This window comes from Eleutherodactylus coqui, chromosome 6, assembly GCF_035609145.1.
Source record: "Eleutherodactylus coqui strain aEleCoq1 chromosome 6, aEleCoq1.hap1, whole genome shotgun sequence".
NCBI lineage: Eukaryota > Metazoa > Chordata > Amphibia > Anura > Eleutherodactylidae > Eleutherodactylus > Eleutherodactylus coqui.
The window spans coordinates 42,734,804-42,806,892 of record NC_089842.1 but is presented as its reverse complement, the minus strand read 5'-3'; the positions used below and the strand labels follow the sequence as shown (position 1 = coordinate 42,806,892).

The 72,089-nt window shown below is 47.2% G+C and overlaps 2 protein-coding genes across 2 annotated transcripts; both read left to right on the top strand.

The window, feature by feature from the left end:
- Positions 1–22,775: 22,775 nt before the first annotated feature.
- LOC136572055 (nicotinamide N-methyltransferase-like) lies at positions 22,776–30,044 on the top strand. Its single transcript, XM_066572671.1, has 3 exons — positions 22,776–22,933; positions 27,891–28,098; positions 29,276–30,044. Exons 1-3 carry the CDS (start codon positions 22,801–22,803, stop codon positions 29,703–29,705), a joined length of 771 nt encoding a protein of 256 aa, XP_066428768.1. The 5' UTR covers positions 22,776–22,800; the 3' UTR covers positions 29,706–30,044.
- Positions 30,045–40,952: 10,908 nt separating this feature from the next.
- LOC136633530 (nicotinamide N-methyltransferase-like) lies at positions 40,953–55,803 on the top strand. Its single transcript, XM_066609291.1, has 4 exons — positions 40,953–40,962; positions 41,615–41,686; positions 53,648–53,855; positions 55,035–55,803. The coding sequence occupies exons 1-4, from the start codon at positions 40,953–40,955 to the stop codon at positions 55,462–55,464; spliced, it is 720 nt and encodes a 239-aa protein (XP_066465388.1). The 3' UTR covers positions 55,465–55,803.
- The last annotated feature ends 16,286 nt before the right edge of the window (positions 55,804–72,089 follow it).

Genomic DNA, 72,089 nt, shown 5'->3' with positions numbered 1-72,089 from the left:
GTGATGCCCACCTCCGGTCCCCCTCCGCCCACCCTGGTACGGGATGAAGTGGAATACGAGGTCCAGGAGATACTGGATTCTCGTCGGTGTCGAGGAACCCTACAATATCTGGTGGCCTGGAAGGGGTTTCGACCAGAAGATCACTCCTGGGTGGCCGTACGTGATGTTCACGCTCCCGTGTTGGTACGGCGGTTCCACCGTTGTTTTCCGAATAAGCCTGGTCGAGTTTCAGGGGGCCCGGAGGTCCCCCGTGAGAGGGGGGGTAATGTTACCATGCAGGGCGGCGCTGGGTCCCGCGGCCGGCGCTCGGCGCTCCGATTTCGGCTCCGGCGTCCCGGAGCTCTGCTGTCGGGGCTCTCCCGGCGGCGTGGAGCAGCCAGCGTGCAGCGGCGTGGGTGTGTCCACCCGTAGGGTGCCGCCCGCTCTCCTCCACCTTCTATATGCAACAGTGGGAGAGTTGGCTCCTCCCACTCTCCGCCCCTGGGCGGAGGCTTTAAGTTAAAAGGCTGGCAGTGACCTAAGCTCACTGCCAGTTATTGGTTCTGCTAGCTCCTAGTCAGGTCTGTCTCAGTCTGCTCTAGTTGCTCGTCAGTATCCTGTCAGTTTGCCTGTGAGCTCCATCTCCAGCCTTACTCTGCTTAGTAAGTTTTGTTGGTCTGTTCCACCTGCCTCTTCTGTCGGCACTCTGTCCCCTGTTAGTAGTTCCATCTAGGTAGTCGCCAGGTCCCTAGCCAGCGCAGGGACCGCCGCCCAGTTGTCCGCCTGGGGTTAGCCAGGGCCGAGGCAAGTAGGCAGGGACAGTGGGTGCGGAAAGATCAGGGCACCCCACCTGGCGCTCGGGGGGCAGAGTGTCGTAACAAGAACATATTCCAGTTCAGCACCTCTGAGCGCTGCATGGAGTCTGTTGGTGGTACCTCTGAGTGCTGCATGGAGTCGGTGGGTGGTACTTCTAAATGCTCTATGGATTCTGTTGGTGGAAAACACACGCAGAAAACAAATCGCAGCATGTTCTATTTCGTGTATTTACTTTGAGATTTTTGCTTCTCTCCTTAAACTGGGTAGTTAGAAGGGTTTTTTTTTAAAAAAGGGGGGGGGGGTAATGCATTATTTGGATGACTTTTCATTTGTTAGTCCTCCTGTTGAAGCTAATTGTGAGGTAGTTAAAAGGTTTTTGTTCAACGATGGAACTTTTTTTGGTATCCCTCTGGGTCATGAGAAGCATTTCTCCATGCACTGGACTGGAATTCTTAGGTATTATAATTGATATTTGTATTATCTTCTTGTGAACCGGATTGGTAAATTTTGTTTTTGATTTCTTTTTCTTTCAAGAAGATTCTAGAGTCACAAGGGGGTCTTCACTCTCTCAATGGGCATGTTGACTGTTAATTCAGAAGAATGATCTGCTCTGATGGATGCAGTTTTGCTAGAGTTTAATGGTAGTTTCACAAGCGGATTTAGTTTTTTTTTTAGCATCCAAATTAAATTTGTTTACGGTTTATTTGTTCTTTTCATTTAAGCAAGATTACGGGGTATTCTGGAATGGTCACTGGCCGGCTGAACCATGGTGTGAGCTCGAAATGGATAAGCATTCGCAGGATGGGAATGTGTTTATTTCTTTTTACTTTCTAGCTTTAAAGCAGGTTTGCCTTATAAGTCTATCACGAAATTAATGGCAGGGATATCATTTTTTCAGAAATGGCTTGGGGTGTCACCGATCAATTCTTTTCAGCAAATTAGACTATGGGTCCGAGAATACAAAGCGGTTGCTTTTTTTCAAGGCTCAAGGTTATTATGTTTGGCTCATTGAAGCTGGTGTCAGTGTTTGGTTGTAGCTCAGGTTATGAAGTGATGTTGTTTTAGTGTGCCTTTTTATCAGTGTATTTTGGAGCGTTGAGATGCGGAGAGTTTCTGGCTCAGTTCTGAGCAATTTGCTCACCTCTTTTATTCTCCCATGTGTGTGAGCAAATAATCTTGCTGTGTGATTTTGTCTTCCTTTAGGTTATGTGGGGGATTAGCGTTAGGACCAAGTAGCGGCCTGGGCGTCCACGGCCAGAGACAGTGACACCAGGAAATAAAGTTCTTTAGTCCAGACTTCGCCTGGGTTTATTGCAGCATAAATAAAGTAAAACAGGCCTTAACTCCAGGCCAACAGAAAATGAACACCTGCTCGTCTGAGCACTTAGTATACATAGCTCGGTCCTGACTACTCGCTGTCAGAAATACTTCTTGCTGCGCACAGCCAGTCTGGTCCTCAGACCTGCAGAGGTCTCAGCACACTCTCCTTGGTGTGGAGGTTAGGGGCATCTCCCTGTAAACCTCTGGCCTTCTCAGCCCCCCCTTCCCCCCCAAGACCTGCAGGCCCAGTCTTTATAAGGCCTGGTACCAGCCTCACCTGGTACGTGGGAGTGGCCATCCCACCCTTCGCTTTGACCACTCCAGGAAAAGCCGGCCCGGAATATGCGGCTTGGAGCCACTTACAAACTACACCGTGTCAGTAACTTAGTGTTACTGGCACACAAATGCTGGCTTCCTCCACCGAACCCAGGCCGCTCGGTGGCACATATCCGCCCTCCAGCACTTTGTCAGTCACTGTCTCTCAGTTTTTCAACAAACGGTTTTGTGGATCGTTGGACACTCGTTTATTCTCTGGGCTCAGCAAAAAGCAGTGGATCATTGATACTCGGATGATTTGGGGTTAGATGTGTCAGTTTTTTGAGGTTTTTAGTACATAGTCAGAGGGATGAAATGGTTCTTGCTGATGTTACAAATCAGTCCTTCCTGAGCCAGGCATCCTCGTGTTCCATTTGAGAGGGAATGACATTGGGAAAATTAAAACGTTTGAAATGTTATGCGAAATCAGAAGGGAACTGTGGAGGGATAAAGCCATTTTTCCTGACAAGATTTTAGTATTTTCCGAATTTGGACCCCGGCTGGTTTGGGTGTTTCCAAAGTTTTATATTGAATAAAAGATGGAAAAGATTGAACATAGTGCTAGGAAAATGGTTGCTGTCGCTCGGGGCTTTTTCGGTTCGGCACGCTGAGCTAGAAGGGTTTTTAGTTGGCCATGCAGAACTGGATTGGGTGCATTTATTGGACATTGCTTTGGTCATTTTTATATAGGACTAGCTTACCCGTCGCTCGTTGCTGCAAAGACAGACAGACAGACATACATACATACATTTGTTTTTATATATATAGATAACAACCAATCACAGCGCAGCTTTCATGTTACCTCAGTGGTGTAATATATAATAACCAAACGCAGTGCAGCAGCCAATACCGGCGGCCGGAGGCCACCAGGAGTCCGAGGGGGCGCCGGCAGGAGGATCGTCCGGTGGAAGAAGAAGCAGAGTGGAACAGCAGGTCCCGGAATGACAGGAGGGCAGAGTGAGAGCCGGGAGAGCAGCCGCCAGGAGAGCAGGTGACGTCACCAGAACTGCGGAGGAGCTGCAACAGGAGCCGATAAGTATCTTCTGTGTGTGTGTGTGAATCTAAGTGTGTGTCTTCTGTGTATCTAGTATGTCCTAGTTGTGTCTTCTGTGTACTTAGTGTAAGTGTGTGTGTCTGTGAGTCTAAGTGTTTGCGAGGGAGAAAAAAAAAAAATTGTGTGAGCGGTTGCATGCGAGCACCAGTGGGTGAGCAGTTGCGCAGAGGCAGCAGCGAGTGAGCGGTTGCGTGCGAGCGTCAGTGGGTGAGCGGTTGCGCAGAGGTGGCAGCGAGTGAGCGGTTGCGCGTCAGTGGGTGAGCGGTTGCGCAGAGGCGGCGGTGAGTGAGCGGGTGAGTGTCAGTGTGTGAGTGGTTGCGCAGAGCAGCAGCGGTTGCACGTCAGTGTCTGAGCGGTTGCTTGGGAGCATCAGTGTGTGAGCGGTTGCGCAGGGGTGGCAGCGAGTGAGCGGGCGAGCGTCAGTGTGTGAGCGGTTGCGCAGAGGCGGCAGCGAGTGAGCGGTTGCGCGTGAGCGGTTGCGCGTGAGCGTCAGTGTGTGAGTGATTGTGTGCGAGCGTCAGTGTGTGAGCGGTTACGTAGAGGCGGCAGTGCATGAGTGGTTGTGCATGAGCGGTTGCGCGGAGGCGGCAGCGCTGAGGCGGCAGCGCGGAGCGGCAGCGCGTGAGCGGTTGCGCGGAGGCGGCAGCGCGTGAGCGGTTGCGCCGAGGCGGCAGCGCGTGAGCGGTTGCGCCGAGGCGGCAGCGAGTGAGCGTTTGTGCCGAGGCGGCAGCGTGTGAGCGGAGTATGAGCAAGGCTATCTTCACTAATTCCGCAAGTAAATTGTAGATCCCCATTAGGATAAGCTTCATGCCTGGCAATGCCATCCAGTGTGCTACTTGTGCAAAGTATACGGTCCTTGATCAACCAATCGAGGGTGCATACTGTTGCGCAAGATGCATGCACGTCGCACATTTAGAAGCCCAAATCCTGGATCTAAATGGGCAACTGGCAACACTGAGAGCCATTGACATCATGGAAAGGAGTTTGGTGCTCACTGAGTAGCCACTCGCTGGGGTAGAGGCGGGGCCGGATGGTAGTACGGAAGAGCAGGGGGAGCAGGCAAGAAGCTGGGTGACAGAAAGAAGGAGGGGTAGAGGGAAGAGAACCAGGGAGGCTAGTCCCGAACTGGCACAACCCAACAAGTTTGCAAAGTTGGCAGATGAGGGGGATGCCATTACAGAGCCAGCACTGCCGCAGCATGACATGCCCTCTGAACGCCAGGAAGATGACTGTTCCAGTGAGACGGGGACGGGGAGCGCAGGGCAGACAAGACAGGTCCTAGTGGTGGGGGATTCAATTATAAGGGGGACAGATAGGGCAATCTGCCATAAAGACCGGGATCGTTGAACGGTGTGTTGTCTTCCTGGCGCTCAAATTCGACACATCGCGGATCGGATTTACAGATTACTGGAAGGGGCTGGTGAGGATCCAGCGGTCATGGTGCACGTTGGCACTAATGAACAAATTAGAGGTCGATGGAGGGCCCTCAAAAATGATTTCAGGTACTTAGGATCCAAGCTTAGGGCGAGGACCTCCAGGGTAGTTTTCTCAGAAATACTACCTGCACCTAAAGCCACACTAGAGAGGCAGCAGGATCTTAGGGAGGTAAACAAGTGGCTTCGAAGTTGGTGTAAGGAGGGATTTGGGTTCCTGGAGAACTGGGCTGACTTTGTTGTCGGCTACAGGCTCTACCGTAGGGAGGGGCTGCATCTCAATGGGGAGGGTGCAGCTGTGCTGGGGGATAAGATGGCTAGAAGGCTGGAGGAGTGTTTAAACTAGGGAATGGGGGGAGGGCAAAATGAAAAATAGTGGGGTAGCCAGTGTAGCTAGCGACCCAGGTCTAAGCAAGGGGAATGGGGGTCGAGCAGGGGGTGGGGTTAGTAAAGTTAGAACTGTTAGATCAGCCATTAGTATGAATAGCAACAAAACGAAATTAAAGAACAAAAAAACGATATAAATTGTATGACCACGAATGCAAGAAGTCTGATTGGTAAAGTGGGTGAGCTTGAAGCGAGAATGGCCGATGAAAGCTATGATATAGTCGGAATAGCGAAAAAACATAGCTTGATGATAAGTGTGATTAGGCGGCGAATTTACAGGGGTACAACCTCTTCAGAAGAGACCGAAGGAACCAGAAAGGGGGAATGGTATGTCTGTATGTTAAATCGTACTTAAAGCCGAGACTACGGGAGGATATAGGAGTAGGAGAAGAACAGGTGGAATTTCTGTGGGTTGAAATACAGGGAGAAAAAAATTACAAAATCTTGATAGCGGTTTTCTATAGACCACTAAAAGTAGCAGAAGAAACTGAAAACGTATTAAGGCCGCCTGCAGACGAGCGGGTCTGATCCGGCGGCGAGAATTCTCGCTGCGGGACCCGACCCGAGAGCCTGCAGGGACGAGCGCGTACTCACCCGCGCCTGTCAGCCCCGGCTCTTCCATGCGCCGGCTGCCGGGCAGCCGGCGCATGCGCAGACCGGAGCCGGCGGCCGGGTGAGTGACGTTTCTGTGCGAGGCTCTGCGAGCCCCGCACAGAAATAGAACATGCCACGGTTTGTTTGCCGCGCGACATTTCGCGCGGCCAAACCGCGGCCGTCTGCATAGAGTGCGTATTGTAATGCACTCCTATGCAAACTTTCAGTGGCGGAAATACCGCGGGAAATACCGCCGCGGGATTTCCGCCCGTGTGCAGGCGGCCTAAGGCAGATAGAAGAGGTGTCAAACCGCAATGAAGTCATTATCTTAGGGGACTTTAATTATCCAGACATAACATGGGAGAACGAAACCTGCAAATCTCATAGGGGTGATAAGTTCTTGAGAGTAATTAAAGACAATTACCTGAACCAACTTGTGCAGGAACCAACGAGAGGGAGGGCCATTCTGGACCTAGTACTAACTAACAAGCCGGACAAAATAAAGGGGGTACAGGTTGAGGGGCACTTGGGGAACAGTGATCACAATATAATCAACTTCCAGATGGCATTCAATAAGAAGCCTTATCAGGGAGCGACAAATAAACTAAACTTTAGTAAAGCAAAATTTGATGAGCTTAGAACTACTATCTGTAACATTAATTGGGACAACATCATCAAAAATAACAGTACAGAGGACAAATCTCCTCATACATCATTTTGTAGTTGAACACGCATCCCGTTGTTCGTAATGCCTTTTGCTTTCGTGCTTGAGATGGAAATCGAACGATCTTTGTCTGGGGGGGCATAACTATTGACGCTACTCGCACTCGTGCCATGTATCGTAGGATAGATGTACTATGCCAGTAATCTTTGCAGGAGTGTACTCAACAAATTCCCAAAGTTTCATGGCAATTGGATGAACGGTGGAGTAATGCATAAAGGACAGACAGACAGGCATACATTCCTTTTTATATATATAGATGACATCAGGAAGTGAGAGAATTAGATTGCGTACATAAAATTTGGACGCTAATTCATTTGCGCTTAGAATTAATCGAGTTGGGACCCATTAGCTTTTCCTATTTATGACATAATCAATGCTCGTGCCAAATGTCATGTTTCTACGACATTGGGAAGTAAGAGAATTCGTGGCGATGCCTTTTTCTTTCGTGCTTGAAATGAAAATCGAATGATCTACGTCTGGGGGCATAACTGCCGGCGATGCTTGCACGCACGCCAACTATCGTAGGATGGATGTACTATGCCAGTAATCTTCCCAGGAGCGTACTCAACAACTTCCCAAAGTTTCACGGCGATCGGATGAATGCTGTAGTAATGCATAAAGGACAAACAGACAGACAGACATCCATTCCGTTTTTTATATATATATTATTATTATTGCAAGATTTGATTTAAAGGTCTGCGGCTGTGCTGGGGGGAGGGGGGGGGCTTGCCATAGCTATGTCATGGCCTGGTGGGAATGCCACCCGCCTCCTGCGGGTCAGTATAAAAATGGATTAAAGATTGGTTATTGGTGTAGACTTATGTAGGTAGGGCTCAGTCTACATGTTACATATGTTGGGTTCTTGAATTATGTTAGGGGTTAATCTTGTTTCTAAAGTAATTCCTAATGCTGACATGACATAAGAAAAATAAGGAACTTAGAAGTTGCTCATTTTGTCCGGACCTTGCATTTCGGACATCGTGATAAGACACAAGAAACTAAGTAGATAAGTTTCAAACTGACATTTCATGGTTGTGGCCGGATACGCCCGAACTGCGCCCGAGCACAGCAGATGTGCTTTTGCAAGATAAAGTTGTTTTTGCAAGAATGAAAAGTGCTAATATTTTGTTTTCCAAACTAATCACCTGACTAAGTAATTCTTCGAAGTCGCACCCTGCGCGGGCGACGGTCTATATAAGCTGTGTGTTTCTCCAAATAAACCAGAACTCATTTTGATTCACTTGCTGTGTGTATAGTGGATTCTTATGGTTCTCCGGGTACTCGTTATAATTCTCCTTTTTAATTTGGACTCAGGCAACATCCGCATTGGTCTCTGTTGAAGACCCCCTACAGTTTCCTTGGCGCCCAACGTGGGGCGGGGACTCCTCTTCACCTGCAGCCGATACCTGACGACACCAACTGCCAACACCCCAGGACCAGGATCACGGGACCCCAGATCTACAAAACAACGGTGTAAGGTAAGCCCTTGACTTGCCATCTTCAGCTCTGGGCTCCCCTGATTTGTGTCTATTGTTGACAAAAGGTTAGTCGCTGCATGTGTTACTTTCAGGTTCCCCGCCTCTTTGTGTAGTTTGTTCATGAAACTGTATTAGACGGAAGAACGCACTACTGGGATATTTTCATGCCATGTTGCCTGTAGTAATTGTTGAAATCTGTACGTTGATAGTCTGTCATTTTAGCCATAATTTGTTTTTACTGGATCTGTTATAATATCACCAAAAGTTCCCTTAGAGGAGAGGTCTGGTCTCCCCTGAACCCCTAAGTAATCTGAGTGACTGCTGTAGTGGTTCCGTAAAACTATTCCAGGACCAGGGACTAAGTGTCCTTAGTGTAACTGTGTGAAATAAGGTCCTGTATACTTAGTGAAGAATAGTGGGAATAAGTTACCTTCGTGGTTGAAAATGGGGTCTGAACAGTCTAAAACTTATCTGACTCCCATAGAGATAATTAAGGAGAGGGAAGGGAGAGACATATGCAGACAAGCATATAAAGTATATAAGCGAATAGGCCTTAAAAAGGCGGGAACATTTAATTTTGAATCTTGGTCTCAGTATCATGATAAAAATTGGAAGGAGATACGAGACTCAGGTCTAGAGAAAGGTTTGACAGCCATATTAAATTATAGCAAGAAGGCTTATGAGGAGCATTGGGACTCTGAGCCCAGACCGAAGGGCATACTAGTCTACTGTCCCTTAGCAAGCCCTCCGGCAGGACCACCGACCATGCCAACCGGTCTATACCCTGCATTACCCCCAGTAGAGGAGGAGCCGCCGACCTACCCCGCGGCAACAGCTCCTACAACACCACATAGAGATATTACCAGTCGAGGACCGGTCTGGGACTGCCCCAGATACGGCCAACAAAACACCTGTCATAGAGAGACGTGTTTCGTTTGTGGGACACCCCGGCCCTGCGGTCAGTGCATTTATCCTGTCACCTTTGGTATCACAGAAGGAAAGAGCATAAGCACCCACCCTGTAGTACCCACACCGACATCAGGAGCTGATGGGGCCGAAAGTGCAGATTCAACGGACGAAGCCCAGGCGCCTGCGCGGTCTGTCACCAAAGACGAGCGGACGGTTACCTCTTGGCGTCCCTGGTCAGTAACTGACCAAATGGCCCTATGCCAACAACTTCCTGACCCAGAGACTCAACCGGCAGCCTTCCACCGTAAATTAGAGATAATACAGAAAAATTATACCGCTGCATGGGCTGATTTAGAGACGTTAGCACGCATTAAATTACCCGAGGGACTATATAGTACTGTGTCCGCAGTCTGTCGACTGAATAACCCGCCTGCCTCCCTGTACACAGAGGAAAGCGGCAAGGAGTTCCTCCGGAAACTCTATAGATGGACAGAAGTTCAAAACAGGGAAAGACAGACTGCATTAACAACTTGTAGGAGAGAAAAGAACGAGACGATTGATTGTTACTACGGACGACTAGAGACAAAGTCCCACGATATGAATTTGCATAATTGTCCTTCAGAAGTGTATGAGACCATGATGACTGAAGCCTTTATGCAGGGCATCGGGTCATCAATAGCAGACAAAAATAAAGCCTGTACTCCTGACTGGCGTCAAGCCAAATCTAGAGACTTGTATAAAAAGGCAGTAGGGTTTGCTATGCACGAGAAGCGCCCCAGTGTGGCGGTCAAGTACTATAGCAACCAAGGTGGGAAGACTCAGATGACTGACAGACCACCACGGGAGACCCGCAAGTGTTACAACTGCGGGAAACCCGGACACCTGGCCCGGGATTGCAGAGCTCCTAGGAGACCGAGACAACAGCAACAAACCAATGACAGTCAGCAGGGTGGGGGACAAGCTGCACCCGCCGTCCCGCAAGGCAGAGGCAGCTATGTTAATTACCAATGAAGTTCTGGCAATCCTGCCCCCATAGCCCTGGTGAGCGCTGAAGATAGGGGGACTCAAATTTTTCAGCCACTAGAAATAGGGGGGGAGGAGGTGCCTTTCTTAATAGATACTGGCGCAACCAAGTCTTGTATTAGTCGCAAAACGGTCCGCGACCTTAACCTTCCCCTATCTGATTCGATCCAGGTGGCATTTGGTATTTCTGGCGATCCCACACCAATAAGAGAGACAGAGCCCGTGGAAATCTGTTTTCAGGGGCACGAGTCCTCACTCGCTTCCTGGTGTCACCCGCTGGGGATTGCATATTGGGAACCGACGTGATGGGACCCCTGGGGTGCTGCATACAGCTCCACCCTTCGGGTGAGGCTCATGTTAGCACCTCCGCGGCCGACCACCAAGTATTCTGTCTCATGGCAGCAGACTTGGTCACTCCGCCTCCTTCTTGTACTGTCTATATGTTGACCACAAAAGATGCACATGTTCTCTCAGCAGTACCAAAGACTCTATGGGCAAGGGGGAAGACGGACTTGGGGCGTCTCCAAGTACCCCCGGTCATGGTGTACCTCAAAGATGGGGGAAAAAGCCCCCATGATTCGCCAGTATCCTCTAGCCATGGCACAGGAAGATGCAATAGCCTCCACTGTTACAGAATTATGTGCCTTGAATGCTTTAAAACCTTGTGTCTCCTCCGCTAACACGCCACTCTTCCCAGTAAAAAAGAAAGGAAAGAAGGGCGAACCAGACACCTACCGTATGGTTCACGATTTAAGAGAAATTAACAAAGTAACTGTTTTGGAAACACCTTTGGTCCCCAACCCACATACTTTGTTATCAACTATACCTTCCGGAACTTGCTGGTATACAGTGGTGGACCTTGCTAACGCCTTCTTTTCAGTTCCATTGCACCCTGACTGCCAGTATCTGTTTGCATTCACGTTCCGAGGGAAACAGTATTGTTGGACCATCCTACCTCAAGGGGCGCAAAATAGCCCCAACCAGTTTACCAGATGTATGATGTTAGTGCTTGATGCTTGGGCCACCCCGCCCAGAGTGGCCCTCCTACAGTATGTTGATGACCTACTGCTCTGTGCACTGGACAGATCTATCTGCATAGAGGCTTCCCTGAGCCTCCTTTGCTTTCTTGCAGACAGCGGGTGTAAAGCCAGTAAAGACAAATTACAGTTTTGCAAATCTCATGTTGTGTTTCTTGGTCACTGCCTAGGTCCTGGTACAAAACACCTCACGCCAGAACGTACCAAGGTGGTGGAGGACATGCCACTCCCTACCTCACATGCTCAGTTGCGGACATTTCTGGGGTTAGTTTCATATTGTCGGCCGTGGATTCGCTCTGCCTCCATGACCATGCAGCCTCTGTACGACTGCCTGGGTTCTAAGCCATTTGCTTTGACCCCGGAAGCCGAGTCAGCTTTCCATCAGCTGAAAATACAGATTACCAGTGCTCCGGCACTGGGCCTGCCAGACTATGGTAAACCCTTTCAAATGTTCGTGACTGAGATGGCGGGACATGCTACTGCCGTCCTCACACAAGAGCATGGTGACAAAGTGCCCTGTAGCATACTACAGTGCACATCTTGACGCAGTAGCCAGGGGTTCACCCTCCTGTGTAAGAGCAGTTCTGGCAGTACAAGCACTACTTGAGAGCCTCTGAGATGGTCTTAGACTACCCCCTCGTGGTCCTCACCCCTCATGATGTACATGGAATTCTGACACAGGTAAGCCGTAGACATCTGTCCCTTGCTAGACAGATCAAAATGGAACTTGCAGTACACTCTTCATCCAATGTCTCATTTCAACGTTGCACCACTTTGAATCCGGCCACCTTATTACCATTAGGTGACACTGATTCAAATGGGGGAGTAAGTACAGGGGACCAGCTTTTTGCAAATTCCCTGACTGATGATGAGGAGGAGGCCTTTGACGCCGAACACCAGCATGATTGTGCAGCGCTCATGGAGCAGGAGACAGCTGGGTTCGCACATGTCACTGACAAACCTCTCCTAAACCCCCACCTTGAAATGTTTGTGGATGAATCTAGATACCTGAATGAGAAAGGCAGTTTTGTCACGGGTTATGCTGTGGTCACTCTGCACGAGGTACTGATAAGTAAAGCACTGCCTCCACATATGTCAGCGCAGGAGGCCGAGTTGTGCGCTTTGACTGAAGCCTGTAAACTAGCTGAAGGTGTAACTGCCAACATCTACACAGATTCCAGGTATGCGTTTGGTGTGGCACATGACTATGGGCCTATTTGGCGCTCACGGAGCTTCCTCACAGCTCAAGGCAAGCCGATAAAGAATGGTGAAGCTGTAAGTGCATTGATGAAGGCTATCATGTTGCCAGAACAGGTGGCCATAGTGAAGGTTAAGGCACACACCCAGGGTCAGTCCATTGAGAGTAAGGGCAACGAGAAGGCCGATAGAGCAGCTAAGGCTGCAGCCCTACTGGACAGAAAGTACCATGTGTGCAACAAGGTAAAGACTCGGTCGGCCCCTCACCCTGATACGGGTGATACTGAGGAGGGTGCGGACACACCGACGGGGACCACTTCTCCGACCAATGTGGTACTTAAACCTACCAGGATGGAGGAGGAGGGATGGGCCCTAGCAGGAGGAAAGAAGGTAGAGAACGTCTGGATGATGGGAAATAGAGCATGTCTACCGGCCTCTGCCTACCCCACTCTGGCGTCACTGGCCCATGGAAAGGTACATGCCTCGCGTAATGCTATGGTTTCGATGGTAGACAAGGTTTGGTATGCCCCAGGGTTTGACAGGATGGCAAAAGCATATGTCAAGGCATGTGAAGTGTGTGCGTTACACAACCCTGGTCAGGTGGTAAAGACCCCTCGAAAATGCTCACCCCGACCATTGTACCCCTTCCAGAGACTACAGATCGACTACATCCAGCTGCCCAAATCAGGAAGGTATGAGTACGTGCTTATATGCGTGGACCTCTTTTCCGGGTGGCCTGAGGCATATCCGGTGGGGAGGGCCACTGCGCAAGTCACTGCACAAAAACTGGTGTCAGAATTGGTGTGTAGATTTGGGGTCCCAGAGACCATTGAAAGCGATAGAGGTACACACTTTACTGGTGAAGTAATGCGAGAAGTTATGTCAGCATTGGGAGTGGAACAAGTCTTCCACACCCCCTATCATCCGCAGAGTTCAGGAAAGGTTGAGAGACTTAATGGTACCTTAAAACTCAAGATCCAGAAAGCCATGGCTGAGACTGGAAAACCATGGCCAGAGTGTCTCCCGATGGCCCTTTACTCTGTGCGCACCACCCCTAATCGAAAGACAGGTTCTTCTCCATATGAAGTACTGTTTGGCTCAGTGCCAAGATTAGGCCTGTACCATCCTCAGGCCCTGCAGCAGGGGTGTGATAAGGTTACTGAATATGTACAAGAACTGTGTCGTAAGCTGAAAGTAACACACGATCTAGTATTTTCTTCAATTCCAGACCCAAATAGCCTAGAAGGGACTCATTCCCTGCAGCCTGGAGACTGGGTGGTCATAAAGAGACACATGAGAAAAGCTCTGGAACCAAGGTTTGACAGACCATACCAAGTTCTGTTGACAACGCCTACTTCGGTAAAAGTGGAAGGGAGAGCTACCTGGATACACGCCTCCCACTGCAAGAAAGTTCCCAAGCCGGAGGAAAAGTGATGGGTGGGATACCGGCATTGTTTGGGTGGGGGGTACTGGGCATTTTGACTTTGACATCTGCATTTTGTCTTATTGGACTGTCCTCTTATTGGGGAACACCATTACAAACGATCCACATTGAGAAGCGATGGACTGGATAGGCAGAAGGACACCCCAATATGTGGGAATACCTAGCAAAGGATGTATTGAACATTTCTCACATGTGTATGCCCAACCTCAGGAGTGGAGAGGACATTTTGCGGACTTGTCTATTATCTGTCCCCACTCCTGTAGAGACTCTTCAAGACATATACTCAATAGTACACAATAATAGTGATGTAGTAGATGACAATGTTGTTCAGGAAAACACCTTCCTTAATATATATGAATATTGTCCCCATTGCGATGCCGTTGAACATACACATTGGACGAATATGACTCAGTTTCAGGTGAGAAATGTTGCATTGGCTGAAGTGTGTTATAATTTTACTTGTGACCCTAATGAAATCGGGAGATGTCAACAAATTAAGGCAGCACAAGTAACAGCTACTAATGATTCTCAAATACTTTGCAATCGTACGACTAGTCAGTGCCGACAGCTGGCCAATACTATGCAATGCAACAGTACGATTAAAAGCCCTAGCCATTTCCGACATGTCAAGCTGCCGTTAGGATGGGTCCTGTCTTGCGGCAACTTGACTTATACATACATCCCTGGTAACATTTCAGGAGGACCGTGTGCATTGTCCAGACTAAGTATACTAATGTACCAAAAACCTAACGGCCCGGGATCTATAAAACAGACGAAGGCGGGAGGTGAAGGGGCTAGATAGCAAGTGTGAAGGACCACCCACTTTGCTGAGTTTTTCGGAATCTACGGCACTTGCTGTCAGTATTGTGGGTGTTCCCGGACTGGCCCAATATAACGCAAGAGTAATTAATGGTCTAGCATGTGATATGGTAAAGGGTCTGAATGCCACCTCTCAGGCTTTGGACCTTCTTCTATTAGATATACAGGGAGTTAGAAAAGCAGCCCTACAGAACAGGGCCACCATAGATTACTTGCTACTTGCGCTAAACCACGGATGTGAGGAATTTGAGGGGATGTGTTGTTTTAACCTCTCTGATCACTCAGAATCCATACACCTAAGAATCAATAACTAAGGGAAAATAGTTGCCAGCCTAAACCAAGATGAAGATCAGGGATGGTTTAGCTTTCTTAACCCTGCCAATTGGTTCTCGGGGTTAGGAGGTTGGTTCATGGGAATTCTACAAAGTATAATATAAGTGGTAATGATAATCTTATGTGTATATATTGCAATCAAGGTAATAATTTCATGCGTAGCTAAATGTATTGAAAGCCGATTTTCTGCACCCATTTAAATGTCTTGATACCCTAGATGGACATAGAGTGCATCATTCCTACCTGGGGATCCGGCTGGAGCCGGATCCAACGGGTGACTGAACCAGGAGATAATGGTGGCTCTGATGTCCAAATGGGGGATTATGTTAGGGGTTAATCTTGTTTCTAAAGTAATTCCTAATGCTGACATGACATAAGAAAAATAAGGAACTTAGAAGTTGCTCATTTTGTCCGGACCTTGCATTTCGGACATCGTGATAAGACACAAGAAACTAAGTAGATAAGTTTCAAACTGACGTTTCATGGTTGTGGCCAGATACGCCCGAACTGCGCCCGAGCACAGCAGATGTGCTTTTGCAAGATAAAGTTATTTTTGCAAGAATGAAAAGTGCTAATATTTTGTTTTCCAAACTAATCACCTGACTAAGTAATTCTTCGAAGTCGCACCCTGCGCGGGCGACGGTCTATATAAGCTGTGTGTTTCTCCAAATAAACCAGAACTCATTTTGATTCACTTGCTGTGTGTTTAGTGGATTCTTATGGTTCTCCGGGTACTTGTTATAATTTTCCTTTTTAATTTGGACTCCGGCAACATCCGCACTGGTCTCTGTTGAAGACCCCCTACAGTTATTAATATTTATAAGGTAACCTTGTTTAAAATAAATGCCGTGGCCTTTCATATCCAGGCTGGCGTCTGTGTGTTTGTATTTCAGGTATATGTTTAGATATTAATATAGAGCATAAGATTCCATGTTGGGAGGCATGTAGAAAGCTGTTGTCACTGTTCCCTCGGAGCAACTGAATGACAAATGAACTCAGCAGGTCACCATAATGTGATGGATACCTTTAACATTCGACTTTTCCGCAAACTCACAGGTGTCAGATGACACATTTTACATATTCATAACAAACATCACCATCTTATCTCATGATTGATGCAAACAACCTCACATACAAACATTAGTTATTGACACTAGTTGGGGTTGTTGTGAGTCTGGCAGTATAACTCTCAGTGTGCGCTCCTGATCCTGTATTCCTGAAGACGCAGAAGGCTCACTACCACGACAAACTTGATAACACTGAAGCATTTTATAGCACGTTCCTCTCTAAAGATGCAGATCCACTTATACAGGAGATCAATCTGTACCCAGCAGAGAAATTACAAGGCATATTTGGTAAAGTTTAGGCTTCTTACAGCTTTTTTTCATCAACATTTTCCCAATTTTGGCACTTTTAATAAATATACACAAATTTCATCAGACTATTTTGTAGTAGTACAATATGAGGTGAAAAAACAATGTCAGAATCACTTGGATATGCAAAACCTTTACGGAGTTATTCTACGTTAAAGTGAGATGTCAGATTTCCAAAATTTGGCCAGGTCTTTAAGGTGCAAACAGGCTTAGTTACTAAGGGGTTAAGATAGGGAGGGTTGTAAAATAGTTATGAAAAACAAGAGGTTGTCTGTGTAAGGCCCGTGATGCTTGTGTTGGCTGTAAGGGCCCTTTAGTAAAGGCTCCAGGGATAATGCAAAAAGTAGGGGAGAAAGTGGGCAGCCCCTGCGTGTAGCATTACTTATGGAAAGAGATCTCCATTTACTTTGGTAGAAGCAGTAGGCGACCGATACAGAGACTGTATCCAAGTCCTCATGGCTGGGCCTAGGTCAATTTGTTAAAGAACTAACAAAAGGAGAGGCCAACCATCTTAGTCAATTGCCTTCTAGGCATCAGTGGATAGTAGGCAAAGGGGATATGTTTCGTTTTAGTGTAATATATGGAATTCAGTACTTTAGTGGTGTTATCACAGGCCTCTCTAGAGGGGACTAACCCGACCTGGTCGGAGTGAACCAATTCTGGTAATAATGGTGAAAGGCGCATTGCTAGGACTTTTGGAAACAGTTTGAGGTCAACGTTGAGTATAAATATTGGACGGTAATTTGAACATAGATTAGGATCTCTACCTTGTTTGTGGATTACTGTAATCTGGGCATTTGTCATATCTGGGGGAGAGGACACCCCTCCACGATCAACTTTAGTGCAGAGGTCAGTGGGCTGATAAGGAAGTATTTCTTATAGTAGGAAGATGGGAGGCCATCTGGACCAGGTGCTTTACCACAGGGCGTGGATTTTAAGGATTGGGAAATCTCCTCCTCTGAAATGAGTCGATCCAATGTGCATGCTGATTCCGGTGACTATGATAACAGGCCAGATTCCTCTAAATACCGCTGATTTGGGGGCTTAGGGAAGTACCAACTTGCATCCCTAAGGCAGCTGTCACATTGTACAATTCTCTGTAGAATTGCGCAAACTCAACTGCAATAGATGTTCTTTGAGTTCACTACAGGGTCAGCTGTGAGCGGGCTGGAAGGTGCTGGAGGATGCCGGGGAAACTCTGGAGCCCTAGGATGGATGGTGATTGGTCTGAAGAAAATGGTGGAAAAAGCCTGAGGGATCCTTCCTGCAGCTCGGGCCCTAGCAACAGGAGCTGATCGGTGGGAGTGATTGGTAAGTGAAAGCTGATATAAGCAGGTGTTGACAGGACGGGGGCTTCAGTTTCTCTACAGCACCACAAGATTGTGAGCAGTTACTGAATCCAAGTGAAGGTTCCTTGTGCCCATCATCGTCTCTCACAATCCCTGTATATCATGGAGAATAAGGAGATTCTGTTAGTTGTGCTCCACCATTGATGCTGCCACTTACTTATGGACTCTATTATGGACTCTATTGGGAACTGAAGGTTCATGGTTCCTGCTGTGTGGCTCATCCAGTTCTTGGCTATCTACTAGTGTGACTGCTGGATCTTCCTCACTAGCTTTCCTCACAATTCCTGTCACAGCTTCAGATCCTCTGTGAAGATGGAGGACTTTCTGCAGCGGCTGATCATTAGCGAGGATGAAGCAGATGGTGAGAAATAGTTTCACAGATGTCAGGATTGCCCTGCGCTTCAGCCTTAGGACCCGTCAGATGCGCCAGCCAGGAGGAGCACTGAGCATGCAGAGTACATCGTTTGAACACTTGTATCTGAAGAGGATTCGTTGGTGGAAAAGGGAAGCCAGGGAAGCAAACAGGGAAAAAGAGAGACACCTTTTACTTTCATCTGATCAGAGGCGACTGAGACTTGGCAGCGAGAACAGTGCCCAGCAGATGCCACACCAGCAGGAACAGTGCCCAGCAGATGCCAATGCCACCAGGAAAAGTGCCCACCTGACAACACCAAGTCCTGTGCTGCTGCCGGTGCAGCGTACAGGTGAAGCTCTATAAGATGGTGAGGCCCCCGGTAATGAGGTGGTACCCCAAATTACTGGCACCTGTGTATAGAAGGATTTATCCTGTATACTAGTTAAGGTAGATTTGTCAGTTGTACATGTGTCAGTGTTAACCCTTGCTAGGTTTTTCAGGTACAGGCTGGTTCAGGGGCGAGGATGGGGACTTTATGTCTTGTTAACAAATGCTTTATTAATGGTGAGTGCAGAACTGTGAACATGGATTCCCGTGTATAAAAATTAGTAGACTGGAGCATGTAGGGTTAAGTCTACGCAGTATATATATAAATTATTGCCACCCACCTGGTGCAGGTGTGCATGAAAATGAAGTGAGTTTGGGTGTTTTTTAGTAGACTGCAGCATCTAGGTCTAAGTCTACTCAGTATATATATATATATATATATATATATATATATATATATATATATATATATATTTTTTTTTTTTTTTTCTGTTTTCCTGATTTGATCTGAGTGCATTTCTGAGATCTCTCACTGTTTGGGAGAGTATTAGTGATTGTTGAGAGTGTTGGTAACTCACTGCAGTTAGTAACTGAGCTTTGCTTGAGAGAGTGTTGGTGGCATTTCTGAGGAACTCTGTTGGTGGTACCTCTGAGCGCTGCATGGAGTCTGTTGGTGGCACCTCTGAGCGCTGCATGGAGTCTGTTGGTGGTACCTCCGAGTGCTGCATGGAGTCTGTTGGTGGTACCTCTGAGCGCTGCATGGAGTCTGTTGGTGGCACCTCTGAGCGCTGCATGGAGTCTGTTGGTGGCACCTCTGAGCGCTGCATGGAGTCTGTTGGTGGCACCTCTGAGCGCTGCATGGAGTCTGTTGGTGGCACCTCTGAGCGCTGCATGGAGTCTGTTGGTGGCACCTCTGAGCGCTGCATGGAGTCTGTTGGTGGCACCTCTGAGCGCTGCATGGAGTCTGTTGGTGGCACCTCGGAGCGCTGCATGGAGTCTGTTGGTGGCACCTCGGAGCGCTGCATGGAGTCTGTTGGTGGCACCTCGGAGCGCTGCATGGAGTCTGTTGGTGGCACCTCGGAGCGCTGCATGGAGTCTGTTGGTGGCACCTCGGAGCGCTGCATGGAGTCTGTTGGTGGCACCTCGGAGCGCTGCATGGAGTCTGTTGGTGGCACCTCGGAGCGCTGCATGGAGTCTGTTGGTGGTACCCCTCAGCGCTGCATGGAGTCTGTTGGTGGTACCCCTCAGCGCTGCATGGAGTCTGTTGGTGGCACTGTAGTAGACATGATAATTAGTTAGCATAAAATGTTTATTGATTTGTATAAACCAAATGTATTACACTACTGTAGTGACTTTAACTCTGTGGAGGTTAATGGCCACACAATCTCACCATGGTAATTGCTGGACAATGGCATGGTGAAAGATGTGTGGTATAATGTTAGCCTAATACAAAGTTCCACAAGCAGCCTCTAAGAGTTAAAGTCACAATATTTTATGTATACCTGTATTCATTATTGTGTGTTACCCCAGCTCTACCTTCCCCCACACCGAAACTCCCCCCCCCCCATACTGAAACTTCTCAAACAAAGACTGCCACGTATACTGAAATTCCTTCAGCTCGACCGCATGCTGAGAAGACAAAGTCCACACATACACTGGACTTGAGAGAAGGTGGGGAGGGGGGGGGGATTCTATATGACCCAGCGAATAAGAATATATATATATATGTTACTGATGTAATCTGTTAAACGCCCATAAAGGGCAGGTATTATGTGCTTCAATAAATTGAGGCTTCTGGGCGTCGTATGCTCAGAACCATATTGGACAGGAGACTGATATCTTGCGTTTAACTTGGGGCAGTGTGCGCATACTGTATTATACACAATTAGGAAGCTACAGAATACCCTGAAGCCTGTTGTAGAAAAACATATTCCAGTTCAGCACCTCTGAGAGCTGCATGGAGTCTGTTAGTGGCACCTCTGAGCGCTGCATGGAGTCTGTTGGTGGTACCTCTGAGTGCTGCATGGAGTCGGTGGGTGGTACTTCTAAATGCTCTATGGATTCTGTTGGTGGAAAACACACGCGGAAAACAAATCGCAGCATGTCCTATTTCGTGTATTTACTTTGAGATTTTTGCTTCTCTCCTTGAACTGGGTAGTTAGAAGGGTTTTTTTTAAAAAAAAAAGGGGGGGGTAATGCATTATTTGGATGACTTTTCATTTGTTAGTCCTCCTGTTGACGCTAATTGTGAGGTAGTTAAAAGGTTTTTGTTCAACGATGGAACTTTTTTTGGTATCCCTCTGGGTCATGAGAAGCATTTCTCCATGCACTGGACTGGAATTCTTAGGTATTATAATTGATATTTGTATTATCTTCTTGTGAACCGGATTGGTAAATTTTGTTTTTGATTTCTTTTTCTTTCAAGAAGATTCTAGAGTCACAAGGGGGTCTTCACTCTCTCAATGGGCATGTTGACTGTTAATTCAGAAGAATGATCTGCTCTGATGGATGCAGTTTTGCTAGAGTTTAATGGTAGTTTCACAAGCGGATTTAGTTTTTTTTTAGCATCCAAATTAAATTTGTTTACTGTTTATTTGTTCTTTTCTTTTGAGCAAGATTACGGGGTATTCTGGAATGGTCACTGGCCGGCTGAACCATGGTGTGAGCTCGAAATGGATAAGCATTCGCAGGATGGGAATGTGTTTATTTCTTTTTACTTTCTAGCTTTAAAGCAGGTTTGCCTTATAAGTCTATCACGAAATTAATGGCAGGGATATCATTTTTTCAGAAATGGCTTGGGGTGTCACCGATCAATTCTTTTCAGCAAATTAGACTATGGGTCCGAGAATACAAAGCGGTTGCTTTTTTCAAGGCTCAAGGTTGTTATTAGAGATGAGTGAGCGTACTCGGATAAGCACTACTCGCTCGAGTAATTTGCTTTATCCGAGTATCGCTGTGCTCGGGTCTAAAGATTCGGGTGCCGCTGCGGCTGACAGGTGAGTCGCAGCGGGGAGCAGAGGAGAGCGGGCGGGAGAGAAGGAAAGAAAGATCTTACCTCTGTTCCTACACGCTCTCCCCTGCAGCTCCCCGCTCCGTGCCGGCACCCGAATCTTTAGACCCGAGCACAGCGATACTCGGATAAAGCCAATTACTCGAGCGAGTAGTGCTTATCCGAGTACGCTCGCTCATCTCTAGTTATTATGTTTGGCTCATTGAAGCTGGTGTCAGTGTTTGGTTGTAGCTCAGGTTATGAAATGATGTTGTTTTAGTGTGCCTTTTTATTAGTGTATTTTGGAGCGTTGAGATGCGGAGAGTTTCTGACTCAGTTCTGAGCGATTTGCTCACCTCTTTTATTCTCCCTTGTGTCTGAGCAAATAATATTGCTTGTGTGATTTTGTCTTCTTTTAGGTTATTAACGAACGGTTTTGTGGATCGTTGGACACTCGTTTATTCTCTGGGCTCAGCAAAAAGCAGTGGATCATTGATACTCGGATGATTTGGGGTTGGATGTGTCAGTTTTTGGGGGGTTTTAGTACATAGTCAGAGGGATGAAATGGTTCTTGCTGATGTTACAAAGAGCAGTCCTTCCTGAGCCAAGCATCCTCATGTTCCATTTTAGAGGGAATGACATTGGGAAAATTAAAATGTGTGAAATGTTATGTGAAATCAGAAGGGAACTGTGGAGGGATAAAGCCATTTTTCCCTGACATGATTTTAGTATTTTCTGAATTTGGACCCCGGTTGGTTTGGGTGTTTCCAAAGTTTTATTTTGAATAAAAGATGGAGAAGATTGAACATAGTGCTAGGAAAACTGTTGCTGTCGCTCAGGGTTTTTTTCGGTTCGGCACGCTGAGCTAGAAGGGTTTTTAGTTGGCCATGCAGAACTGGATCGGGTGCATTTATTGGACATTGCTTTGGTTATTTTTAATATGGGATTACAGTTGAGGATTGAACGGGCTGCGGCTGTGTTGGTGGGGGGGGGGGCTTGCCATAGCTATGTCATGGCCTGTTGGGAATGCCGCCGCCTTCTGTGGGTGGGAATAAAAATGGATTAAAGATTGGTTATTGGTGTAGACTTATGTAGTTAGGGCTCAGTCTACATGTTACATATGTTGGGTTTTTGAGTTATTAATATTTATAAGGTAACCCCGTTTAAAATAAATGCCGCAGCCTTTCATATCCAGGCTGGCGTCTGTGTGTTTGTATTTCAGGTATATGTTTAGATATTAATATAGAGCATTAGATTCCATGTTGGGAGGCATGTGGAAAGCTGTTACTGTTCCCTCGGAGCAACTGAATGACAAATTAACCCAGCAGGTCACATTGTGATGGATACCTTCAACGTTCGACTTTTCCCTAAATTCACAGTTGTCAGATGACACATATTACATATTCATAACAAACATCACCATCTTATCTCATGATTGATGCAAAAAACCTCACGTACAAACATTAGTTATTGACACTAGTTGGGGGTGTTGGGAGTCTGGCAGTATAAATCTCAGTGTGCGCTCCTGATCCCGTATTCCTGAAGATGGAGAAGGCTCAATACCCCGACAAACATGATCACGCTGAAGCATTTTATAGCACGTTCATCTCTAAAGATGCAGATCCACTTATACAGGAGATCAATCTGTACCCAGCGGAGAGATTACGCGGCATATTAGGTAAAGTTTAGGCTTCTTACAGCTTTTTATTGGCATTTTTTTTAGGCTCGTAAAAACGCTATGAATTTCATGCATTTTTATAAGCATTTTTAGCTGGTGTTTTTTAACTGTGCGTGCCTTTTTTGTCCAAGTCCTTTTTTGTCTTATAAGGCTGCATGTCCGCGGGTGGGATTCACAGGCGAATCACGCTGTCTGAAGCTTTCCATAGCGTTGCTTTGGAAAGCACAGCCGCGGCGTCCACGAGTGGAGAATCATAGCGATTCTTTGCTTGCGGGATTCAAATCACAGCATGCTGCGATTTGCCGCAATTATCCGCAGTGAGCCTATCTGTCAGATAGGCTCAGTGCGGAGAACCGTTAGCTGTCTCCTGCTCCCCGGTGGCGGCTCCTGCGGCGGAGATATGCCGCGGGATATCGCTATGGCAGTGGACAAGCAGTCTAAGACTATGGGGAAATGGTTGAAAAAAAAAACTTGCATGCTGCATTTGAAAAATAACACCATAAACCCAAAAAGCGGCACCCCAAGTGAGAAAAAAAGCCAAGAAAAACCATTGTTTGTAGCAAAAATACTGCAAAAGTACTGGGAGAATGTGGCATTTGTTTCTATAACCCCTTTTACGGTGCGCTCACATGTCTTTGATTTGCTGTGGATTTCGCCGCAGATTTTGGTGCAGATCTGTACAAAAATATGCAACCCAATCTGCAGCAAATCAGAGACATGTGAGCGCACCCATATATAGCCGTGATTTATTATAAGACGTTGTCTGCTATAGAGCTGGTTACAACAACAGCATTTTTGTGGAAAAATATATTTCTATTTTTGCTTTGTTTTGCTTCTTTTTCCAGCCAAATGTTACTTTGCTGTCTGTAGTACAATACAAAATGTATCACATACGATGCGGTTTTGTTACTTTTTTTGTGGCTTTATTGTCAGCTGGGGTGTTTTTCCAAACATTTTTCCCATAGGCGACTATGTCAGAGTTAAAAAGTACCAGAAAAAAGTATGTTTTAAGTGTAAGAAAAAAATACAAAACGTGCCTGTCAGGCTTCTTGCATACAGGAGATATTTCTATCTAACTTTCAGACCAAAAAATTGGTCCAAACATTGGACAGAAATGGCAGCTGTTCGTTTGACTAGGTACAAAAAGAGTTTTTTATACTCAGATGGAAAGTCCAGAGAAAAAAAAGAAATGGCTTGTCCTATTAGCACGTGTGAGATCCTGTACATTGGACAGCACACCGACAGGATGTGTCTGAGCTGTCTAATCGAAATTGATCAAAAAAGCCGTATGTACCCCAAAATGGTACCAATAAAAACTACAGCTCGTCTTGCAAAAAATAAGCCCTCATAGAGCTCCGTACATAAAAAAATTAAAAAGTTACAGGACTTTGAATGCAGCGATTTAGAAAAAAAAAAGACTTCCAAAAAACGGGGTTTGATTGCAGAAAAGTGAAAAAAAAAAAAAAAAAAAGTAAGAATTTTGGTATCATTGTAATCGTACCGACCCGCAGAAAAAATGTATTGTGTCATTTGTAAAAAAAAAAAAATAATAATAATCTATGGCAGAATTGATGCGTTTTCTCTCCCTGCTATCATAAAAAAATAATAAAAGTTTTACAATATAGTCAATGTACCCAAAAGTGGCACCAATAAAAACTACAGTTCGCCACGCAAAAAACAAGCCCTCATACGGCCGCGTCGACGGAAAAATAAAAAAGTTATGACTTTTGAAAAATGGAGAAGAAAATCCGCCAAAAATCGTTGCGTCCTTAAACCCAAAATAGGCCGTGTCATTAAGGGGTTAAAGAACCGTACCTCTTTTATTTATCCGTCGACGTAGCTGTATGAGGGCTTGCTTTTTGCGGGCCGAGTTGTATTTTTCAATTGTACTATTTAATGAACCATATAATGTACTGAAAAACTTTTTTTAAAAATTCATAAAGAGGAGAGAGATGGGAAAAAACTGAAATTCCAAAATCTTTCGGTGCGTCTTGTTTCTACAGCGCACAAACTGCAACAAAAATGAGCTGATAACTGTATTCTATGAGTCAGTACGTTTACTACGATACCAAGCTCACAGGTTTTTTTTGCTGTACTACTTGTATTTTTGTTCAAAGGTATTTAACTTTTATAAATTATTTTCTGCCGCCATCTTCAGCGCACAATAGCTTGTTTATTTTTCTGTCGACACAGTTGTGCGAGGGCTCATTTTGTGCGGGACGTCCTGTAGTTGTTACCATTTTTAAATATGTGCAACTTTTTTTTTTTTTTTAAAGTGCATTTCTGCCGTTGTTTTTTTTTCTGACGACGTTCATTGTGCGGGATAATTGCAAGGTTATTTTGATAGATCAGACTTTTACGGATGCAGCGATACCAAATGTATATTTTTGTTAAATTAAAAAGATTATTTTATTATAAAAATGGCAAAAGGTGTTTTTTTTTTAAACTCTTTAATAAGTAGTAAAACTAACGTCGGGGGAGATCTCTCTCTTTCTCCCCCCGCCACCCCCCGAATCTTTTCGGACGAGCAAGCAGTTACTTGAAAATGCCGATGCTCGCTCCAGTAATTTCCTTAACTGAGCATGCTCGCTCATCTCTAGTTAACAGCCCAGATACGCCACACAGTTTGACGGAGCTGTTGCCGCTGGGTGTTGGCTGTAAGAATCAGCCGTCACCCACGATGTAAGAAGGGAGATCCACCCGCGATCTCTTTTCATACATAGACCACTGATACAGGCCATCAAAAGGCGTTTTAGCGGTCGTTAAGGGGTTAAAATAAGCGCGTGTGAAGTTGGCCAAGAAGTAATAGAAGGGGTCAGGGTCCTCATGTTGATACCTCTGCAACACCCCAGAGGGGTGACCCTTGGGCATCTGGCTAACGTGAAGAGTTGGGAGGGCTAAGTGCTGACATGTCATGGTGGCATTACCATCCTCTGGTCCCGTAGGGATGACACGCAACTAAGGCCAGTGTAGATTGCAAGCCAAGCTTCGACACTCCTTCAGCAGGGAGTGCCAATAAAGGGGATGAGAGGGGTTGTAGTAGATATCACACGTGATGCCACCGTTCTCACACACCGTTATTCTATGCAGCAGAGTAATAATTTACAGAGGCTTGTGTGTAGTACCTCGGGTCCCTAACAACAGTTAGAGCACGGTATGACTTTACTTGAAATAAAATTGTAATTACAGGTACAATTCACTTACAGGCTATAACTTAGAGGTAGGGAGGATACACAGGATCAATACGGCCCTATAGTCCATGTTATCTATATGATATTGGTCCTGGATTGGGAGCACTCCGGAGGAGGAAAAAGGGGGTAGGGGTCACTCTGCATACACTCTGGTAAGAACACATATTCAAGTAGGCTTCACCAATAAAGTACCTCTGTGCGGTGATCCTAACTAACGGACGGCCACACAGGAAAAGCCTGTGGTGTGAACGGGTACATGATTTAGAAAACTGGGGTAGCAGACTCTTTCTCTGTTTTCTGAGACTCACTCCTCTCACATCCACTCTCCAGATGCTACGGGATGTCGCTCTTCCTCTTCCATCTTCACCTACATGGAAGCTAAAGGTGCTTCCATGCAGCTCGGTGTTAGCACTCTCTCCTCCTGAAGATGGACTCTTTCTTCTCAATTTCTCTCTTTTATAACCTCACTTTTACCACATAACACGATAGAATAGATACATTCAGCACACAGAGCTGACAGGCTATAATTTTATAACAGTTAACTCTTCAGACGCTGCAGCTGTGCAACACACATGCAGAAAATGACAAGACAGCTTTGCACAGTGCACCCACATAAGACAATACATGTATGACATTTATGGAGGGGACCAGGATTGTGTTCTGGTCTACTACACCTCCATCAACTTGCCAGGGCTCTCCTCCCTGGACAACCAGTGACTGCAGTAGGTGAACTTCTATTAGAAGTCTGACATAGTCTAAAACACATCTCCTGTCTCATCTGAGGCTCTAGCTGCAGCTTTGTCTCTTCTCTATACTTTACACCTCAGCTTTGTCCCAATAGGACAGCGGTACATGTTTAATGGGGTTGTCCGGTGCCAGACAATTTTTGAAGTATAGGCTCAAATGTGTTAAAATAACGATAGCATGGGGTACTTACCTGTTTTCTGCCCGGTGATCCAACGCTGCAGCTCCCATAGTCCTCTCAATCTTTGTTGTGGAACAGATACCACCTGATCAGTGCAGCCTATCATAGTCTGCAGCAGTCAGGTGCCGTTCTCTTGGCATCATGGCTCCCAGCATTTGAGTGATGATGCCAGGAGAATGGCAGTTGCCTCTAATTGACTGCAGCAATCAGGTGATATTAGTTCCAAAAACAAAGACTGGAAGGATCGCAGGGCTGTGGCATCGTAATACCAGGATAGAGGACAGGTAAGGACTGCTGCTTTTCTTATTTTAACACATTTGAATCTATACTTGGCAACCAGACAACTCCTTTAACTGAGTAGTCTAAAGCAGTTTGGGACGGTCTGAAATCTACCTCCCGCTTCATCAGTAACTCACGCTGCAGCTTTATCCCTCTCCATATTTTGCACTGCAGCTTTGTCCCACCCCTCTATGATTTACACTGTAGCTTTGTCCCCCCCTCTATGATTTACACTGCAGCTTTGTCCCCCCCTCTATGATTTACACTGCAGCTTTGTCCCCCCCTCTATGATTTACACTGCAGCTTTGCCCCGCCCCCCTCTATGATTTACACTGCATCTTTGCTAGTTCACATTGCTAGTTATTTTTACACACACGCTTAGTGGAAAGCCAGCGAGCTTGCTGGGCAATGTAGTAGCCTGCAGCATTAGAAATATAAACACATTAGTACATACCAAGGTATTACTTTCAGGGTAACAGGGTAGCTATAGCAGGTATATTATAGACTATTTGACATATATATATGGAAATACCCCTTAACTATGTGACATCTTCTGTTCCAGGGAGCATTGGCGGAGGCTCTGTGATTGAATTAACTACGGGTCTAGGCATTGCCCACCTGCTAGTACTGCTAGACACCTGCCAGGACATGACTCTGTTGAATGCCAATGCACATTACATTACAGAACTGGAGAAGTGGAAACAGAACCAGCCGGATGCATTGGATTTCTCCCATGCGATGCAGAAAGTTTGTGATCTCATCGGCAGCAGGTGAGGAATGATAGATTGTTATTGGACTGAAAAGGAGGATCTTAGTGATGTCACTGACTCTCCCTGGCAGGCCCCGGGGGGCCACACTAGCCATTGATTCAGCAGGCGGCCATGTTTGCGCTTCTGTGACTCTAAACAGAAAAGATTGAGCTGCCAGATACCACTAGAGTCTTCGACTCTGACTGCAGCCGCTGCAAGTAAGCTTTTCCGCCCCGTCATAAGACTGACCTGTCACCTGGCATTGGCTGCAGCATCAGGAGGGCACTCTGCGCTGGCATGCGGCCAACATTTGGACACTCTGTTCAGGTGGAGTTAACACTGCCTGTGCTGGTTGTGGGCGGCCATGCTAGATCCACCTCCCGACAAGTCTTGTGCCATTACTACCTGGGATGTGTCGTTCTGCACTGTTCATTCCAAAGCAGATCCTCCTCCTTGGCCTGCGCGGAACAGACTTCAATTTGCCTAGGCCTGGCTGCAGTCAAACCTGCACACCTAGAGTTGATCGCCCCCATTCCCGAGACTGGTCCAACTTTAGTGAGAGCTGGGTCTTCTCACTCGAACTCCTTATACTTGCGCCGGCGCCACCCTGTGTGCTGTCTGCTGTGTTAGTCAGGTCTGGTGAGTTCTATAGACTGCAGACTGGGTTCTTTCACTGTGCCAGCGCTAAACAGAACTTTGATTTGCGTCACCAGTGCCTGGGCAGTGTGGGCACACTGATCACTATCAGCGCTATTTAGTGGGCAGTTGGACTACTAAGTAGACTTCTGGGTGAATTTGTGAATTTTGTGATGCCAACTTTGTAGTATACCAAAGAGGGGGACAGCTTGAGTTATCACAATGGCTTCTACTCTGATTCCCTACCAGCTATATAGTCATATAAAATGATGTTGGTTGTGTATTATTGATCTTATGGGGAGTGAAGCCGACACTTACACTTCCTCCCCGGACCACTGATGATGCAGCGGGCAGGACAATCAGCTGATTGGCAGGGATCCCAAACGTGGGATTCCCACAAATCAAATAGTTATGACCTATCCAGAAAAAAGCCTGGAATACCCCCTTAATGATCATGTTACCCTCTTACCCCCATTATGGTGACAGTATTATATATATTCTATGTAACTGAAGGGCTGATAGTCAAGGACTGCCCGCTGCATTATTTGTATCTGTGTTTCAGAGAAAGAGCTCAGGAGCTGGAGGAGAAACTGAGAGAAAAAGTGAAGTGCATCCTCCACTGTGACTTCACCAAAGAAAACATCACCGACCCACATGTGCTTCCGAAAGTCGATTGTGTCCTCAGTGTTTGGGGTCTTGGCCCAGTCAGCAAAGACCAAGCTTCCTACACTGATAACACGAAGAAGATGGCTTCACAGGTGAAGGTTGGGGGAAAGATGGTGATGATTGGAGCGCTCAATGCCAGTCAATTCACAATTGGAGGCAGGAAATATCACACAGTGATGCGTGATGAGAAGACGGTGAGGATGGCGCTGACAGCTGCAGGATGCTCCATAAAAAGCTTCCAGGTCGATGACAGTGAAATTCCAGATCACCACCTAGATAATACGCATTACTTCTTTGCTTTGGCTGTGAAAGAACATGAGGTCTAAAACTGCGATGATCTCTGAGCATGATTTTAAAGGGGTTGTCCAACTTCTAGCTGTCTTGGTGTAGGCAGCAGAGAGCTCCATACATTGTGCAGTGGCCAGGGCTGGTACAACAGGCTGAGTCCCATTCACTTGAATTCACTCAGTCTTCAATACCAACCCGGGCCTCTGCGTAACATATGCAGCTATCTGCTTCCTGCAGAAAAACAGCTAGAAGTGCAACAACCTCTCCTTAAGCTTTTTCTGGAATGGTGAGGAGCTATGTAGGAGTACATAATGTCTCTGTGCTTATATAATAAATTAGTCTGTCATTCGGTCTATAATAAAATCGCTCTAGCTGTCTCTCATTTTCTCTTCTTTATAAGTCATAATGTTTTAAGCTACACATAATCTGCGTACCCAATTACTGGAAACTAAATCCCCTGCAGCAGGGGCGTACCTAAAGGCTAAGGGGCCCGGGTGCAAAAGTTCAGCGCCCCCCCCCCCCCCCTCCTTTGCATACATGATCTGGCCCCTTTACCTGACTACGTAAAAACCTGTTGGTAATGTCTTAGGCTGCTTTCACACGGCCCCAAAATTGCGCAGGATTTGTGCGTTGCAAGACGCACAAATCGCACATGAATATGACCCCCATTGTTTTGAATGCGATCATACACAGGAGTGATTGTTTTGTTTTTTCTCTGCATCGCACGAGAATATGATGATGTGATGGGAGCTGGTTTTAACACAACAACCCCTCACATCCGTGGGGACCACACACGTTGCGAGTGTAATATGGGGCATAGTTTTACGGCCCAAAATCAGACTCACCCGTGTGAAGTTAGCCTAAGGGCGGCTGCAAACAGCTGGATTCGCATTGCGGAATATGGAGCGGGCATCCGCCTATGGATTCCGCAGCATGTATCGCCCATAGCATGCTATGGAAAAGCGTTTTTTCCTCTACACAAGCAGAAAGCAATTGCGGTTTTCCGCTCACGAAGGAAAAAAATCACGGCATGCTATATTTTAGTGCAGATTCTGCACGGACGGCCTACATTGAACTCAATGCAAGCCGTGCGACCTGCTACCCTGACATTGCGGAAAAGTCGCTAGCACCCGCGTCATCTCCTAGCGACGGCGCTGGAAAGTCAGTGATTAAAAGGAAAAAAACATTTTCTGTGCGGGTCCGATGGCTCGCCTTGTAGACCATCCGTAGTACAGAAAAAAGAAATTACAGGTACACGCGGATGCCAGCCGGGCACAGGGTTGGATTCCACTGCGGGCTCACTCATGCAGAATCCGGCCCAGTTGTGTGCAGCCGGCCTAACACTGTGTGCATGGATTTTGTTGCATTTTGAACCACAATTTAAATCACATCCATAACTGCATGCACTATTATAAACCGCACGGGGATTCAACCAGTACATGCGGGTTTTAAACTGCATGCAGGTTTCTGATGTGTTTTTAAGTTGTGTGTAAAGTGTTCAAATATATAGTATATATCCAGGTTATACCAGCTGTACATATATAATTATATACAGTATATACCCAGGTTATACCAGCTGTACATATATAATTATATACAGTATATACCCAGGTTATACCAGCTGTACATATATAATTATATACAGTATATACCCAGGTTATACCAGCTGTACATATATAATTATATACAGTATATACCCAGGTTATACCAGCTGTACATATACAATTATATGCAGTATATACCCAGGTTATACCAGCTGTACATAAATAATTATATACAGTATATACCCAGGTTATACTATCTGTACATATATAATTATATACAGGAGAGGTATAACTTATACCAGCTGTACATGTATATTTATATACAGTATATACCCAGGTTATACCAGCTGTACATAAATAATTATATGCAGTATATACCCAGGTTATACCAGCTGTACATAAATAATTATATACAGTATATACCCAGGTTATACTATCTGTACATATATAATTATAAACAGGAGAGGTATAATTTATACCAGCTGTACATATATAATTATATACGGTATATACCCAGGTTATACCAGCTGTACATATATAATTATATACAGTATATACCCAGGTTATACCAGCTGTACATATATAATTATATACAGTATATACCCAGGTTATACCGGCTGTACATATATAATTATATACAGTATATACCCAGGTTAGAGCAGCTGTATATAAATAATTATATACAGTATATACCCAGGTTATACCAGCTGTACATATATAATTATATACAGTATATACCCAGGCTATACCAGCTGTACATATATAATTATATACAGGAGAGGTATAACTTATACTAGCTGTACATATATAAGTATATACAATATATACCCAGGTTATACCAGCTGTACATATATAATTATATACAGTATATACCCAGGCTATACCAGCTGTACATATATAATTATATACAGTATATATCTAGGCTATACCAGCTGTACATATATAATTATATACAGGAGAGTAGAGATGAGCGAACGTACTCGGTAAAGCACTACTCGTCCGAGTAATGTGCTTTATCCGAGTACCTCCCCGCTCGTCCTAAAAAAAAAGATTCGGGGAGTGCCGCTGCTGACAGGTGAGTTGCGGCGGGGAGCAGGGGAGAGCGGGCGGGAGAGAAGGAGAGAGAGATCTCCCCTCCGTTCCTCCCCGCTCTCCCCTGCAGCTCCCCGCTCCGCGGCGCTCCCCGAATCTTTCAGGACGAGCGGGGAGGTACTCGGATAAAGCACATTACTCGGACGAGTAGTGCTTTACCGAGTACGTTCGCTCATCTCTACAGGAGAGGTATAACTTATACTAGCTGTACATGTATAATTATATACAGTACATACCCAGGTTATACCAGCTGTACATATATAATTATATACAGTATATATCCAGGCTATACCAGCTGTACATATATAGTTATATACAGGAGAGGTATAACATACTAGCTGTACATATATAGTTATATACAGTATATACCCAGGTTATACCAGCTGTACATATATAATTATATACAAGAGAGGTACAACTTATAATAGCTGTACATATATAATTATATACAGTGTATACCCAGGTTATACCAGATGTACATATATAATTATATACAGTATATATCCAGGCTGTACCAGCTGTACATATATAGTTATATACAGGAGAGGTACAACGTGTACTAGCTGTACATATATAATTATATACAGTATATACCCAGGTTATACCAGCTGTACATATATAATTATATACAGGATATACCCAGGTTATACCAGCTGTACATATATAATTATATACCGTATATATCCAGGCTATACCAGCTGTACATATATAATTATATACAGGAGATTATAAGTATATACATCTCCTGTATACAGTGATATCGGCCATGCTGGTGTAAGGCCGGTCTCACATCTGCGTCGGGACCTCTGGCCAGAGATTCTACCACAGATACAGCACCAAATACCGGGAAAAACAAAAGTGCTGCGTGCCAATTTTTCCTTCCATCCAAAAGCCGTGCCGAAGCCGGACGGACCCCATTATAGTCAATGGAGGCCTTCCAGCGCTATTGGGTTCTGTCCACAGATGGATCGTTCTTCTGCAGGGATTCCCCTTTCCTGCTTCCCAAACGGAACAGGAAAGCAGATTTCCCAGTGCAGGTGTGAAACCTCCCAAAGTTGGATATCTTCTGTATATAATTATACATGTACAGCTGATATAAGTTATACATTCTGTATATAGTAATATAGAGCATGCTGATATAAACTGGGCCAGGTTACACCAGCATGGTCTATATCACTATATACAGGCTGTAGAGCTTCTACCAGCTGTACATACATAATTATATACAGGAGATACACAGGTTACACCAGCATGGTACATATCACTATATACAGTAAATGTATATCCCCCTGTATATAGTGATATGTCCCATGCTGGTATAACCTCTGTATCTCCTGTATATAAAAATATATGTACAGCTGGTATAACATATACCAACTATACATACTTAATTACACTCACTTCTCTACTCACCTCTGCAGCAGTGTCTGGGCAGCCTGTAAATGAAAGTCTGGGTCCTTTGATCACATGATCGGAGCCGGCACTGTGATCTGCAACCAAAGGTCCTGCTGTACTTTCATGTACCTGCTGTGCATCCATCGCTGCGGAGGTGAGTAGAGCCGCACTAGCCCCTCCCCCTGGTAATCGCTGGCCAGCAGTGACTGATAGACTGCAGCTGTGACCACTTACAGCTGCAGCCTATCAGTGGGAGGGCTGCGCACCGTGGGAGTCTGCAGCCTGTAATTGGCTGCTGACTCCACGTGTAACAACCCTCCCCTCTGCGGGTGCCGATCTGCAGCACTTCCACCCCGCCTTTCTCCTCTTCTCGCCCTCCGCCTCCCGCTACAAACGCACTGTCAGCCACAGCAATCACACGGCTGACAGTGCCAGTAATGCACGCACTGTGCATTTTGAATATGGGGGGGCCTCTGGCCCCCCTCAGCGCAGGGGCCAGGTCGCCAGTGCGACCCCTGCCGCCCCTCACAGTACGCCAGTGCCCTGCAGGCATCCCTCCATGATATTCTCAGTAAACTAAATTACCCAGCCAGCTTCACTGAGAAGTATCTCACTGGGCAGCTATCAGTGACTGTCTATATATTGGTCCTAAAGTCTTTTCAATCAGGGATGGACACTGACTGCCGATTTCCCTATGCAAGAACTAACTTTGCAAACATGAGGCTCGGTGTCTTATTTTCGGGGAGTGGGGGGGAGGCTTATACTCACCTGGTCTGCGGCGTCCTTGCGATGGTCTCCAGCATTGCTGCGGCAAACTGCGGTGTCCTCCCTGTTTGCAATCTCAGCTTCTTCTGGTGACAGGGCTTTGAATATCCCGCCTCCAACAAAGTGAGCACTGTGATTGGCTAATCGAGCGCCAGCAGCCAATCACAGCTGGCGCTCGATGAGCTAATACTTAGTTATAATAATTTCTCTGTGGCCCCACTTAATACTGTGTTCCCCTGAAAATAAGACACTGTCGTATATTAATTTTTGCACAGTGTCTTATTTTCGGGCACCACAGAAGGTATACTCAGTGGCGTAAACAAGTGGGCGCAGCAGGTGCGGGCCATCCTGGGTGCTATCAGTAAAAGGTGGTAATAGCTCAGCGAGTCAGCTGTGGTCCTGGTGCGCAACAATTTGGCAGTGCGGTGCTGCACGGAGCTGCAGCTGGTGGAGGAGCTACTACTGGAGCTTCTGCAGGAGAACCAGTGCCTGCGGGGCCACCCTGTGTACGCTATACCCAGGGCCATGTGTGACTGACTGGCCGCAGGGGAGCTTCCCCGTACAGCCCGGCTGCCAGAAGCCCCTCACTGAGCTTGCACTGTCCCGCTAGCATCGGTTAATCCTCCCTTGGCGGTTCTGACATGAGGGGACACACAGACCTGCAGAGTTGGACAGCTTCCAGGACCTGTGATGATGTTACCCTCATCTGAACACCTGTGTGGAAGGAGTCAGGGATCATATGACCATGGGGGAGGTCAGTGGATGCAGGACTCTGCTGTGTTGGTAATGATCCCTGCTGGATGAGCTGAAGGGATCAAGATGGAGTAGAGCTGTGTTTGTGATGTGTGGGGGTCAAGATGGATGTAGTAGAACTGTGTGTGTGATGTGTGGGGGTCAGGATGGATGTAATAGAGCTGTGTGTCTGATGTGTGGGGGTCAGAATGCATGTAATGGAGCTGTGTGTATGATGTGTGGAGTACAGCTGTGTGTGATGTGTTGGGGTCAGGATAGATGTAGCAGGCCTGTGTGTGTGATGTGTTGAGGTCAGGATAGATGTAGCAGGGCTGTGTGTGTGATGTGTGGGGGTCAGGATGGATGTATCAGAGCTGTATGTGTAATATTATGGGGTCAGGATGGATGTATCAGTGCTGCGTGTGTAATGTGTGGGGGATCCGGATGAATGTATCACAGCTGCGTGTGTGATGTGTGGGGTATTAGGATGGATGTAACAGAGTTGTGTGTGTGATCTATGGGGGTCAAGATGGATGTAGCGGAGCTGTGTGTGTAATGTCTGGGGGTCAGGATGGATGTAATAGATCTGTTTGTGTGATGTCTGGGGATCAGGATGGATGTAACCGAGCTGTGTATGTAATGTCTCGGGATCAGTAATGATGTAGCGGAGCTGTGTGTGTAATGTCTGGGGGTCAGGATGGATGTCCAGCTGGTCCTGCAGTGACAGTGTCGGGACCCGAGCAGGAGAGCAGAGGAGCAGTACATGCGGTATCTCCTGTATATAATTGTATATGTACTACTGGTATAAGCTAGTCTGCTATAAGTCTCTGTGTTTATTTCTCTGCCGCGTAGCATACCGGTGTGTGAGAAAAGTGGCGTCACGAGTGATAAGTACTACAACTCCCATCATCCCGTTTATTGGCATTCCCTATCTTAGGAGTGTCGGAGGTGTCCTGCGATTCTGCTCTGGCCTTGGCTATGTGATGTCCCTCAGGGACCAGAGCCTGGTAAGTGCCACTGTGACAAGCCAACACTTATCCCTCCCAGCTCTTCACGTTAGTCAAGTGTCCGGGGTCATCCCTCTGGGGTGCTGCATCCCCACCATGTGAAAGCCCCGTGGATGTGAGGAGTTTTCATGTGCAAAGAGCCTCGCATCACTGCGGGGATGTAGGGAATCCCCATGGCGGCTGTCATAGTCGCGGCAGAGGATCGGGAGGTTAGCTGCAAGTCAGCATGGAGACGGTAAATATGATACCAATAGCGCGTTTTTCACTAGCATTCTTTGGGTCAGTGTCTATTCTTTGGCTTTTATATTAGATGATTTCGTATAGGCTGGGTTCACATGGGGTGTTATTGCTGTGAGAAATTCTGCACGAAAATTCCGCCCGCGGCCTTTTATCCTGTGATTAGCCAGCGAAGTCGACGAGATTTGCAAAAATCTCGTCAACACACTGCAGCCGATCCGTTGCGGCGCTGAAATTGACATGATGCGCGGAGTTGAAAGACGTGCTATGTCAATTCTTTCCCCATTTCTGCGGCAGCCTCTTTCCACTCTAGGGGGATAAAAAATTTCCTGCACCGGGTACCACCTGACCTTGCTACGCCACTGGGTATACTAGTACCATAGAAGGGTACAGAGAGATTAGGGGTAGTGGCAGAAAGGGGAGAGTGCAGATTTGAACAGCGGGGTGGAGAAAGGCTTTGTCACGGGCTTCTACCATCTCCTTCCATGGGGGTAGCTCAGGACCCAACCACATTACTGCTGGGGGTTGTAACTGGGGGTTACCTTAAGTCCAGTTTTCACTTGTGATGCCACTGTTCCGTCCTATGGGGCGGATCTTCCAACTGACATAAAGTAGCCCACACACAGGGCAACTTTCTGAACGAGATCCGGGAACAGTCGGTTCTATCCGTTTACTGTAACCTTGTAAACTGTAATCCAAACAAACAGTCTTGGTACAGATATAACAAGCCATAGTGGTGTAACAGGCAGGATTCTCGGGGTATTCGGATAATCCACAGTCCAAGTTATCTGTGTGATCCAGCTCCCAGCAACTCTCACTCTGTACTGGTCCACACGCACTCTCGCTGTCCTCTTCCTGCTCTGCAGCAGCTTGTTCTACTTCCAGCGCTCAGTTGCAGTTCTCCCGAGTAGAATGGGCCCAGGCCGAGCACAAGGAAGTCGCTCAGCCTCCTCCATTCTCTCTTCACACAGACCGATGTCCGATGCCTCATTCTTCCTCCCTGACTGACAGACTTCTCTTCTCTTGCATTCTTGCAAATACCTACATGTAACATCCTCACATGACCACAAAACAATATACTACGATACATTTTCCAGACAAGACAGTACATACCGCACATTAACCCTTTCAGTCCTGCAATCATCCAATCCACATAAATCAAATGCACTCCACAAACAAGACAATGGCACGAGACAGACATATAACATTATCAAGGGGCCCTATTAACTCTGGGCCACTACACTGGGAATAAGTCATCATGGTGGTCTGCGATATGGACGACTCCATTCAGAGAAGACGTTACCTGTGATCACTATAAGTCACTGCGCTATCATTATCACTCTGTAGAAGTGACATCATATCCTAGAGGTGAGCTGCTGTATCTGAGCTATAAACATTATTTCTTTTTCAGGTCAAATTCCAGGTTTTACTATGGAGCCGCATTAGTTCTTTGTAGTGAGCTGCCAGAACAAGACACAGAGGAAGCACTCAGCCTAGCGGGCACCTCACCTAAGCTGCCACAAGCAAGATTGGGATGGGCATGGTGAGGGGACGAGTGTTAAGTTTACTTGTGTCCTTCCTTGTTCTGCCTGGTCGGGAAGGGAGAAGAGGGATTCTGGGAGATATCAAAGTCATCAGTACTGTGAGGGGGTCACCAAGGGGCACAATAACTGTGAGAAGGGGCGCTATTACTGTGAATTAGTTACTAACGGGTACCATTATTATGAAGGGACACAGCGGACGTGGCTTAGCATAAAAGTGGTTTGCAGTGCTGTGCTATACTTGCCATAGGACTTCTCCTTCTTTTCATTGTTCAAAAGTTGAAAGTTGTTGTTACTGTTCCCTCGAAGCACCTGAATGACGAATGAACTCAGCAGGTCACCTCATTGTAATTGATACCTTCAACTTTAGACTTTTCCCTAAAATCACAGTTGTCAGATGATACAGATCACATATTTATCTTATCTCATGATTAGAGATGAGCGAGCATACTCGTCCGAGCTTGATGCTCGTTCGAGTATTAGGGTGCTCGAGATGCTCGTTACTCGAGACGAGCACCACGCGATACTCGTCTCGATTAAACGAGCACTGACCATTGAATTCAATGGAGCTGGCAATACAGCTGGCTCCATTGAAAGCAATGGCCTGCCGGCGAGCGCGGGATGAATTGTCGGGAAGGGCTTAAATATATAAGCCCTTCCTTGCAATTCATCCAGAAATGTGTAAAAAAAATATATATATATACTCACCTTGTCCCGGCAGAACGATGTTAGCCCATTGAATTCAATGGAGCCGGCAATACAGCCGGCTCCATTAAAGGCAATGGGCTGCCGGCGATCGCGGGATGAATTGTCGGGAAGGGGTTAAATATATAAGCCCTTCCTTGCAATTCATCCAGAAATGTGTAAAAATAAAAAATATATATATACTCACCTGGTCCCGGCAGACGGAGTTCAGCGCGGCCAGCAGCAGTCCTCCTGAACTGCTCTGAACAGCTGTGAGTAGTATTCAGCAGCCGGGGATTTAGAGTCCCCGCCTGCTGAATGAGCTGCCTCTAATTGGTCACAGCCTGACCAATCAGAGGCAGATTCCACTCACACACCCATTCATGAATTTATGAATGGGTGAGTGACTGCTGCCTCTCATCTGATTGGTCCCGCTGAGCCAATCAGAGGCAGCAGTCACACACCCATTCATAAATTCATGAATGGGTGTGTGAGTGGAATCTGCCTCTGATTGGTCAGGCTGTGACCAATTAGAGGCAGCTCATTCAGCAGGCGGGGACTCTAAATCCCCGGCTGCTGAATACTACTCACAGCTGTTCAGAGCAGTTTAGGAGGACTGCCGCTGGCCGCTCTGAACTCCGTCTGCCGGGACCAGGTGAGTATATATATATTTTTTATTTTTACACATTTCTGGATGAATTGCAGGGAAGGGCTTATATATTTAAGCCCTTCCCGACAATTCATCCCGCGATCGCTGGCAGCCCATTGCTTTTAATGGAGCCAGCTGTATTGCCGGCTCCATTGAATTCAATGGGCTAACATCGTTCTGCCGGGACAAGGTGAGTATATATTTTTTTAATTTTTACACATTTCCGGATGAATTGCAGGGAAGGGCTTATATATTTAAGCCCTTCCCGACAATTCATCCCACGATCGCCGGCAGCCCATTGCTTTCAATGGAGCCAGCTGTATTGCCGGCTCCATTGAATTCAATGGGCTAACATCGTTCTTCTCTGCCACAGCTGTTACAGCTGTGGCAGAGGAGAACGATCTTTATGCTGACAGTGTGTGTGTGTGGGGGGGGGGGGTCTCACTCTCGCCACTATTGTGGCTTAATAGTGGGACCTGGGAACTTGAGATGCAGCCCAACATGTAGCCCCTCGCCTGCCCTATCCGTTTCTGTGTCGTTCCCATCACTTTCTTGAATTTCCCAGGTTTTCACAAATGAAAACCTTTGCGAGCATCGGCGATATACAAAAATGCTCGAGTCGCCCATTGACTTCAATGGGGTTCGTTATTCGAAACGAACTCTCGAGCATCACTGAAAGTTCGACTCGAGTAATGAGCACCTGAGCATTTTGGTGCTCGCTCATCTCTACTCATGATCAATGCAAAAAAACATCACCTAGCAGCTTCAGTTAGCACATGGTAACAGCACTCAAATACTAGTCTTTTATCAGAAAAATACATAACTGTAATGCATATACCAGCTACATCAGAAACACAAGGTTACTAGTATATAGTTTGATCAAAATATATATGCCCATCCACCAATCTCCAGATAACCACGCATTCGGTTGGGTGCTAACACTAATAAGAGAGGGTTAGCTGCCAGAAATAAGAGGAACGCAGGAATAAAGTTCCTTAGTCTACCAGCCCATTCACAAGGACATAATTGCACGCACATTTTTTACATGCATAATACGCATTGAATAGATTTAATTTCAATGGGTGAACCACATGGCTGTATTTTTCATGGCCGTTTTTTCTAGAATGCAGCATGGCCTATTTTTTGCGCATTTACTGAATAGTTGTGAAACACTAATAACATACGGATGTAATGCCATCTGAAACACGTCCGTAATATGCATCCATATTACTAATATGTTACAATACGCTCACTAGAGATGAGCGAACACGTTCGGCTCCGCCCCTTTTTCGCCCGAACACCGAACTTTGCGAACACTTCAGTGTTCGGGCGAAAAAGTTCGGGGGCCGCCGTGGCAGCGCGGGGGGGTGCGGCGGGGAGTGGGGGGGAGAGGGAGAGAGAGAGGGCTCCCCCCTGTTCCCCGCTACTGCCGCCCGCGCCGCCGCGCATCTCCCCGCCCCCCGGCGGCACCCGGACACTTACGCGCGAACACTGCAGTGTTCGGCAAAGCCGGTGTCCGGGTGCGGATGTGTCCGTAACGGACACGTTCGCTCATCCCTAACGCTCACCTAAAACCGTCCAAATGGTTTGGATTTTGATGCAAATTCTCCAATTGTAGAAATGTTACACCAATTCCGCTATGTGTGAAGGTACCCCATACCTCCCAGCGTTTGAACAGCAAAAGGAGACATACAGTGGCGAGTGTATTGTACCCTGGCAAATTTTTGTGACATGTCACATCTCTTTTATGCTAAGCCATGCCCCTCTGTAGCCCATAATACTGCCCTTCAGTGAACCACTGACACGAGAATAGGACTTGCAATGTGCGGTGTCTTGCACATTGCACAACACATGGACGGGGTGTTTGTGTGCTTTATAATGCTAGTGATGCCAGAGAATGTCGGGCCCAATTCGCTATTGGCCATGTAAATATGGCCTTAGTGATGTGGCCCCAGTATCTATAGTGACCCCATTAGTGGCCGCAGTAGTAAGTGTCCCCATTAGCAGCCCAACTGTAATAGTGCCCCTGTTTGCAACCCCAGTAGTAATAGAGCCCCCATTAGCGGCTGTAGTAGTAATAGTTCCCTCGTTAGTGTCAGGTTGTGCTCCTGGGACCTGCAGTTCTATGGGTTTCCAGGAGCACACTGTCATAGGGGAATGATGTTTGAGCTAGTTGGGTGTGGTGTTCTCCAGTCAGCCATTCACCAGCGGTCTGCTGCACATAAATATCAGCCCCTCTGGCTAGAGGGTCCTGGTTTCTTCATTTCTCTTGTGTTTGCATCCATGCATGTTGTTCTGTAGGTGTGAACACTGAGGTGTTCTGTGTGTCTGTGCAGGTGGCCGGACATAAGGTGAACAGTCCTGTTCAGTCTGGTATGCATTCCTTTCTGTTGGTGTGAACTGTGTCCTGTTTGGCTTGGATCATTTTCCATGTAGGGTGAGCCAGGTCCTTGCGTTGCATTGTGGGGCCGTCCCTATTGGGACATTCACCTCACTTGCAGGCAGGACTCATGGGGTAGTTGTCTTGTTAGAGTAGAGACCCATGAGACAACGAGGACCCTTGTCAGCGGGTTTGTGGGCTTAAATATATTGACGAAATTACGAACCAATACCTTGTACCATAGCAATTCCATTAGTTTATGCTTGCAGGTATGCTAGGTGAGTGTTTTAGGTGTTTGTCGATCGTTGAGTCATATCTGCTTGTGAGTCGAGTTTGCAGTTCACTAGTACACGTATGAAGGAGACATGACAGTCAGCAGTCCTAGACACCCCATCTTCTCCGCTGCCTCTCTGCTCCACTTGCCTTTTCTCTGAATCCTGTTGACCTCCACTGGCCTCAGTCCCGACAGCCGGTCACATGCTTGACAGCCCCTGACTGCTGCAGCCAATCACTGGCCTCAGTCGTGCTAATGCTGAGGCTAGGGATTGCAGTAGCACGTGACTAGCTGCAGGGAGGACAGCAGGACGGAACGGCAAGTAAACTGGAGAGACAGCAAAAAAGAAGAAAATGGAGTGATGTAGAATGTATTCAAGACTGATCCCTGTCATATCAGCAGTTAAGGTGCATTCACAAAGGCGTGTATTTCAGTCCATGAATATGCAACGAAATATGCTGTCACCCTATGTTTTTCTACCTTCGGCAGTCCTAAATGCACAGCGTTTTACATATGTAAAAAAAAAAAAGGCACAAAATCCCATTGACTTCATGCCTCAATACACAGAAAACATGCAGATTTCAATTGGCTACTACGGTGCATAATACGCATCAAGTTAGGCATGTCGGGTTTTTTTTCACGCGACCATCGTAGCTATGAATGAACCCTTTGAAATCAATGAGCCCCAGTCACTGCATATTATGCGTGCAATTGCTGTGTATTTATGCTTGTGTGCAAAAAGCCCTTAGGCCGGTCTCACACAGGCGTTAGCAAAAACATTGTGTTTTTAAACACTTTTCAGCATTTTGGGACGGCGTTTTCAAATGTGTTTAACAGCGTTTTTAAGGCACTCCATCACTGCAATGGGTGATGTGGTGCGTTAAAAATCACTGCAACGTACTAAAATAGAACAGAAGCTCTTCTGAGAAGCCCCATTGAAATCAATAAATGCTCAGTACAGCGTTTCAACCGCCCGCTAAAAAGCTGTAAAAAATGCCTCTGTGAGAGTGGCCTCAGTGATACCAGGGTGTTGTACCTAAAAATCTCCAGCAGGTAGCAGTATATACCCAGTTATGTTGGTTTTAGAGAGTGTTCATCTATAATTGTATCTTCTAATGCTGACTGCTATCCGATCCCTGGTCTGAAGAATTCAACTTCACTGCTATTAGGACCCGTCCACACTGGCACTTTCATGTATGTTTCTAAAAACAAAGATGTAAAAATACATACATTTTAAGGATATGATTAACCTTTTTTAACTATAACCTAACTATACTATTTAATATACCACATAATCTACTGAAAAACCTTTTAAAAATTCTAAGTGGAGTGAAATGAAAAAGAAATGAAATTCCATCATCTTTACGTGCATCTTGTTTCTACGGTGTACACACTGCAACAAAAATAACATGCTAACTTTATTCTGTAGGTCAGTACGAATACTACAATACCAAATTTATATCTTTTTTTTTCTGTACTACTTTTATTTTTTTTCAAATATATTTCATTTTTTTAAATTATTTTCTGTCGCCATCTTTTGACAGCCATAACTTTTTATATTTTTTCGTTGCCATAGTTGTGCGAGGGCTCATTTTTTGTGCGACGTCCTGTAGTTTCTATGGGTACCATTTTGGAGTACATGTGACTTTTTGATCGCTTTTTATTACATTTTTTCTTAGAGACCCAAAAAAAAAGCAATTCTGGCGGGGGGGGTTTTATGACGTTCACCGTGCAGGGTAAATAATGCATTATTTTGACAGATCAGACTTTTACGGACATAGCAATACCAAATTTGTTTTTTTGTTTTTTTATGTATTATAAATATGGCAAAAGGTTTTTTTTAACTTCTATTACCTTTTATTTATTTTTAATAAATAGTAATACTTTTTTAAACTTACTTCATTTTTAATCCCCATAGGGGAGAAGAACTTGCAATGCTTTGATCGCTCCTACAGTATAATGTAATGCCATAGAATTACATAATATCACGATCTGACAGGCATTCTATCAAGCCATGCCAGTGGCATTCTGCAGTGGTAGTCCTGCGAGCTTTCAGATGGCCCCCCGGCTGTCCATGATAACCATTCGGCAACCCACGATCTCATTGCAGGGCACCGTATGGGATAATCGAACATCGGTCGTGGCATTTAAATGCCGCTGTCAGAATTGATGGCAACCTTTAAAGGGTTAACAGTTCCAATGAGCGGTGCAGCTTATCGGAGCTGTTGCGGACACGTGTCGGCTGTAAGAAACAGCTGGCACCTGTGTTGTATGACACAGGATCCACCCTCGATCCCCTTTTATACATACCCGGAAGCTGCAGGTCATAACTGTACATCCTGTAGCTTAAAGAAGTTAAAATCGACTCACACAACCTCCTATATAGAGGGGGCTGGCTGCTTGGTGTATACTCCTGCACAGAGTAGATACAAAGTGGCAGACCATTCTGATACATGTGGTGCACCATACAAACAAGCAACCTATTAATGACGCCCTGCACATTAAAAAGTGAACCACATTGGTACTACCTCCCTGGGTGTTTAAAGCAGCACTGCATGTGAATAATACATAATAAATGTGAGGGTATTAGTTGGATTTTGGCCAAAATACTTGAGCTCACAAGCCAATCGTCAAGGTGTTTTGTGAGTCCCTACACTAATATAAATGTATCACAGAAAGGGAAATCTAAAAACAAACAATCACTGAAAACCGCCATATACATAAGGCTGGATTAGACACAACGATTATCGCTCAAAAAATCTTTTGAGCGATTTTTGTGTGATTATTAGAGATGAGCGAGCACCAAAAGGCTCGGGTGCTCGTTACTCGGGACGAAATTTTCGCGATGCTCGAGGGTTCGTTTCAAATAACGAACCCCATTGAAGTCAATGGGCGACCCGAGCATTTTTGTATATCGCCGATGCTCGCTAAGGTTTCCATTTGTGAAAATCTGGGCAATTCAAGAAAGTGATGGGAACGACACAGAAACGGATAGGGCAGGCGAGGGGCTACATGTTGGGCTGCATCTCAAGTTCCCAGGTCCCACTATTAAGCCACAATAGCGGCAAGAGTGCCCCCCCTCCCAACAATTTTTACTTCTGAAAAGCCCTCATTAGCAATGCATACCTTAGCTAAGCACCACACTACCTCCAACAAAGTACAATCACTGTCTGCATGACACTCCGCTGCCACTTCTCCTGGGTTACATGCTGCCCAACCCCCCGCACGACCCAGTGTCCACAGCGCACACCAAATTGTCCATGCGCAGCCTTCAGCTGCCCTCATGCCACACCACCCTCATGTCTATTTATAAGTGCGTCTGCCATGAGGAGGAACTGCAGGCACACACTGCAGAGGGTTGGCACGGCTAGGCAGCGACCCTCTTTAAAAGGGGCGGGGCGATAGCCCACAATGCTGTACAGAAGCAATGAGAAATCCAATCCTGTGCCACCTCCATCTGGAGCTGCACACATGGGCATAGCAATGGGGAACCTATGTTCCACACACTATTCATTCTGTCAAGGTGTCTGCATGCCCCAGTCAGACCGCGGTTTTTTATAAATAGTCACAGGCAGGTACAACTCCGCAATGGGAATTCCGTGTGCACCCACAGCATGGGTGGCTCCCTAGAACCCACTGGCTGTACATAAATGTATCCCATTGCAGTGCCCTGGACAGCAGAGCTAACGTCAGATTAAATGCAGGTGGGCTTCGGCCCACACTGCATGCCCCAACCTGACCGGGGTTTTTAATTCATAGACACAGGCAGGTACAACTCCCTATTGTGAAGTCCCTGTGGATCCACGGCATGGGTGGCTCTCTGGAACCCACCGGCGGTACATAAATATATCCCATTGCAGTGCCCAGCACAGCTGAGGTAATGTCATGTTTAATGCAGGTGGGCTTTGGCCCACACTGCATGCCCCAGTCAGACTGGGGTTCTTTAGAAGTGGACACATGCAGTTACAACTCCGTGTGGACCGACAGCATGGGTGGGTGCCAGGAAGCCACCGGCGGTACATAAATATATCCCATTGCAGTGCCCAGCACAGCTGAGGTAATGTCATGTTTAATGCAGGTGGGCTTCAGGCCACACTGCATGCCCCAGTCAGACTGGGGTTTTTTATAAATAGTCACAGGCAGGTACAACTCCGTGTGGACCGACAGCATGGGTGGGTGCCAGGAAGCCACCGGCGGTACATAAATATATCCCATTGCAGTGCCCAGCACAGCTGATGTAACGTCAGCTTTAATGCAGGTGGGCAAAAAATTAATTGGATTACACTGTAGGCGAGGGCCCCAAAAAATTGGTGTACCAACAGTACTAATGTACCTCAGAAAAATTGCCCATGCCCAACCAAGAGGGCAGGTGAAACCCATTAATCGCTTTGGTTAATGTGACTTAATTTGTAACTAGGCCTGGAGGCAGCCCAGTTAAAATAAAAATTGGTTCAGGTGAAAGTTTCAACGCTTTAATGAGCATTGAAACGTATAAAAATTGTTTACAAAAATTATATGACTGAGCCTTGTGGGCCTAAGAAAAATTGCCCGTTCGGCGTGATTACGTGAGGTTTCAGGAGGAGGAGCAGGAGGAGGAGGATGAATATAATACACAGATTGATGAAGCTAAAAGGTCCCCGTTTTTGATGGGGATACAGAACGATGCTTCCATCCGCGGGTGCAGCCTACGTATTGTTTAGGTATCGCTGCTGTCCGCTGGTGGAGAAGAAAAGTCTGGGGAAATCCAGGCTTTGTTCATCTTTATGAGTGTAAGTCTGTCGGCACTGTCGGTTGACAGGCGGGTACGCTTATCCGTGATGATTCCCCCAGCCGCACTAAACACCCTCTCTGACAAGACGCTAGCCGCAGGACAAGCAAGCACCTCCAGGGCATACAGCACAAGTTCAGGCCACGTGTCCAGCTTCGACACCCAGTAGTTGTAGGGGGCAGAGGCGTCACGGACCACGGTCGTGCGATCGGCTACGTACTCCCTCACCATCCTTTTACAGTGCTCCCGCGGACTCAGCCTTGACTGGGGAGCGGTGACACAGTCTTGCTGGGGAGCCAGAAAGCTGTCAAAGGCCTTAGAGAGTGTTCCCCTGCCTGTGCTGTACATACTGCCTGATCTCCGCGCCTCCCCTGCTACCTGGCCCTCGGAACTGCGCCTTCTGCCACTAGCGCTGTCGGATGGGAATTTTACCATCAGCTTCTCCGCCAGGGTCCTGTGGTATAGCATCACTCTCGAACCCCTTTCCTCTTTTGGTATGAGAGTGGAAAGGTTCTCCTTATACCGCGGGGCGAGCAGTGTGTACACCCAGTAATCCGTAGTGGCCAGAATGCGTGTAACGCGAGGGTCACGAGAAAGGCATCCTAACATGAAGTCAGCCATGTGTGCCAGGGTACCTGTACGCAACACATTGCTGTCCTCACTAGGAAGATCACTTTCAGGATCCTCCTCCTCCTCCTCAGGCCATACACGCTGAAAGGATGACAGGCAAGCAGCATGGGTACCCTCTGCAGTGGGCCAAGCTGTCTCTTCCCCCTCCTCCTCATGCTCCTCTACCTACTCCTCCTCCTCAACGCGCTGAGATATAGACAGGAGGGTGCTCTGACTATCCAGCGACATACTGTCTTCCCCCACCTCTGTTTCCGAGCGCAAAGCGTATGCCTTTATGCTTTGCAGGGAACTTCTCAAGAGGCATAGCAGAGGAATGGTGACGCTAATGATTGCAGCATCGCCGCTCACCATCTGGGTAGACTCCTCAAAGTTTCCAAGGACCTGGCAGATGTCTGCCAACCAGGCCCACTCTTCTGTAAAGAATTGAGGAGGCTGACTCCCACTGCGCCGCCCATGTTGGAGTTGGTATTCCACTATAGCTCTACGCTGCTCATAGAGCCTGGCCAACATGTGGAGCACAGAGTTCCACCGTGTGGGCACGTTGCACAGCAGTCGGTGCACTGGCAGATTAAACCGATGTTGCAGGGTGCGCAGGGTGGCAGCGTCCGTGTGGGACTTGCAGAAATGTGCGCAGAGCCGACGCACCTTTCCGAGCAGGTCTGACAAGCGTGGGTAGCTTTTCAGAAAGCGCTGAACCACCAAATTAAAGACGTGGGCCAGGCATGGCACGTGCGTGAGGCTGCCGAGCTGCAGAGCCGCCACCAGGTTACGGCCGTTGTCACACACGACCATGCCCGGTTGGAGGCTCAGCGGCGCAAGCCAGCGGTCGGTCTGCTCTGTCAGACCCTGCAGCAGTTCGTGGGCCGTGTGCCTCTTCTCTCCTAAGCTGAGTAGTTTCAGCACGGCCTGCTGACGCTTGGCCACCGCTGTGCAGCCACGCCGCGCGACACCGACTGCTGGCGACGTGCTGCTGCTGACACATCTTGCTTGCGAGACAGAGGTTGCGTAGGAGGAGGAGGAGGAGGGTGGTTTAGTGGAGGAAGCATACACCACCGCAGATACCACCACCGAGCTGGGGCCCGCAATTCTGGGGGTGGGTAGGACGTGAGCGGTCCCAGGCTCTGACTCTGTCCCAGCCTCCACTAAATTCACCCAATGTGCCGTCAGGGAGATATAGTGGCCCTGCCCGCCTGTGCTTGTCCACGTGTCCGTTGTTAAGTGGACCTTGGCAGTAACCGCGTTGGTGAGGGCGCGTACAATGTTGCGGGAGACGTGGTCGTGCAGGGCTGGGACGGCACATCGGGAAAAGTAGTGGCGACTGGGAACCGAGTAGCTCGGGGCCGCCACCGCCATCATGTATTTGAAAGCCTCCGTTTCCACAAGCCTATACGGCAGCATCTCCAGGCTGATCAATTTGGCTATGTGCACGTTTAACGCTTGAGCGTGTGGGTGCGTGGCGGCGTACTTGCGCTTGCGCTCAAACACTCGCGCTGGCGACGGCTGGACGGTGCGCTGAGAGACATTGGTGGATGGGGCCGAGGACAGCGGAGGTGAGGGTGTGGGTGCAGGCCAGGAGACGGTAGTGCCTGTGTCCTGACAGGGGGGTTGGATCTCAGTGGCAGGTTGGGGCACAGGGGGAGAGGCAGTGGTGCAAATCGGAGGCGGTGAACGGCCTTCGTCCCACCTTGTGGGGTGCTTGGCCATCATATGTCTGCGCATGCTGGTGGTGGTGAGGCTGGTGGTGGTGGCTCCCCGGCTGATCTTGGCGCGACAAAGGTTGCACACCACTGTTCGTCGGTCGTCTGCACTCTCAGTGAAAAACTGCCAGACCTTTGAGCACCTCAGCCTCTGCAGGGTGGCATGGCGCGAGGGGGCGCTTTGGGAAACAGTTGGTGGATTATTCGGTCTGGCCCTGTCTCTACCCCTGGCCACCGCACTGCCTCTTCCAACCTGCCTTGCTGCTGCACTTGCCTCCCCCTCTGAAGACCTGTCCTCAGTAGGCGTAGCAAACCAGGTGGGGTCAGTCACCTCATCGTCCTGCTGCTCTTCCTCCGAATCCTCTGTGCGCTCCTCCCTCGGACTTACTCCAATTACTACTACCTGAGTGATAGACAACTGTGTCTCATCGTCATCGTCCTCCTCACCCACTGAAAGCTCTTGAGACAGTTGCCGGAAGTCCCCAGCCTCATCCCCCAGACCCCGGGAACTTTCCAAAGGTTGGGCATCGGTCACGACAAACTCCTCCGGTGGGAGAGGAACCATTGCTGGCCATTCTGGGCAGGGGCCCGGGAACAGTTCCTGGGAGTCTGCCTGCTCCTCAGAATGTGTCATTGTAATGGAGTGAGGAGGCTGGGAGGAAGGAGGAGCAGCAGCCAGAGGATTCAGAGTTGCAGCAGTGGACGGCGCAGAACTCTGGGTGGTCGATAGATTGCTGGATGCACTTTCTGCCATCCACGACAGGACCTGCTCACACTGCTCATTTTCTAATAAAGGTCTACCGCGTGGACCCATTAATTGTGAGATGAATGTGGGGACGCCAGAAACGTGCCTCTCTCCTAATCCCGCAGCAGTCGGCTGCGATACACCTGGATCAGGAGCTCGGCCTGTGCCCACACCCTGACTTGGGCCTCCGCGTCCTCGCCCGCGTCCACGTCCTCTATATGAGCAGAAAATAGAGATGGAGGGGAGCTGCTACCGTTAAAAATTTCCTTCTTCATTGAATAAAATAAAGCATACAGCTCACAAGTGCACGCTGAACGCGTTTCGGCAAAAGCCTTTGTCAACAGCTGTTGACAAAGGCTTTTGCCGAAACGCGTTCAGCGTGCACTTGTGAGCTGTATGCTTTATTTTATTCAATAAAGAAGGAAATTTTTAACGGTAGCAGCTCCCCTCCATCTCTATTTTCTGCTCATATGGAATTTGGCCGTTTGCCGTCGGCTACTTGAGGATGGAGCTCCTGTTGGATCCCAGATCTTCCTGCAACATTGAAAGTTACTGCTGGTGAGGTGAGCCCACATCTTTCTTTTTTGGCTTGTCCACGTCCTCTAGGCCTACCCCTACCCCTCAGCATGCTGTATTACCAGTAGTGCAGAAACAGAACGCTGTAATTAAATGTGCCGCTTATTGGCCTGTGGTTGGAGGCTGACTTCCCTTACGGAACGCACAGCAGAGCCAGGAAACAATTTTGCGCACGCCTGTAGTGAGACGTAGGTGCGTATGACTGAGCTAGTGGAATTCACAGCGCAGAAGCAGTCAAGTGGCCAAAGGCCAGTAGTAGGCCTTAAGTATTTTGCTTTTATTTTTTTAAAATGCTGAGCTGATACAGCAGACAGATACTGTAGGCAGCGTATAATATTATGTATACTGTTTCCCTCTGGCGGGATGACGGCGATCATGTAACAGAGACAGCAGATCCAGGAAACAATTTTGCGCAAGCCTGCTGTAACGCTTAGCTGCGTATTAATTAGGACTACAAGCCCCAGCAGATAGATGCTGTAGGCAGCGTATAACATTATGTATACTCTTTCCCTCTGGCGGGATGACGGCGATCATGTAACAGAGACAGCAGATCCAGGAAACAATTTTGCGCAAGCCTGCTGTAATGCTTAGCTGCATATTAATTAGGACTACAACCCCCAGCAGATAGATACTGTAGGCAGCGTATAATATTATGTATACTGTTTCCCTCTGGCGGGATGACGGCGATCATGTAACAGAGACAGCAGATCCAGGAAACAATTTTGCACAAGCCTGCTGTAACGCTTAGCTGCGTATTAATTAGGACTACAACCCCCAGCAGATAGATACTGTAGGCAGCGTATAATATTATGTATACTGTTTCCCTCTGGCGGGATGACGGTGCTGATGTAACAGAGACAGCAGATCCAGGAAACAATTTTGCGCAAGCCTGCTGTAACACTTAGCTGCGTATTAATTAGGACTACAACCCCCAGCAGATAGATAGTGTAGGCAGCGTATAATATTATGTATACTGTTTCCCTCTGGCGGGATGACGGCGATCAATTTTTTGGAAAAAGCCCACTGCGTATATAGCCTGAATATCTCTTTCCCTGCCTCACCAGTACTGCCCCTATACTCTGTACAATGACTGCAGACTGCGGACGCAATGCTCTGTACGGCCGATATACAAAAAAAAAAAATTGTGCAACACTGCTAAAAGTAGCCTCAACAGTACTGCACACGGTCAGATGTGGCCCTAAGAAGGACCGTTGGGGTTCTTGAAGCCTAAAATAACTCCTAACGCTCTCCCTATAGCAGCAGCACCAGCAGCAGCACTTTCCCTGAACAATGTCAGAATGCATCTGTGGCGAGCCGCGGGCGGGGCAGATTTAAATACTCGGGTGACACCTGATCTCGCCAGCCACTCACTGCAGGGGGGTGGTATAGGGCTTGAACGTCGCAGGGGGAAGTTGTAATGCCTTCCCTGTCTTTCTATTGGCCAGAAAAGCGCGCTAACGTCTCAGAGATGAAAGTGAAAGTAACTCGAACATCGCGTGGTGCTCGCCTCTAGTAACGAGCATCTCGAACACGCTAATACTCGAACGAGTATCAAGCTCGGACGAGTACGTTCGCTCATCTCTAATCCTAACTAACGGACGGCCACACAGGAAAAGCCTGTGGTGTGAACGGGTACCTGATTTAGAAAACTGTGGTAGCAGACTCTTTCTCTGTTTTCTGAGACTCACTCCTCTCACATCCACTCTCCAGATGCTACGGGATGTCGCTCTTCCTCTTCCATCTTCACCTACATGGAAGCTAAAGGTGCTTCCATGCAGCTCTGTGTTAGCACTCTCTCCTCCTGAAGATGGACTCTTTCTTGTTCTCAATTTCTCTCTTTTATAACCTCACTTTTACCACATAACACGATAGAATAGATACATTCAGCACACAGAGCTGACAGGCTATAATTTTATAACAGTTAACTCTTCAGACGCTGCAGCTGTGCAACACACATGCAGAAAATGACAAGACAGCTTTGCACAGTGCACCCACATAAGACAATACATGTATGACATTTATGGAGGGGACCAGGATTGTGTTCTGGTCTACTACACCTCCATCAACTTGCCAGGGCTCTCCTCCCTGGACAACCAGTGACTGCAGTAGGTGAACTTCTATTAGAAGTCTGACATAGTCTAAAACACATCTCCTGTCTCATCTGAGGCTCTAGCTGCAGCTTTGTCTCTTCTCTATACTTTACACCTCAGCTTTGTCCCAATAGGACAGCGGTACATGTTTAATGGGGTTGTCCGGTGCCAGACAATTTTTGAAGTATAGGCTCAAATGTGTTAAAATAACGATAGCAGGGGTACTTACCTGTTCTCTGCCCCGGTGATCCAACGCTGCAGCTCCCACAGTCCTCCCGATCTTTGTTGTGGAACAGATACCACCTGATCAGTGCAGCCTATCATAGTCTGCAGCAGTCAGGTGCCGTTCTCTTGGCATCATGGCTCCCAGCATTTGAGTGATGATGCCATGGGAATGGCAGTTGCCTCTAATTGACTGCAGCAGTCAGGTGATATTAGTTCCAAAAACAAATACTGCAAGGATCGCAGGGCTGTGGCATCGTAATACCAGGATAGAGGACAGGTAAGGACTGCTGCTTTTGTTATTTTAACACATTTGAATCTATACTTAAACATTTGTCTGGCAATTGGACAACCCCTTTAACTGAGTAGTCTAAAGCAGTTTGGGATGGACTGAAATCTACCTCCCGCTTCATCAGTAACTCACGCTGCAGCTTTATCCCCCTCCATATTTTGCACTGCAGCTTTGTCCCGCCCCTCTATGATTTACACTGTAGCTTTGTCCCCCCCCTCTATGATTTACACTGCAGCTTTGTCCCCCCCCTCTATGATTTACACTGTAGCTTTGTCCCCCCCTCTATGATTTACACTGTAGCTTTGTCCCCCCCCTCTATGATTTACACTGCAGCTTTGTCCCCCATCTATGATTTACACTGCAGCTTTGTCCCCCCCTCTATGATTTGCACTGCAGCTTTGCCCCCCCCCCCCCTCTATGATTTACAATGCAGCATTGCTTGTTCACATTGATAGTTATTATTACACACAAGCTTAGTGGAAAGCCAGCGAGCTTGCTGGGCAATGTAGTAGCCTGCAGCATTAGAAATATAAACAACACATTAGTACATACCAAGGTATTACTTTCAGGGTAACAGGGTAGCTATAGCAGGTATATTATAGATTATGTGACATATTTATATGGAAATACCCCTTAACTATGTGACATCTTCTGTTCCAGACAGCATTGGCGGAGGCTCTGTGATTGAGTTTGCTACGGGTCTAGGCATTCCCCACCTCTTAGTACTGCTAGACACCTGCCAGGACATCACTGTGTTGAATGCCAATGCACATAACGCTGCAGAACTGGAGAAGTGGAGACAGAACCAGCCGGATGCTTTGGATTTCTCCCATGCGATGCAGAAAGTTTGTGATCTCATCGGCAGCAGGTGAGGAATGATAGATTGTTATTGGACTGAAAAAGAGGATCTTAGTGATGTCACTGACTCTCCCTGGCAGGCCCCGGTGGGCCACACTAGCCATTGATTCAGCAGGCGGCCATGTTTGCGCACCTGTGACTCTAAACAGAAAATATTGAGCTGCCACCTACCACTAGTGTCTACAACTCTGACTGCAGCCGCTGCAAGTAAGCTTTTCCACCCCGTCATAAGACTGACCTGTCACCTGACATTGGCTGCAGCACCAGGAGGGCACTCTGCGCAGATGTGCAGCCAGCGTTTGGACACTCTGTTAAGGTGGAGTTAACACTGGCTGTGCTTGTTGTGGGCGGCCATGCTAGATCCACCTGTTGACTAATCCTGTGCCACTACTACCTGGGCTAGAATGTGTCGATCTGCACTGTTCATTCCAAAGCAGTTCCTCCTCCTTGGCCTGCTCGGAACACTTCAATTTGCCTAGGCCTGGCTGCAGTCAAACCTGCTTACCTAGAGTTGATCGCCCCCTTTCCCGAGTCTGGTCCAACTTCAGTGAGACCTGGGTCTACTCACTCGAACTCCTTATACTTGCGCCGGCGCCACCCTGTGTGCTGTCTGCTGTGTTAGTCAGGTCTGGTGAGTTCTATAGACTGCAGACTGGGTTCTTTCACTGTGCCAGCACTAAACAGAACTTTGATTTGCGTCACCAGTGCCTGGGCAGTGTGGGCACACTGATCACTATCAGCGCTATTTAGTGGGCAGTTGGACTATTTAGTAGACTTCTGGGTGAATTTGTGAATTTTGTGATGCCAACTTTGTAGTATACCAAAGAGGGGGACAGCTTGGGTTATCACGTTGGCTTCTACTCTGGCTCCCGCCCAGCTATATAGCCATATAAAATGATGCTGGTTGTGTATTATTGATCTTATTGGGAGTGAAGCCGACACTTACACTTCCTCCCCGGACCACTGATGATGCAGCGGGCAGGACAATCAGCTGATTGGCAGGGATCCCAAACATGGGATTCCCACAGATCAAATAGTGATGAGCTATCCAGAAAAAATCCTGGAATACCCCCTTAATGATCATGTTACCCCTTACCGCATTATGGTGACAGAATTATATATATTCTATGCGACTGAATGGCTGATAGTCAAAGATTGTCCGCTGCATTACTTTGTATCTGTGTTTCAGAGAAAGAGCTCAGGAGCTGGAGAAGAAACTGAGAGAAAAAGTGAAGCACATCCTCCACTGCGACTTCACCAAAGAAAACATCACCGACCCACATGTGCTTCCGAAAGTCGATTGCATCCTCAGTGTTTGGGGTCTTGGCCCAGTCAGCAAAGACCAAGCTTCCTACACTGATAACACGAAGAAGTTGGCTTCACTGCTGAACGTCGGGGGAAAGATGGTGATGATTGGAGGGCTCAATGCAAGTCATTTCACAATTGGGGGCAGGAAATATCACACAGTGATGCGTGATGAAAAGATGGTGAGGATGGCGCTGTCAGCTGCAGGATGCTCTATAAAAAGCTTCCAGGTCGATGACAGTGAAATTCCAGATCACCACCTAGATAATACGCATACCTTCTTTGCTTTGGCTGTGAAAGAACATGAGGTCTAAAACTGCGATGACCTCTGAGCATGATTTTAAAGGGGTTGTCCAACTTCTAGCTGTCTTGGTGTAGGCAGCAGACAGCTCCATACATTGTGCAGTGACCAGGGCTGGTACAACAGGCTGAGTCCCATTCACTTGAATTCACTCAGTCTTTAATACCAACCTGGGCCTCTGCGTAACATATGCAGCTATCTGCTTCCTGCAGAAAAGCAGCTAGAAGTGCAACAACCTCTCCTTAAGCTTTTTCCGGAATGGTGAGGAGCTGTGTACTCGTACATGATGTCTCTGTGCTTATATAATAATTTAGTCTGTCATTCGGTCTATAATAAAATCGCTCTAGCTGTCTCTCATTTTCTCTTCTTTATAAATCATAAACTTTTAAACTACACATAATCTGCGTACCCAATTACTGAGGTGAAAGGAAACTAAATCCCCTGCAGCAGGGGCGTACCTAAAGGCTAAAGGGCCAGGGTGCAAAAGTTCAGCAGCCCCCCCCCCCCCCTCCATTTGTACCAGTACCTATACCTAAACTGTGCTAATTTGCATACATGATCTAGCCCCTTTCCTTGACTACATAAAAACCTGTTGGTAATGTCTTAGGCTGCTTTCACACGGGCGCAAAAGTTGCGCGGGATTTGTGCGTTGCAAGACGTACAAATCGCACATGAATATGACCCCATTCTTTTGAATACGATCATACACAGGAGTGATTGTTTTGTTTTTTCTCTGCATCGCACGAAAATATGATGATGTGATGCGAGCTGGTTTTAACACAACAACCCCTCACATCCGTGGGGACAGCAGATGTTGGCGAGTGTGATATGGGGCATAGCCTAAGGCCGGCTGTATACGGCTGGATTTGCATTGCCGAATATGGAGCGGGCGTCCGCCTACGGATTCTGCAGCATGTACCGCCCATAGCATGCTATGGAAAAGCGTTTTTTCCTCTACACGAGATCAATTGCGGTTTTCCGCTCAAGGAGGAAAAATCACGGCATGCTGTATTTTAGTGCAGATTCTGTACGGACGGCCTCCATTGAACTCAATGCAAGGCTTGCGACCCGCTGCCCTGACATTGCGGAAAAGTCGCGGGCACCCGCGTCATCTCCTAGCGACGGCGCTGGAAAGTCAGTGATTAAAAGAAAAAAACTGTACTGCGCGGGTCCGACGGCTCGCCATGTGGACCATCCATAGTACAGAAAAAAGAAATTACTGGTCCGCGTAGATGCCAGCCGGGCACAGGGTTGGATTCCACTGCGGGCTCACGCATGCAGAATCCGGCCCAGTTGTGTGCAGCCGGCCTAACACTGTGTTCATAGATTTTGTTGCATTTATGAACCACAATTAAAATCACATCCATAACTGCATGCACCATTATAAACCGCACGGGGATTCAAACAATACAGGCGGTCTTTAAACTGCATGCAGGTTTCTGATGCGTTTTTCAGTTGTGTGTAAAGTGTTCAAATATACAGTATATACCCAAGTTATACTAGCTGTACATATATAATTATATACAGTATATACCCAGGTTATACCAGCTGTACATATATAATTATATACAGTATATACACAGGTTATACCAGCTGTACATATATAATTATATCTATATATATAAAGCTGAAAGCCCTCACTGACTCACTCACTCACTCACTCACTCACTGACTGACTGACTGACTGACTCGCCAAAAGTTCTCCAACTTTCCGATGTCGTAGAAACATGAAATTTGGCGCAAGCATAGATTATCTCCAAAATAGGAAAAGAAATTGGGTCCCAACTCGATTATTCAATTCTAGCGCAAAAGAATTGGCGTCGAAATTTTACGTGCGGAATGTAATTTTCTCACTTTCCGGTGTCATAGAAACGGGAAATTTGGCACGAGCATTGGTTATGTCATAAGTAGGAAAAGCTAATGGGTCCCAACTCGATTATTCAATTCTATGCGCAAAAGAATTAGCGTCCAAATTTTACATACGGAATCTAATTTTCTCACTTTCTGGTGTCATAGAAACGGGAAATTTGGCACGAGCATTGATTATGTCATAAATAGGAAAAGCTAATGGGTCCCAACTCGATTATTCAATTCTAGCGCAAAAGAATTGGCGTCGAAATTTTATGTGCGGAATGTAATTTTTTCACTTTCCGTGTCATAGAAACAGGAAATTTGGCACGAGCATTGATTATGTCATAAATAGTAAAAGTTAATGGGTCCCAACTCCATTATTCAATTCTATGCGCAAAAGAATTAGCGTCCAAATTTTACGTACGGAATCTAATTTTCTCACTTTCCGGTGTCATAGAAACTGGAAATTTGGCACGAGCATTGATTATGTCATAAATAGGAAAAGCTAATGGGTCCCAACTCGATTATTCAATTCTATGCGCAAAAGAATTAGCGTCCAAATTTTACGTGCGGAATGTAATTTTCTCACTTGCCGGTGTCATAGAAACGGGAAATTTGGCACGAGCATTGATTATGTCATAAATAGGAAAAGTTAATACGTCCCAATTCCATTATTCAATTCTAGCGCAAAAGAATTGGCGTCGAAATTTTACGTACGGAATCTAATTTTCTCACTTTCCGGTGTCATAGAAACTGGAAATTTGGCACGAGCATTGATTATGTCATAAATAGGAAAACCTAATGGGTCCCAACTCGATTATTCAATTCTAGCGCAAAAGAATTGGCGTCGAAATTTTACGTGCGGAATGTAATTTTCTCACTTTCCGGTGTCATAGAAACGGGAAATTTGGCACGAGCATTGATTATGTCATAAATAGGAAAAGTTAATACGTCCCAATTCCATTATTCAATTCTAGCGCAAAAGAATTGGCGTCGAAATTTTACGCACGGAATCTAATTTTCTCACTTTCCGGTGTCATAGAAACTGGAAATTTGGCACGAGCATTGATTATGTCATAAATAGGAAAAGCTAATGGGTCCCAACTCGATTATTCAATTCTATGCGCAAAAGAATTAGCGTCCAAATTTTACGTGCGGAATGTAATTTTCTCACTTGCCGGTGTCATAGAAACGGGAAATTTGGCACGAGCATTGATTATGTCATAAATAGGAAAAGCTAATGGGTCCCAACTCGATTATTCAATTCTAGCGCAAAAGAATTGGCGTCGAAATTTTACGTGCGGAATGTAATTTTCTCACTTTCCGGTGTCATAGAAACAGGAAATTTGGCACGAGCATTGATTATGTCATAAATAGGAAACGCTAATGGGTCCCAACTCCATTATTCAATTCTATGCGCAAAAGAATTAGCGTCCAAATTTTACGTACAGAATCTAATTTTCTCACTTTCCGGTGTCATAGAAACGGGAAATTTGGCACGAGCATTGATTATGTCATAAATAGGAAAAGCTAATGGGTCCCAACTCGATTATTCAATTCTATGCGCAAAAGAATTAGCGTCCAAATTTTACGTACAGAATCTAATTTTCTCACTTTCCGGTGTCATAGAAACGGGAAATTTGGCACGAGCATTGATTATGTCATAAATAGGAAAAGCTAATGGGTCCCAACTCGATTATTCAATTCTATGCGCAAAAGAATTAGCGTCCAAATTTTACGTGCGGAATGTAATTTTCTCACTTTCCAGTGTCATAGAAACGGGAAATTTGGCACGAGCATTGATTATGTCATAAATAGGAAAAGCGAATGGGTCCCAACTCCATTATTCAATTCTATGCGCAAAAGAATTAGCGTCCAAATTTTACGTACATAATCCAAATCTCTCACTTCCCAATGTCATAGAAACATGAAATTTGGCACAAGCATTGATTGTGTCATAAATATGAAAAGTTAATAGGTCCCAACTCGATTATTCAATTCTAAGCGCAAAAGAATTAGTGTCCAAATTTTATGTACGTAATCTAATTCTCTCACTTCCTGATGTCATTTTATTTGAAGGAAACGTCGCATGGTTACCTCCACGTGGTGTTTCCTGGGTAACGCAGAGAACTATGCAAAATGGTGAACATATGTTTTCCCGGTATCTCTAAAGTAACCACGACTTCATAAGATTTTCCGTGTGAACACCAGATAAACACCAGTACCAAATTAAACCGGGCGAAGCCGGGTATATCAGCTAGTACAGTATATACACAGGTTATACCAGCTGTACATAAATAATTATATACAGTATATACCCAGGTTATACCAGCTGTACATATATAATTATATACAGTATATACCCAGGTTATACCAGCTGTACATATATAATTATATACAGTATATACGCAGGCTATAGCAGCTGTAAATATATATTTATATACAGTATATATCTAGGCTATACCAGCTGTATGTATATCATTATATACAGGAGAGGTATAACTTATACTAGCTGTACATATATAAGTATATACACTATATACCCTGGTTATACCAGCTGTACATATATAATTATATACAGGAGAGGTAAAACTTATACTAGCTGTACATATATAAGTATATACAGTATATACCCAGGTTATACCATCTGTACATATATAAGTATATACAGTATATACCCAGGCTATACCAGCTGTACATATATAATTATATACAGGAGATCTCCTGGTTACACCAGCATGGTACATACAGGAGATTATAAGTATATACATCTCCTGTGTACAGTGATATCGGCCATGCTGGTGTAAGGCCGGTCTCACATCTGCGTCGGGAACTCTGGCCAGAGATTCCATCACAGACCAAGCCTCAACACTGCGTGCTGTATGCCATGGTGCTCGGTCATGTTGGTGGAGACACAGAGCTGTACCAAAGTATTGCCACAGGGTAGGTAATGCCACATTGACCAGATATCTCTGTATCCATTGGTGATGACAGTGGACTTCATTATAAGCAATGACCCTAGTCCTTCCCAGCTGAAACACCGCCACACCACAACAGGACCTCCTCCAAACTTCACTGTTGGGGCGATGCAGTCGTATACAAACCGCTCTCCAGGTAACCATCACACCCAAGTGTGGCCATCCAATTGGAAGATTGTTACTGTGATTCAGCTGTCCACAATACTTGCCTCCACTCATTTACAGTCTAAGGCCTCCTTCCCACGAGCGTGACGGGGTCCGCCGCGTAATATTACGCAGTGAAGCCCGTCATGGCGCCCCCCAGAGCCCCTATACTTACCTGCGGGAGATAGCGTGAAATCGCTTCCCCGCCCACCACCGCCGCGTCACCGCCCACCACCGCCGCGTCACCGAGCGTGTCACGTGACGCGGCCGGCCGTGTCACGTGACGCGGCCGGCCGCGTCATTTGGCGTCAGATGACGCGCGGCGGTGGGCGGGAAAGCGTTTTTTCACGCTATCTCCCGCTGGTTACAGCGGGAGATAGCGTGAACGGACGGCTTCCATTGACTGCAATGGAAGCCGTCAGTGCGTACAGCCCGTCCTCACCCGCAGAAAATAGAGCATGCTGCGGGTGAGGACGGGAGAAATCGCGGTGCGTAATTCCGCGCTGGAATTACGCATCGTGAGCATTGTGCTATTAGGTTCAATAGAACCTAATAGCTGCGGGCAACGCAGCGGATTTTCGCCGCGAATTACGCGGCGGAAATCCGTTCGTGGGAAGGAGGCCTTAGAACGACGCTCCAAGCACCATTGCAGGCACCTCTGTGTATTCACTGCGTAATGTTGGGCTTATGTGCAACAGCTCATCCATGGTAAACCTTCACATGTGTGTGACCTGTGGGGGTCAAGATGGATGTAGCGGAGCTGTGTGTGTAATGTCTGGGGGTCAGTATGGATGTAGTAGAGCTGTGTGTGTGATGTCTGGGGATCAGAATAGATGTAATAGAGCTGTGTATTTGATTTCTGGGGATCAGGATGGATGTAACGGAGCTGTGTGTGTAATGTCTCAGGATCAGTATGGATGTAGTGGAGCTGTGTGTGTAATGTCTGGAGGTCAGGATGGAAGTCCAGCTGGCCCTGCAGTGACAGGGTCGGGACCCGAGCAGGAGAGCAGTACATGCAGCATCTCATGTATATAATTATATATGTACTACTGGTATAAGCTAGACATCTCCTGTATATAATGATATGGATCATGCTGGTATAATCAGGTATATCAGTATATACAACAGCTGTACATACATAATAATATACAGGAGATACCCAGGTTTGGGCTCCATCACATGAGGGAGCGTGATATGGGGTTGTGAATCACGACCAGATATCGCTCTCCCTGTAGTGTCACAGAACACCATCCTGGTCCCCTCCATAAATGTCATAAATGTTTTGTCCTATGTAGATGTACTGTGCAAAGCTGTTCTGTCATATCCAGTGTGTGTGTTGCACAGCTGCGGCGCTTGAGAGGTTAACTCTTATAATATCATTGCCTGCATGTAGATGTATCAGTTTGAAGGTATAAATAGGTGTGCTTGAGAGTGGAAAAGGAGTCCATCTTGTCTGCCTGAGAGAATGCTAACACAGAGCCGCATGGAAGTACCTTCAGCTTCCATGTAGGTGAAGATGGAGAAAGAAGAGCGATATCCCATAGCGAGTGAAGTCTGGATGTGAATGGAGTCCCACCATCAGAGAGAGAGAGCAATCCAAACTAGTTCTGTATAGAGGAACCCAACATATAGGTGCCAGTTCACACGACAGGTTTTTCTTGTGCGGCCGTCCACAGTACAGATAACCGCACAGAGGTACGCTACTGAGAAACACCCATACGCCTGCCGTGCGGGGTGTTTATTGTTTAAGCCTTCCTGTCAATAACTGTCTGTCGGAGTGTCTGTGGGGGGACCCCTACGCCTCTTCCTCCTCTGCAGTGTTCCCATTCCAGGAGCGGTGCCGTGCAGATAACCTGGACTGTAGTACCGGATTCAAAATTTATTTATTAAGTGGAATTATACCGGGCCCTAACCATTCCTGGTGACCTGAGGTACTATACACAAGTCTCTGGGTTCTTTTCTCCACCGCGTAGCATACCGGTGTGTGGGAGCGGTGGTGTTACGAGTGATAAGTACTACTACTCCCATCATCCCATTTATTGGCATTCCCAATCTTAGGAGTGTCGGAGGTGTCCTGTGATTCTGATCTGGCCTTGGCTACATGATGTCCCTCAGGGACCAGAGCCTGGTAGGTGCCACCGTAACAAGCCAACACTTATCCCTCCCAGCTCTTTACGTTAGTCAACTGTCCAGGGTCATCCCTCTGAGGTGTTGCATCCCCACCATGTGAAAACTGGGTTCACATGGGGCGTAATTGCTGCGAGAAAGTCTGCACGGAGATTCCGCCCGGGCCTTTTATCCTGTCATTAGCCAGCAAAGTGGACGAGATTTGCAAAAATCTCGTCAACACACTGCGGCCGATCCATTGCGGCGCTGAAATTGACATGATACGCGGAATTGAAAGACGTGCTATGTCAATTTTTTCCCCATTTCTGCAGCGGCCTCTTTCCACTCTATGGGGATAAAAAAATTTCCTGCAGAGGGTACCACCTGACCTTGCTACGCCACTAGGTATACTAGAACCATAGAAGGGTACAGAGAAATTTATTAGGGGTAGTGGCAGAAAGGGGAGAGTGCAGATTTGAATTGTTGCTGGTACAGCTTCCGAGGAGCGGACCCACAGCAGAGAAGACAGCGGGGTAGAGAAAGGTTTTGTCACGGGGTTCTACCATCTCCTCCCCTGGGGGTAGCTCGGGACTCGACCACGTTACTGCTGGGGGTTGTAACTGGGGGTTACCTTAAGTCCAGTTTTCACTCGTGATGCCACTGTTCCATCCTCTGTGGCGAATCTTCCAACTGACATAAAGTAGCCCACACACAGGGCAACTTTCTAAACAAGATCCGGGAACGGTCGGTTCTATCCGTTTACTGTAACCTTGTAAACTCTAATCCAAACAAACAGTCTTGGTACAGATATAACAAGCCAGAGCGGTGTAACAGGCAGGATTCTCGGGGTATTCGGATAATCCACAGTCCAAGTTATCTGTGTGATCTCGCTGCCAGCAACTCTCACTCTTTACCGGTCCACACTCACTCTCGCTGTCCTCTTCCTGCTGTGCAGCAGCTTGTTCTACTCCCAGCGCTCAGTTGCAGTTCTCTCGGGTAGAAGTCGCTCAGCCTCCTCCATTCTCTCTTCACACAGACCGATGTCAGATGCCTCATTCTTCCTCCCTGACTGACAGACTGACAGGGAAAGTGCTGCTGAGATAGGGAAAGTGGTAGTGTAGGATTCCTATCTTCAAGAACCCCAACGGTCCTTCTTAGGGCCACATCTGACCATGTGCATTACTGTTGTGGCTGCTGGGAGCAGTTTTGCACAAAAATGTTTTTTTTCATCTCGGGCTGTGCAGGCTATTAGAGCTATAGCGTTCTCAGTCTGCAGTCAATTATACAGAGTATAGGGAAAGTGCTGCTGAGATAGAGATAGTGGTAGTGTAGGATCCTGTCTACAAGAACCCCAACGGTCCTTCTTAGGGCTACCTCTGACCGTATGCATTTTACTGGGTGGCTGCTGGGAGTTGTAGTGCTTCAGTATTTCACAGCTAGACCTGTTTTCAGCCTTCCCTATAATTTTTTTCTGTCTGGAGTTTGCGTTACAATACCGCTGTCAGCGTGAAAGTGTACGTAAATAATTCCATAATTATTTACACCGGTCTGTGTCTGCAGTGAATTATATGCACAGCCCAGGCCCAACACAGACACTTTTAGAGGGAAAGTGATATAGACAGTATACAGCCTGTATTCTTTTTCAAACAAAAAAAAACAGCTCCTTCATTGGGCTGCATCTCACCGTCTGCTTTTTGCTGGGTGCCTGCTGGGAGTTGTAGTGCTTCACTATTTCACAGCTAGGCCTGTTTGCAGTCTGCCGTATAATTCTTTTCTGTCTGGAGTTTGCGTTTCCAAACCGCTGTCAGCGTGAAAGTGTACGCAAATAATTCCATAATTATTTATCCAGTTCTCTGTCTGCAGTGAATTAGACCGCGGTCTCACCCATAAACAGTACTGTAATATTACCGGGGCCACTGCTAAGTATTTCAGCTCAGCCGCTGTGCAGATCATCCCACAATACCATTTCCATTGGTGGGGTTGAGATCGCTGCAGTTACCAGCACTATTCACTGGTTAAATATCCCCCCCCCCCCCCCCCTCCACACAGCCTCTATTATCTACAAGTCTCAGCGAGCAGTAAATCAGCGCGAGACAGCGGGTTACTTTTTACTAGTCACAGCATAGAGCCTCCACTATCCACAAGTCTCTGTGTGCGGTGAATTAAGGCCCAGTTGTCAATACTGAACAGTGGGGTAATTAATTTGGCCCCTGCTCTATTCGTAATCCACCATGATAAGGAGTAGGGGTAAGGGTCAAGGACATGGATGCGGACGTCCAAGTGAGGGTGTGGGCACAGGCCGAGTTCCTGGTCCAGGTGAATCACAGCCGGCTGCTGCGGGATTAGTAGAGAGGCAAGCTTCTGGGGTCCCCAGCTTCATATCACAATTTATGGGTCCACGCGGTAGACCTTTATTACAAACAGAGCAGTGTGAGCAGGTCCTGTCGTGGATGGCAGAAAATGCATCCAGCAATGTAAAGGCCACCCAGTCTTCTACGCAGTCCACTGCTGCAACTCTGAATCCTCTGGCTGCTGCTCCTCCTTCCTCCCAGCCTCCTCACTCCACGAAAATGACATATTCTGAGGAGCAGGCAGACTCCCAGGAACTGTTCTCGGGTCCCTGCCTTGAGTGGGAAAAAATGGTTCCTCTTTCACCTGAGGAGTTTGTCGTGACCGATGCCCAACCTTTGGAAAGTTCCTGGGGTCCGGGTGATGAGGCTGGGGACCTCCGGCAACTGTGTCAAGAGCTTTCAGTGGGTGAGGAGGATGATGATGATGAGACACAGTTGTCTGTCAGTGAGGTAGTAGTAAGGGCAGTAAGTCCGAGGGAGGAGCGCACAGAGGATTCGGAGGAAGAGCATCTGGACGATGAGGTGACTGACCCCACCTGGTTTGATAAGCTTACTGAGGACAGGTCTTCAGAGGGGGAGGCAATTGCAGCAGCAGGACAGGTTGGAAGAGGCAGTGGGGTGGCCAAGGGTAGAGGCAGGGCCAAAGCGAAGAATCCCCCAACTGTTTCCCAAAGCACACCCTCGCGCCTAGCCTCTGTGCAGAGGGCTAGGTGTTCAAAGGTATGGATGTTTTTCACTGAGAACGCGGATGACCGACGAACAGTGGTGTGCAACCTGTGTCACACCAAGATCAGCCGGGGAGCCACCACTACCAGTCTCACCACCACCAGCATGCACAGGCATATGATGGCCAAGCACCCCACAAGGTGGGACGAAGGCCGTTCACCGCATCCGAGGCGCACCACTGCCTCTTCCCCTGTGCCCCATCCAGCAATGTCTCTCAGCGCAGCGTTCAGCTGTCGCTAACGCAAGCGTTGGAGCGAAAGCGCAAATATGCCGCCACACACCCACACGCACAAGCTTTAAACGTGCACATTGCCAAATTAATCAGCCTGGAGATGCTGTCGTACAGGCTTGTGGAAACGGAGGCTTTCAAAAACATGATGGCGGCGGTCCCACGCTACTCAGTCCCCAGTCGCCACTATTTTTCCCGGTGTGCAACATAAATCGTGCCCTCACTAGCGCGGTTACTGGGAAGGTCCACTTAACCACGGGCACGTGGACAAGTACTGGCGGGCAGGGCCACTATATCTCCCTGACGGCACATTGGGTAATTTGGTGGAGGCTGGGACCGAGTCAGAGCCTGGGACCACTCACGTCCTACCCACACCCAGAATAGCGGGTCCTAACTCAGTGCTGGTATCTGCGGCGGTCTATGCCACCTTCCCTAAACCCTCCCTTTCCTCCTCCTCCTAAGCAACCTCTACCTCTCAATTAAGAAGTGTCAGCAGCATGTTGCCAGCAGTCGGTGTGGCGCGGCAGCACAGCGGTGGGCAAGCGTCAGCAGGCCATGCTGAAACTACTTAGCTTAGGTGACAAGAGACACGGCCCCCGAACTGTTGCAGGGTCTGACAGAGCAGACCGACCTCTGGCTTTCGCTGCTGAGCCTCCAACCGGGCATGGTCGTGTGTGACAACGGCCGTAACCTGGTGGCGGCTCTGCAGCTCGGCAGCCTCACACACTTGCCATGCCTGGCCCACGTCTTCAATCTGGTGGTTCAGCGGTTTCTGAAAAACTACCCGCACTTATCTGACCTGCTCGGCAAGGTGCGCCGTGTCTGCTCACATTTACGCAAGTCCACCACGGACGCTGCCACCCTAAGGACCCTGCAACATCGGTTTAATCTGCCAGAGCACCGACTGCTGTGCGACGTGCCCACACGGTGGAATTCTACGCCGCACATGTTGGCCAGGCTCTATGAGCAGCGTAGAGCAATAGTGGAATACCAACTCCAACATGGGCGGCGTAGTGGTAGTCAGCCTCACCAATTCTTTACCGAGGAGTGAGCCTGGATGGCAGACATCTGCCAGGTCCTCGGAAACTTTGAGGAGTCTACCCAGATGGTGAGCTGCGACGCTGCAATCATTAGCGTTACCATCCCACTGCTATGCCTGCTGAGAAGTTCACTGCAAGGCATAAAGGCCGATGCTTTGCGGTTGGAACTGGAGACGGGGGATGACAGTATGTCGCTTGATAGCCAGACCACCTTCATGTCTATATCTCAGCGCGTTTTGGAGGATGAGGAGGAGGGGGAGGAGACAGCTGGGCACACTGCAGAGGGTACCCATGCTGCTTGCCTCTCATCTGTTCAGAGTGTATGGGCTGTGGAAGAGGAGGAGGAGGATCCTGAAAGTCATTTTCCTAGCGAGGACAGCCATATCTTGCGTACTGGCACCCTGGCACACATGGCTGACTTCATGTTAGGCTGCCTTTCTCATGACCCTCGTGTTAGATGCATTCTGGCCAACACGGATTACTGGGTGTATACACTGCTCGACCCACGGTACAAGGAGACCCTTTCCACTCTCATTCCCGAAGAGGAAAGGGGTATGAGAGTGATGCAATACCACAGGGCCCTGGTGGACAAAACTTCCCATCTGACAGCGCTAGCGGCAGAAGGCGCAGTTCCGAGGGTCAAGTAGCAGGGAGGCGCGGAGATCAGGCAGCATGTTCAGCACATGCAGGGGAACACTCTCCAAGGCCTTTGCCAGCTCTATGGCTCCCCAGCAAGACTGTGTCACCACTCCCCGGTCAAGGCTGAGTCAGAGGGAGCATTGTAAAAAGATGGTGAGGAAGTACGTAGCCGATCGTACCACCGTCCTCCGTGATGCCTCTGCTCCACACAACTATTGGTTGTCAAAGCTGGACACATGGCACGAACTTGCGTTGTATGCCCTGGAGGTGCTGGCTTGCCCTGCCACTAGCGTCTTGTCAGAGAAGGTGTTTAGTGCAGCTGGGGGAATCATCATGGACAAGCGTACCCGCCTGTCAACTGCCAGTGCCAACATGCTTACATTCATAAAGATGAACAAAGCCTGGATTTCCCCAGAATTCTCTTCTCCACCGGCAGAGAGCAGTGGAACCTAAAGATTCTTTTCGCTGCAACTGCAGATAAAAGCCCTCTTCTCTATCACCGGAAAAACGGGGCATTTAGGTTTCTCAATCTGTCTCTGATATTAGTCCTCCTCCTGCTACTCCTCCTCCTTAAACAACATGTCATCACGCTGAACTGCCAATTTTCTGCGGCCCAAAAGGTTCATCTAACAATTTTTTTACAATTTTTCAAAGTTTCAAAAGTATTGATACTTTAACATGAACCAATTTTTTAACAGGGCTGCCTCCAGGCTCTGTTACAAATTAAGCAACAGCGAGCGATATCTTTCAAAAAATATTTCTGGGTTTCACCTGCCCTTTCGGTTGAGCAATTTTTCAGGGGGACATTTGTACTGTTGGTACACTAATTTTTCTGGCCCTCGCCTATACTCTTATCCAACTAATGTTTCCGGCCTTTGCCTACACTCATGGTACCCCAATGTTTCAGGGGTTGGCCTATACTCTTGCTACAGAAATTTTACTGGGGTCTACCTGCCTATACTTTTGCCACATTAAAGTTACAGGGGTCTACCTATACTTCTGCCACGTAAATGTTACAGGGGTCTGCCTATACTTCTGCCACATAAATGTTACAGGGGTCTGCCTACACTTCTGCTACAAAAATGTTACTGGGGTCTGCCTATTCTTCTGCCACGTAAATGTTACAGGGGTCTAACTATACTGCTGCTACATAAATGTTACAGGGGTCTGTCTATACTGCTGCTACATAAATGTTACAGGGGTCTGCCTATACTTCTGCTACAAAAATGTTACTGTGGTCTACCTATACTTCTGCCACGTAAATGTTACAGGGGTCTGCCTATACTGCTGCTACATAAATGTTACAGGGGTCTGCCTATACTTCTGCTACAAAAATGTTACTGGGGTCTGCCTATACTTCTGCTACAAAAATGTTACTGGGGTCTGCCTATACTTCTGCCACGTAAATCTTACAGGGGTCTGCCTATACTGGTGCTACATAAATGTTACAGGGGTCTGCCTATACTGCTGCTACATAAATGTTACAGGGGTCTGCCTATACTTCTGCTACAAAAATGTTACTGGGGTCTGCCTATACTTCTGCTACAAAAATGTTACTGGGGTCTGCCTATACTTCTGCCACGTAAATCTTACAGGGGTCTGCCTATACTGCTGCTACATAAATGTTACAGGGGTCTGTCTATACTGCTGCTACATAAATGTTACAGGGGTCTGCCTATACTTCTCCTACAGAAATTTTACAGGGGTCTGCCTAGACTTCTCCTACAGAAATGGTGCTGGGGTCTGCCTATACTGCTGCTACAGAAATGATACTGGGGTCTGACTATACTGCTGCTACATAAATGTTACAGGGGTCTGCCTATACTGCTGCTACATAAATGTTACAGGTGTCTGCCTATACTTCTGCCACGTAAATGTTACAGAGGTCTGCCTATACTACTGCAACATATATGTTACAGGGGTCTGCCTATACTTCTCCTACAGAAATGTTACTGGGGTCTGCCTATACTTCTACTACAGAAATGGTGCTGGGGTCTGCCTATACTGCTGCTACAGAAATGATACTGGGGTCTGATTATACTGCTGCTACATAAATGTTACAGAGGTCTGCCTATACTGCTGCTACATAAATGTTACAGGGGTCTGCCTATACTTCTGCCACGTAAATGTTACAGGGGTCTGCCTATACTACTGCAACATAAATGTTACAGGGGTCTGCCTATACTTCTCCTACAGAAATGTTACTGGGGTCTGCCTATACTTCTACTACAGAAATGGTGCTGGGGCCTGCTTATACTGCTGCTACAGAAAGGATACTGGGGTTTGCCTATACTGCTGCTACATAAATGTTACTGGGGTCTGCCTATACTTCTACTACAGAAATGGTGCTGGGGTCTGCCTATACTGCTGCTACAGAAATGATACTGGGGTCTGCCTACACTGCTGCTACATAAATGTTACAGGGGTCTGCCTATACTTCTACTACAGAAATGGTACTGGGGTCTGCCTATACTCCTGATACCGAAATGTTACGGGGGTCTGTTTATACTTCTGCTACAGAAATGTTACAGGGGTCTGCCTATACTTCTGCTACAGAAATGTTACAGGGGTCTGTCTATACTTCTGCTACAGAAATGTTACAGAGGTCTGCCTATACTACTGCTACCGAAATGTTACTGGGGTCTGCTTATACCTTTTCTACTGGAATGTTACAGGGGTCTGTTTATACTATGGGTGCACACAGACTTCCCATCGCGGTGTTTTACCTATCTGGCCCAAAAGCACTGACTGACTAGGGCATGAATTGTGGGCCGAGGCCAATATGTATTTTTTCTCGCATTACCCCAGTTATCTGGGGCACTGCTTTGGCTCAAACAAGAGGAGCGATACTGCACTTATGAGACGTTGACAGCTGCACTAGCATCGGAGTCCGCTCTATGCTCGCGATTACTGAGGATTTGTGCAGAGGCCTATGTCTTTGGCGCAGTGAAAGTCTGCCATGTTTGGGCACTCTGATTTCTTCATGGTTAGGACCCACCTATGCTGTGGGTGCACACAGACTTCCCATGGTGGTGATTTACCTGTCTGGCACAAAGACACTGACTGACTTGGATAGGGTGCAGAGTGCAGATGGCTTTCCCCTTGCGGTGTCGATTGAGCTATCCGACACCAACACAGAATGAATGGTGTGAGGGGACCCGGATTGCCCATTGCTATGTAACTCGCAGCACCTTGGGTCACACAGTGTGTTTGCTGGGACTTAGCTTGACCGAGGGCCCGCTCACATACTTCCCACACAGGCTACAGCGGGTCCTGCTCATGGTTTCTTGGCCTTGTAAGGCCACTTCCTCCTGCTTGGGGTCAGGGGATCAGCACTGGGAATCATGTATTTGCTCTTGTGTTACCACAGTTATCTGAGACACTGGTTTGGGCCAAAGAAGCGGAGTGTTACTGCATTAATGGGATGTTCAATGCTGTACTAGCATCGGAGTCCGCTTCATGCCCGGGATTGCTTAGGGTGTGGGCTGAGGCCTATGTCCCGGGGGAACAGCAACTGCGCCAGGTTGGGCCTGTGGAACTTTTTCCTGGCTAATGCAGTCTTTGGAGCGGTGAAAGAAAACATAACTGATTTAATGAGACCTTCACAGTTGTACTAGCATCGAAGTCCGCTTCATGCCCGCGATTGCTGAGGGTGTGGGCTGAGGCCTATGTCCCGGGGCAACAGCAACTGCGCCAGGTTGGGCCTGTGGAACTTTTTCCTGGCTAATGCAGTCTTTGGAGCGGTGAAAGAAAACGTAACTGACTAAATGAGACCTTCACAGGTATACTAGCATCGAAGTCTGCTTCATGCCCGCGATTGCTGAGGGTGTGGGCCGAGGCCTATGTCCTGGGGGAACAGCAACTGCGCCAGGTTGGGCCTGTGGAACTTTTTCCTGGCTAATGCAGTCTTTGGAGCGGTGAAAGAAAACGTAACTGATTTAATGAGACCTTCACAGGTGTACTAGCATCGAAGTCCGCTTCATGCCCGCGATTGCTGAGGATTTGTGCAGAGGCCTATGTCCTCGGCGCAGTGAAAGTCTGCCATGTTTGGCACTCTGATTTCTTCATGGTTCATTTCTTGGGTTGTCTAGGACCCACCTATGCTGTGGGTGCACACAGACTTCCCATAGCGGTGTTTGATCTGTCTGGCACAAAGACACTGACTGACTTGGGTAGGGTGCAGAGTGCAGATGGCTTTCCCCTTGCGCTGTCGATTGAGCTATCTGACACCTACACAAAATGAATAGTGTGTGGGCACATGGATTTTCCCATTGCTATGTCAGTCACGGCACCTTGGGTCACACAATGTGTTTGCTGGGACCGAGCCTGACCAAGGGCCCGCTCACATACTTCCCACACAGGCTACAGCGGGTCCTGGTTTCCTGGCCTTGTAAGGCCACCTCCTCCTCCTGCTTGGGGTCAGGGGATCAGCACTGGCATCATGTATTTTCTCTCGTGTTACCACAGTTATCAGAGAAACTCGTTTGGGACAAACAAGAGGAGCGATACAGTGCTAATGAAACGTTCACAGCTGCGCTGGCATCGGAGTCCGCTCTATGCCCGCGATTGCTGAG

Bases quoted from the DNA above. Each gene is read 5' to 3' on its own strand.
- LOC136572055 (XM_066572671.1), top strand. From the start codon at position 22,801: ATGGAGAAGGCTCAATACCCCGACAAACATGATCACGCTGAAGCATTT. The intron at 22,934-27,890 runs GTAAAGTTTAGG...CTTCTGTTCCAG, and splicing joins GAGATTACGCGGCATATTAG to GGAGCATTGGCGGAGGCTCT. The intron at 28,099-29,275 runs GTGAGGAATGAT...TCTGTGTTTCAG, and splicing joins TGTGATCTCATCGGCAGCAG to AGAAAGAGCTCAGGAGCTGG.
- LOC136633530 (XM_066609291.1), top strand. The intron at 41,687-53,647 runs GTATGCATTCCT...CTTCTGTTCCAG, and splicing joins GAACAGTCCTGTTCAGTCTG to ACAGCATTGGCGGAGGCTCT. The intron at 53,856-55,034 runs GTGAGGAATGAT...TCTGTGTTTCAG, and splicing joins TGTGATCTCATCGGCAGCAG to AGAAAGAGCTCAGGAGCTGG.